Here is a 72,089-nt window from a genome sequence, read left to right as displayed (position 1 = left end):
AGGGCAGAGACATAGTAGGGAAGCAGAGTAAAAGTTTTATTTAAACTTTCTTAAAGAGAGAAGAAGTGCAGCAGGTAACCTCAGCAAGGAGAGGCGCCATGAAAGTTTGGAGAAAGTTTAAGATTAAAAGGTTACACAGTTAGAAAGTGTGAGCAACCTCAGAAAGAGGAGTGCCCCAAAAGGTTGGGGGGTCTTTCTTTAGGAATGTGACTAAGGCCTGGGGGTGCAGACCTGTTAAGTGGTCTTTGAATACTTAGAATTAACACAAGGAACTTCCTGCGCTGATTTCTCGGGGGTCTTGGTCTGGAAGCATATCAAACAAAGCCAGCTGCCCAGCCCCCAAGGTGGGCTGAGTTATTGCCTGTTTGCAAAAGTAAGTTAAGAATCTTACTTCTTAACTTCCTGTTTATTAAAATACAATCTTTAAGATGCAATCCTTCCTGCCTTTTACTATATGTTGTTTATGGCTGGGCCTGCATACTAAATTAGTTGCCTTGGTTACAAACTACTTTATTAGAACTAGAAGAAGAAAAAAAATACAAAAATCAACATATAGGCAAAGGTAAGAAATATGGTGGGCCTGCATGGTTAACACAATAAAGACATGGGCTATGCTGAAGTACCCTCCTTTATTTGGGGAATATTCAAACATTCCAGGCCAAGTTGCTCCTGGCTTTTTGAGCTTTAATTGATAAACTCTGGGTCTTTTTAATGGACTTTCATGGCCTTTTTCTCTTTCCACCTTGCTCATACCTATTTTCCTGCCTAACAGAAATATCAGACAATCATTTATTCAAATGTTGGAGGCCTTGCATGGTATTCTCCACATCTGGGCTGCCTTATGGGGAAATGGAAACAAATACATCTAACTTTCTGACTTAGCTGGAGGTAAGTGTTAAACATACCTGCTAGACAAAGTAGATTTCTTGATATATATGAATGAGTGGCTGGGGATAGGAAGTCTGTATAGATACCGAGTTCAGAGCCGCACTGAAGTTTTTGAACATTAGTAATTCTGCCCTCTCACCTGCTTAGCATTTTTTTCTCTACCTCATTTTCTTTCCTTGATAGGTTTTTTTTGCTATATTAATAAGGCATCTACCTGTCAATCCTTCCTTTGTGCACAGCTAAAGCATTATAGAATTAGGCACAATATATGATTTAGTTCATTGATGGATTGGATTATTTGTGCTGAAGCTTGAAGTTTGCTTTTGCTACAAAAACTCAGTTACCTGAGGTAATTGGATCATTTCCCTCTCTCTCCAACCCCAAGCCAGTATCTTCTTATTTAAAATAATGTACATGTAGATACGACTCAGAATAAATTCTGTATTAAAATTTAATTTCTGCTCCTATGGTTCTCAAGCTGACCCAAGGAGCTTTTCTTTCTGTCAGCTATATATATAAATGGTATTTACTGTATGGGAAATTAAAACTGACACATTTAAAAAATATTTATAAATTCAGTTAAAAATAAATATGAAGGCATTTTTGTTGAAAAATAGCCATGTGTACCAAAACCAATTTAGTAAGAAGAGTGGCATCCTTCCATACTTGGGAATCTCTTCAGTGCCTGCCTTAATCGAAGACAGCTGGATTCTTACCTGGTTCTGCATCTAATTTGTTGAACTGTCACACCCATTAGTAAACTCCACTCCTAGTCTTGAGAGAGTGAGTGAAAAGGGAGAGTAACACCATAGCATTTGGTGAGAATAATTTTGACCTCAGTGTGTCCCTTGAAAGGGTCGTGGAGTTCCCCAGGCTTTGCAGGCCACTTTGAGAACTGCTGGTGCAGACTATAAAGAGCATAACTTTACATTATTATCATAGGAATGTTAAGGTATGGGTGATAGGAGTACTTTCCCTAGATTTTAGATGTAAGCCTCAACCCACATGTGTAGGATAGGATTTAATTAATAATATAGTTACACTTAATAACCAAAAGACATATAGCTTCCATTTTATATAACCTGCTCAAACTTTATATAGCCTTAGACACATATCTAAAAGTCTGTATAATCTTACACACTTAAAGTAAAAATCATAGCCCACATGCTTAACCCACACGCTGTCTTACGCCATTTTCTGTTTAGCACCTAGCACGTAGCTTACATGAATTACTAATCACAGTAGACTAGGGGAAAGTTAAAAATTAAATGTTAAACGGCTACTATTAAAAGAAATAATAATATTTACTTAAGGGTAATAAGCTGAAATTATGTAAACTGACAGAAAAAGGATTGTATTATTCATGATTAAAAAAATGTTTAACATTATATAAACCTTAAAAAGATATTAAAATAAAGACCCTGCTGCTTGAAGACAGGAGATGTTACAACTTTAATTGGGTGTTCCGTATCCTCATTGATCTCACTCACTGATGCTGACCTTTCCTTCGTGACCCACACCTCAGCTGGAGCTGGACTCCGGCACCGAGCCCATTCCAAATCTGATGTGCAAACACAAACGTGTTCTGAAGCATGCTGGCCATGTGGAAGGCAAAGGGTGTGCTCTGGCCAGCTGCACCCAGGGAGTTCTTACTCAAGCCACCCCAGAAAGGGGTCATGCCACCAGTGCTCCCACTCTGTCCTCCCCAAAGTCGAACGCCCCAGTGGTGGAGCTTCTGTGGGGGGCAGCCATGCTCATCCCAAAGCCCCCACTGTGAGAAGGGTACGCTGACACCCCAGACGTGAAGGGCAATTAGGTAGTGCTGCCAAACACTGAACTACTGGACCCAATGTTGGTGGTCTGGGTCATAGCTCCAAAGCTCGAGGTGGTGGCTGCAAAAAAGGAGGAAACATTGATCATTGTCTAACCCCATACACAAAAGTGCATTCAAAATGGATCAAAGTACTTGAATATAAGTCATGAAACCATAAAACTATTAGAAAAATCAGGTAAAAACCTGAAAAATTTTCAGACATATGCACCCATATGTTTATCACAGCACTATTTACAATAGTCAAGAAATGGAAGTAACCTAAGTGTCCATCAGTAGATGAATGGATAAAAAAGATGTGATACATATGCACAATGGAATATAATTCAGCAATGAAAAGAAAACAAGTTCTACCATTTGCAACAACATGGATGGAGCTAGAGGGTATTATGCTCAGTGAAATAAGCCAGGCAGAGAAATACAAGTATGAAATGATTTCACTTATCTCTGGAGTATAAGAACAAAGGAAAAAATGAAGGAACAAAACAGCAGCAGAATCACAGAACCCAAGAATGGACTAACAGTTACCAATGGGAAAGGGACTGAGGAGGATGGGTGGGAAGGGAGGGATAAGGGCAGGGAAAAAGAAATGGGGCATTATGGTTAGCACACATAATGTGGGGGGTTAACGGGGAGGGCTCGGCTACACAAAAAAGACATGTAGTGATTCTACAGAAACTTACTACGCTGATGGACAGTGATGCTAATGGGGTTTGTGCGGGATACTTGGTGAAGGGGAGACAAGTAAACATACTGTTTTTCAGGTATTTGTAGATTGATACCAAAAAAAAATTTTTTTTAAGGCCGTGAATGATCTTCCTTACCTCCTGTCTCTTAATGTCATTTTATCCCACTTTCCTGTTTAAACATCTAGCCACACCTGGCTCTTCTCTGCTCATGAAAACATAACCTCGTCTCTGCCTTTGGGCTTTGCTCCTGTGCCTACAATGTTCTCAGCCACAGCTGCTGTCCCTGCTCCCAACTCTGGATCTGTGGCCATGGCCTCAGTTTACTATTGTCTCAGAAAGGCTGCCACTGACTACTTAAACAGCTCCTCCAGTCATGAGTTACACTGCTACCTGATGCTGTTTATGAATAACTTCTGTGATAACATCTACATCTTCACCACAGCGTACAGCTCCAAAAGTGGAGACTGTGCCAGCACTTAAAACAGTGCCTGGCACTGAAGACCGAATCCATTCCAAATCTCACCTGCAGTCCCAGTCATGTTCTGAGGTGTGCTGGCCACATGGAAGGGAGAGGGTGTGCTCTGGCCAGCTGCACCCAGGGAGTTCTGATGCAAGCCACCCCAGAGAGGGTTCTTGAGACCAGTTCTCCCACTCTGTCCTGACCCAAAGCCGAAAGCCGCAGTGGAAGAGCTGCTGTGGGGGAAAGCCACACTCATCCCAAAGCCCCCACTGCCAGCAGGGCCTGCTGACACACCGGACATGAAGGGCGATAAGATGGTGTGGCCAAACACTGAGCTATTGGTCCCGCTACTGGTAGTCAGGGTCATAGCTCCAAAGTTCAAGGTGATGACTGCAAAAAAGGAGGAAACATGGATCATTGTCTAACCCCATACACAAAAGTAAATTTGAAATGGATCAAAGACCTGAATGTAAGCCATGAAACCATAAAACACTTAGAAAACAACAGGAAAAAAGCTCCTGGATACAAACATGAGCGACTTCTTCATGAACATATCTTCCCAAGTAAGGGAAAGGAAAGCAAAAATAAACAAATGGGACTATATCAAACTTCAAAGCTTCTCTACAGTAAAGGACACCATCAACAGAACAAAAGGGCATGCTACAGAATGGGAGAATATATTCATAAATGACAGATCCGATAAAGGGTTGACATCCAAAATATATAAAGAGCTAACACACCTCCACAAACAAAAAGGAAATAAATCAATTAAAAAATGGGCAGGGGAGCTGAACAGTTCTCCAAAGAAGAAATTCAGATGGCCAATATACTCATGAAAAGATGGGCCACATTGCTTGTCATCAGTGAAATGTAAATTAAAACCACAATGAGATATTACCTCACACCAGCTACACATCACAGGACAGCTACCATCCAAAAGACAACAACAAATGTTGGCGAGGTTGTGGGGAAAGGAGAACCCTCCTACACTGTTGGTGGGAATGTAAATTTGTTCAACCATTGTGGAAAGCAATATGGAGGTCCCTCAAAAAGCTCAAAAAAGAAATACCATTTGACCCAGGAATATCACTCCAAGAAATTTACCCTAAGAATATAGCAGCTCAGTTTGAAAAAGAAAAATTCAGCCCAATGTTTATTGTAGTACTGTTTACAACAGCCAAGAAAAGGAAAAAACCTACGTATCGAGTAGATGAATGGATAAAAAAGATGTGATACATATGCACAATGGAATATAATTCAGCCATAAGAAGAAAACAAATTCTACCATTTGAAACAACATAGATGGTGCTGGGGGGTAATATGCTCAGTGAAATAAACCAGGTGGAGAAAGACAAGTACCAAATGATTTCACTCATCTATGCAGTAGAAGAGCAAAGGAAAACCTGAGGGAACAAAACATCAGCAGAATCACAGAACACAAGAATGAACTAAGAGTTACCAAAGAGAAAGGGACTGAGGAGGATGGGTGGGAAGGGAGGGATAAGGGCAGGGAAAAAGAAAGGGCGCATTATGATTAGCATGTATAATGTGGGGCGTCACAGGAACGGCTAGGCTGCACAGAGAAGACAAGTAGTGATTCTACAGCATGTTACTACGCTGATGGACAGTGACTGTAATGGGGTTTGTGCGGGGTGATTGGGGAAGAGGGGAGCCAAATAAACATAATGTTCTTAAGGTAATTGTAGATAGATAACAAAAAAAATACATTTTAAATCGCCGTGGATGATCTTCCTTTCTGCCTGTCTCTTAATGTCATTTTATCCCATTTTTCTTCATAACCTCCAGCCACACCAGGCTCTTCTCTGCTCAAGAAAACATAAGCTCATCTCTGCTTTCGGGCCTTTGCTCCTGTGCCCGCAACGTCCTCACCCCCAGCCTCTGTCCCTGCTCCCAACTCTGGAACTGCGGCCATGGCCTCAGTTTGCTATTGTCTCAGAAAGGCTGCTGCTGACTACCTAAATCGCTCCTCCGGTTATGTGTTCCACTGCTACATGACGTTGTTTACCAATAACTTTTAGGATAACATCTAAATCTTCACCACAGCATACAGCTCCGAAAGTGGAGACTGTGTCAGCACTTAAGACAGCTCCTGCCACTGCAGACTGAGCCCATTCCAAATTTCACCTGCAAACCCAGGTGTGCTCTGAGGTGTGCTGGCCACATGGAAACCAGAGGGTGTGCTCTGGCCAGCTGCACCTACGGAGTTCCAATTCAAGGCTCCCCAGAAAGGTTTCTTGAGACCAGTTCTCCCACTCTGTCCTGACCCAAAGCCAAATGCCCCAGTGGTGGAGGTGCTGTGTGGGGCAGCCATGCTGGTCCTAAATCCACCACTGCCAGTGGGGCCTGATGACATGCTGGAAGTGAAGGGTGCTGAGATGGTGCTGCCAAACACTGATGTAATGGTCCCACAGCTGATGGTCTGGGTCTCAGCTAAAAAGCCGGAGATGATGGCTGCAAAAAAGGAGGAAACATGGATCATTGTCTAACCCCATACACAAAAGTAAATTCAAAATTGATAAATCCAAGAAAGTAAGCCATGAAACCATAAAACTCTTAGAGAAAGACTGGCAAAAATATATTGGACATAAAGATGAGCAAATTCTTCATGAACATATCTCTCCAGGGGAAGGAAAGAAAAGCAAAAATAAACAAATTGCACTACATCAACCTTAAAAGCTTCTGTAGAGTAAAGGGCACCATCAACAGAACAAAAGGCATCCTACAGTATAGGAGAATATATTCATAAATGACAGATCTGACAAAGGGTTGACATCCAAAATATATAAAGAGCTAACACACCTCAACAAACAAAAAGCAAATATTCCAATGAAAAATGGGCAGGGGAGCTGAACAGGCAGTTCTCGAAAGAAGAAATTCAGATGGCCAATAGACACATGAAAAGATGCACCACATCGCTTGTCATCGGAGAATTGCAAATTAAAACCACAATGAAATATCACCTCACACCAGTAAGGATCGCCACCATCCAAAAGACAAACCGCAACAAATGTTGGCAAGGTTGTGGACAGAGGGGAAGCCTCCTACACTGTTGATGGGAATGTAAATTCATTCAGCCATTGTGGAAAGCAATATGGAGGTTCCACAAAAAGGCCAGAAATATAAATACCATTTGACCAAGTAATACTGCTCCCAGGAATTTACCATAAGTATATAGCAGCCCATTTTGAAAAAGACAGATGTACCCGTATGTTTATCACAGCACCTGTATTCACAACAGCCAAGAAATGGAAAAAAACCTACGTTTCCATCAGTAGATGAATGTATGCACAATGGAATATAATTCTGCCATAAGAAGAAAATGAATCATACCATTTACAACAACATGGTTGGAGCTAGAGGGTATTATGCTCATTCAAATAAGCGAGGCAGAGAAAGACAAGTACCAAATGATTTCACTCATCTCTGGAGTATAAGAGCAAAGGAAAAACTGAAGGAACAAAACATCAGCAGAATCACAGAACCCAAGAATGGACTAACAGTTACCAAAGAGAAAGAGACTGAGATGGATGGATGAGAAGGGCGGGATAAGGGCAGCGAAAAAGAGAGGGGGCATTATGATTAGCATGTATAATGTGGTGGGGCACGGGGAGGGCTAGACTACACAGAGAAGACAAGTAGTGATTCTACAGCATGTTACTAAGCTGATGGACAGTTACTCTAATTGGGTTTGTGTGGGGTACTTGGTGATGAGGGGAGGCATATAAACATAATGTTCTTAAGGTAATTGTAGATAGATAACAAAAATACATTTAAAAAGCCGTTAATGATCTTCCTTTCTGCCTGTCTCTTAATGTCATTTTATCCCACTTTCCTTTACAACATCTAGCCACACCTGGCTCTTCTCTGTTCATGAAAACATAAGCTCATCTCTGCCTTCAGGGCTTTGCTCCTGTGCCAGTAATGTTCTCACCCCCAGCCGCTGTCCATGCTACCAACTCTGGAACTGTGGCCATGGCCTCAGTATGCTATTGTCTCAGAAAGGCAGCCACTGACTACCTAAATGGCTCCTCTGGTTATGAGTTACCCTGCTACCTGACGTTGTTTGCAGATAATTTCTGAGATAACATCTAAATCTTCACCACAGCATACAGCTCTGACAGCGGAGACTGTGTCAGCACTGAACAGCGCCTGGCACTGCAGACCGAGCCCATTCCAAATCTCTCCTGCAAACCCAGGCATGTTCTGAGGCATGCTGGCCACATGGAAAGCAGAGGGTGTGCTCTGGCCAGCTGTACCCAGGGAGTTCAGATTCAAGGCTCCCGAGAAAAAGTTCTAGATACCAGTTCTCCCACTCTGTCCTGACCCAAAGCCAAATGCCCCAGTGGTGGAGCTTCTGTGGGGGCAGCCACCCTTGTCCTAAAGCCCCCACTGTCAGGACTGCTGAAAACCTGGACATGAAGGGTGCTGAGATGATGCTGCCAAACCCTGATGTACTGGTCCCACAGCTGTTGGTATGTGTCACAGCTCCAAAGCCAGAGGTGATGGCTGCAAAAAAGGAGGAAACATGGATCATGGTCTAACCACATACACAAAAGTAAATTCAAAATTTATTGAAAACCTGAATGTAAGTCATGAAACCATAAAACTCTTACAGAAAGACAGGCGAAAATATCTTGAACACAAACATAAGCGACTTCTTCGTGAACATACCTCTCCAGGGAAAGAAAAGCAAAAATGAACAAATGGGACTATATCAAGCTTAAAAGCTTCGGTACAGTAAAGGTCACCATCAACAGAACAAAAGGGCATCCAACAGTATGGGAGTATATATTCATAAATGACAGATCTGATAAAGGGTTCACATTCAAAATATATAAAAAGCTAAAACACCTCAACAAACAAAAAGCAAATATTCCAATAAAAATATGGGCATGGGAGGTGAACACGCAGTTCTCCAAAGAAGAAATTCAGGTGGCCAATACACACATGAAAACATGCACCACATCTCTTGTCATCTGGGAAATGCAAATTAAAACCACAATGAGATATCACCTCACACCGGTAAGGATAGCCACTATCCAAAAGACAAACCACAACAAATGTTGGCGAGGTTGTGGAGAAAAGGGAACCCTCCTACACTTTTGGTGGGAATGTAAATTTGTTCAACCATGAGGGAAAGCAATATGTAGGTTCCTCAGAAACCTCAAAATAGAAATACCATTTCACCCAGGAATGCCACTACTAGGAATTTACCCTAAGAATACAGCAACCCATTTTGAAAATAACAGATGTACACCTATGTTTATCGCAGCACAATTTACAACAGCCAAGAAATGGAAACAGCCTATGTGTCCATGAGTAGATGAATATATGCACAGTGGAATATAACTCAGCCATAAGAAGAAAACAAATCCTACCATTTCCAACAACATGGTTGGACTTAGAGAGTATTATGCTCAGTGAAATAGGCGAGGTGGGGAAAGACAAGTACCAAATGATTTCACTCATCTCTGGAGTATAAGAGCAAAGGAAAAACTGAAGGAACAAAACATCAGCCAAATCACAGAACCCAAGAATGGACTAACAGTTACCAAAGAGAAAGGGACTGAAGAGGATGGGTGGGAAGGGAGGTATAAGCGCAGAAAAAAAGAAAGGGGGCATTATGATTAGCATGCATAATGTGGGGGGTCACAGGGAGGGCTAGGCTACACACAGAAGACAAGTAGTGATTCTACAGCATGTTACTATGCTGATGGACAGTGACTCTAATGGGGTTTGTGCGGGATAGTTGGTGAAGAGGGGAGCCAAGTAACCATAATGTTCTTAAGGTAATTGTAGATAGATAGCAAAAAAAAAAAAACATTTTGAAAGGCCGTGAATGACCTTTCTCTCTTCCTGTCTCTTCATGTGATTCTAACCCACTTTCCTTTATAACTGCTAGCCACACCTGGCTCTTCTCTACTCATGAAAACATAAGCTCATCTCTGCCTTCGGGCCTTTGCTCCTGTACCTGCAATGTCCTCGACCCCAACCGCTATCCCTGCTCCAACCTCTGGAACTGCGGCCTTGGCCTCAGTTTACTATTGTCTCAGAAAGGCTGCCGCTGCCTACCTAAATAGCTCCTCCTTTTATGAGTTACACTGCTACCTGATGCTGTTTGCAGATAACTTCTCTGATAACATCTAAATCTTCACCAGAGCATACACCTCCAAAAGCAGAGACTGTCTCAGCACTTAAGACAGCGCCTGGCACTGCAGACCGAGCCCTTTCCAAATCTCACCTGCAAACCCAGGCGTGTTCTCATGCATCCTTGTCACATGGAAAGCAAACGGTGTGCTCTGGCCGTCTGCACCAGGGAGTTCGGATTCACGACTCCCCAGAAACAATTCTTGAGACCAATTCTCGCACTCCCTATTAACCCAAAGCCAAATGCCCCAGTGGTGGAGCTGCTGTGGGGAATCAGCCACGCTTGTCCCAAAGCGCCCACTGCCAGTGGGGCCTGCTGCCACCCTGGACGTGAAGGGCGCTGAGATGGTGCTGCCATACCCTGATGTACTTGTCCCACAGCTGGTGGTCTGGGTCACAGCTCCAAAGCCGGAGGTGATGGCTGCAAAAAAGGAGGAAGCATGGATCATTGTCTAACCCCATAAGCAAAAGTAAATTCAAAATTGATCAAACCCCTGAAAGAAAGCGATGAAACCATAAAACTCTTAGAGAAAGACGGGAAAATATATTGGACATAAACATGAGCGACTTCTTTGTGAACATATCTCTCGAGGGAAAGGAAAGAAAAGCAAAAATAAACCAATGGGACAATATCAAGCTTAAAAGCTTCTGTACAGTAAATGGCATCATAAACAGAACAAAAGGTCATCCTACAGTATAGGAGAATATACTCATAAATGACAGATCTGCCAAAGGGTTGACATCCAAAATATATAAAGACCTAACTCACCTCAACAAACAAAAAGCAAATATTCCAATTAAAAAATGAACAGGGGAGCTAAACAGGCATTTAACAAAAGAAGAAATTCAGATGGCAAATAGACACATGAAAAGATGCACCACATCGCTTGTCATCGGAGAATTGCAAATTAGAACCACAATGAGATATCACCTCACACCAGTAAGGATAGCCACCATCCAAAAGACAAACCACAACAAATGTTGACAAGGTTGTGGACAGAGGGGAACCCTCCTACACTGTTGGTGGGAATGTAAATTCATTCAACCATTGTGGAAAGCAATATGGAGGTTCCTCAAAAAATTCAAAATAGAAATACCATTTGACCCAGGAATACCGCTACTAGGAATTTACCCTAAGAATACAGCAGCCCATTTTGAAAAGGACAGATGTACACCTATGTTTATCGCAGCACAATTTACAACAGCCAAGAAATGGAAACAAACTGTGTGTCCATGAGTAGATGAATGTATGCACAGTGGAATATAATTCAGCCATAAGAAGAAAACAAATCCTACCATTTCCAACAACATGGTTGGACTTAGAGGGTCTTATGCTCAGTGAAATAAGCGAGGCGGAGAAAGACAAGTACCAAATAATTTCACTCATCTCTGGATTAGAAGAGCAAAGGAAAAACTGAAGGAACAAAACAGCAGCAGAATCACAGAACCCAAGAATGGTCTAACAGTTACCAAAGAGAAAGGGACTGCGGAGGATGGCTGGGAAGGAAGGGATAAGGGCCCGGAAAAAGAAAGGGGGCATTATGATTAGCATGTATAATGTGGTGGGGCACGGGGAGGACTACGCTACACAGAGAAGACAAGTAGTGATTCTACAGCATGTTACTACGCTGATGGACAGTGACTCTAATGGGGTTTGTGCGGGGTACTTGGTGAAGAGGGGAGCCAAATAAACATAAATTTCTTAAGGTAAATGTAGATAGATACCTAAAGAGAAAAAAAAACGTTTTAAATCGCCGTGAATGATCTTCCTTTCTGCCTGTCTCTTAATGTCATTTTATCCCAATTTCCTTTACAACATCTAGCCACACCTGGCTCTTCTCTGCTCATGAAAACATAAGCTCATCTCTGCCTTCGGGCCTTTGCTCCTGTGCCTACAATGTCCTCACACCCAGCCTCTGTCCCTGCTCCCAACTCTGGAACTGCAGCCATGGCCTCAGTTTGCTATTGTCTCAGAAAGGCTGCTGCTGACTACCTAAATAGCTCTTCCGGTTATGAGTTACCCTGCTGCCTGATGCTGTCTGCAGATAACTTCTGTGATAACATCTAAATCTTCACCACAGCATACGGCTCCAAAAGTGGAGACTGTGCAGCACTTAATAGCGCCTGGCAGTGCAGACCGAGCCCATTCCAAATCTCACCTGCAAACCCAGGCGTGTTCTGAGGCGTGCTGGCCACATGGAAAGCAGTGGGTGTGCTCTGGCCAGCTGCACCCAGGGAGTTCGGATTCAAGGCTCCCCAGAAAGTGTTCTTGAGACCAGTTCTCCCACTCTGTCCTGACCCAAAGCCACGTGCCCCATTGGTGGAGCTGCTGTAGGGGGCAGCCACTCTTTTCCCAAAGCCTCCACTGCCAGTGGGGACTGCTGAAACCTGGGACGTGGAGGGCGCTAAGATTGTGCTGCCAAACCATGATGTCCTGGTCCCGCAGGTGTTGGTCTGTGTCACAGCTCCAAGCCGGAGTTGATGGCTGTAAAAAAGGAGGAAACATGGATCATTGTCTAACCCCATACACAAAAGTATATTCAAAATTGATTAAACACCTGAATGTAAGCCATGAAACCATAAAACTCTTAGAGAAACACAGGCGACAATATCTTGAACATAAACATGAGCGACTTCTTCGTGAATATATCTCTCCAGGGAAAGAAAAGCAAAAATGTACAAATGGGAGTGTATCAAGCTTAAAAGCTTCAGTACAGTAAAGGGCACCATCAACAGAACAAAAGGGCATCCTACAGTATGGGAGGATATATTCATAAATGACAAATCCAATAAAGGGTTGACATCCAAATATATAAAGAGCTCACACACCTCAACATACAAAAAGTAAGTAATCCAATTAAAAAGAGGGCAGAGGAGCTGAATAGACAGTTCTCTAAAGAAGAAATTCAGATGGCCAACGGACACATGAAAAGATGCTCCACATCACTTGACGTCAGAGAAATGCAAATTAAAACCACAATGAGATGTCATCTCACACCAGTAAGGATGGCTACCATCCAAAAGACAAACAACAATAAATGTTGGCGAGGTTGTGGAGAAAGGGGAACCCTCCTACACTGCTGGTGGGAATGTAAATTAGTTCAACCATTGTGGAAAGCAGTATGGAGGTTCATCCAAATGCTCAAAACGGGCTTACCATTTGACCCAGGAATTCCACTCCTCGGAATTTACCCTAAGAACGCAGCAATCAAGTTTGAGAAAGACAGATGCACCCCTATGTTTATCTCAACACTATTTACAATAGCCAAGAATTGGAAGCAACCTAAATGTCCATCGATAGATGAATGGATAAAGGTGATGTGGTACATATAAACAATGGAATACTACTCAGCCATAAGAAGAGGGCAAATCCTACCATTTACAGCAACTTGGATGGAGCTGGAGATTATTATGCTCAGTGAAATAAGCCAAGCGGAGAAGAGAAAGAGAAATACCAAATGATTTCACTTATCTGTGGAGTATAAGAACAAAGGAAAAACTGAAGGAACAAAACAGCAGTGGAATCACAGAACCCAAGAATGGACTATCAGGTACCAAAGAGAACGGGACTGGGGAGGATGTGTGGGTAGGGAGGGATAAGTGGGGGGAAGAAGAAGGGTTGTATTAAGATTAGCATGCATGGGGGGGTGGGAGAAAGGGGAGGGCTGTACAACAGAGAAGAGAAATAGTGATTCTACAACATTTTTCTATGCTGTTGGACAGTGACTGTAAAGAGGTTTGTAGGGGGGCCCTGGTATAGGGGAGAGCCTAGTAAACATAATATTCTTCATGTAAGTGTAGATTAATAATAACAAAAATAACAATAAAGAAAGAAAAGGGGGATTACTCCCTGATAGGTTAAAACTAACTGTAAATCAACGATTAATGGATCCTTTAAATATCCTTAATTTTGATCACTTAAAGAGAGTCAGATGATCGGCTATGGAGGTACATTTTTCTGATAATATTCCTTTCTCTTAAAAAAAAAAAAAGAAAAAAGCAGTTCCTGTGTGGTGACCTCCAAGGAGTTCTACACAGTGGTATAATGGGCATATCAAAGTGTAGGCAAAGGGTCTGTTTGTTTTTATACAGAGGATCAAAGCCTAATTGGACTACCCAGAAAATGAACTAAGATGCGATATGAAGAAGAACTTCCAACATCAGCACTCTCTGGAAGACTCATACCAGAAGATGATCATCAAAAAACCTCAACAGAGATCCAGGTGCTGTTACAGCTGTAGCTGCATTCATCCCACCGGTTCCTGAACTTGCCATGGGAATGAAGAAGGAGATATCTAAGCTGGCCTGTGCATACATTAAAACAACAAATTTGACTGGATCTATACTGTTGGAACTCAACCAAGAATTAGGAGAAGTGCAAATTGTAGCGCTCCAAAATCTACAACTACAGACTATCTACTGTTAAAGAACATATGGGATGTGAACAGTTCCAGGAATGGGTTGTTTTAATTTGTCTGATTTATCTCAGACTGTTCAAGTACAGTTGGATGATATCCATCATATCATAGATAAATTTTCACAAATGCCTAGGATGCCTAACTGGTTTTCGTGGTTTCACTGGAGATGGCTGGTAATTATAGATCTGCTTTGGTTATGTAACTGTATTCTTATTATGTTAATGTGTGTGTGCAATTTAATTAGTAGTTTAAAACCTATACATGCTTAAGTAAGTCTACAAGAATATATGTCGAAATGCAAGTCGGGGGCGGAGCCAACATGGCGGCGTGAGTAGGACAGTGGGAATCTCCTCCCAAAAACATATATACTTTTGAAAATACAACAAACACAACTAGCCCTAAAAGAGAGACCAGAAGACGCAGGACAGTGGCCAGACTGCAGCTACACCAGCGAGAACCCAGCGACTGGTGAAAGGGGTAAGATACAAGCCCCGGCCCGGCGGGACCCGAGCGCCCCTCCCCCCAGCTCCCGGCGGGAGAACAATAGGCAGAGCGGGAGGGAGACGGAGCCCAGGACTGCCGAACACCCAGCCCCAGCCATCCGGGCCAGAGTGCAGACACAGTATATGCCCAGGGGGCCCTGGATACTGGGAGAACAGGGGGTAAGACCTCAGAGCGGGTGCTGAAGCTGATGCCCCTGTGACAAAGAAAAGCGGGGGCTTTTTGAAAGTCTTAAAGGGACAGGGACTTAACAGCTTGACGGAAACAACCCAGGTCACAGTACAGCAGCTGGAAATTACAGGGAAAACCGTGTGCACTAACCCCCTGGGCAACAGCTCTGAGACCCCTCACGGAGGCAAACAGTCAAGCAGCCCCCCCATCCATCACCCCACCGGGCGCTGCGAAAGCAGAGAAGCAGCCTGAGACAAATTCCGCCCACAGAAAGGGAAATTTCTCCCTCCCGGCCAGGCAAGACACAAAGACCCACTCTACACGCAATTACCCAACACAAGCCACTAGGGGTCGCAGTTGCCCCAGTAAAGAAAGGCCAGTAGTAAGTGAAAATTTTGGCCCTCCCAGCTGACAGTCAATAGCACCTGTCAACATGAAAAGGCAAAAAAATATGATTCAGACAAGACTAACCCAGACAGCTTCAGCATCTGCTACATCTTCCCCTGAGAAGGAATCTGGGGAGATAGATTTAGCCAGTCTACCTGAAAAAGAATTCAAAACAAAAGTCATAACCATGCTGATGGACTTGCAGAGAAATATGCAAGAACTAAGGAAGGAGAATTCAGAAATAAAACAAGCTCTGGAAGGACTTCAAAACAGAATGGACGAGATGCAAGAGACCATTAATGGACTAGAAAACAGAGAACAGGAACGCAGAGAAGCTGATGCAGAGAGAGATAAAAGGATCTCCAGGAATGAAAGAATTTTAAGAGAGCTGAGTGATCAATATAAAAGAAATAATATAAGAATCATAGGCATTCCAGAAGAAGTAGAGAGAGAAAAGGGGATAGAAAATGTCTTTGAAGAAATAATTGCTGAAAATTTCCCCAAACTAGGGGAAGAAATGGCCTCTCAGACCACAGAGGTACACAGAACTCCCATGACAAGGGATCCAAGGAGGGCAACACCAAGACACATAATAATTAAAATGGCAAAGATCAAAGACAAGGACAAAGTATTACAAGCAGCCAGAGAGAAATAAAAGGTTACCTACAAAGGAAAACCCATCAGGCTATCATCAGACTTCTCAACAGAAACCCTACAGGCCAGAAGAGAATGGCATGATATACTTAATGCAATGAAACAGAAGGGCCTCGAACCAAGACTACTGTATCCAGCACGAATATCATTTAAATATGAAGGAGGGATTAAACAATTCCCAGACAAGCAAAATTTGAGGGAATTTGCCTCCCACAAACCACCTCTACAGGGCATCCTACAGGGACTGCTCTAGATGGGAGCACTCCTAAAAAGAGCACACAACAAAACACCCAACATAAGAAGAAGGGAGGAGGAGGAATAAGAAGGGAGAGAAATAAAGAATCATCAGATTGTGTTTATAATAGCTCAACAAGCGAGTTAAGTTAGACAGTAAGACAGTAAAGAAGCTAACCCTAAACCTTTGGTAACCACAAACTTAAAGCCTGCAATGGCAATAAATTCATACCTTTCAATAATCACCCTAAATGTAAATGGACTGAATGCACCAATCAAAAGACACAGAGTAATAGAATGGATAAAAAAGCAAGATCCATCCATATGCTGCTTACAAGAGACTCACCTCAAACCCAAAGACGCGCACAGACTTAAAGTCAAGGGATGGAAAAAGATATTTCAAGCAAACAACAGAGAGAAGAAAGCAGGTGTTGCAATTCTGGTATCAGACAAAACAGACTTCAAAATAAAGAAAGTTGTCACTATTTGCAGATGACATGATACTGTACATAAAAAACCCTAAAGACTCCACCCCAAAACTACTAGAACTGATATCGGAATACAGCAAAGTTGCAGGATACAAAATCAACACACAGAAATCTGTGGCTTTCCTATATACTAACAATGAACCAACAGAGAGAGAAATCAGGAAAACAACTCCATTCACAATTGCATCAAAAAAAATAAAATACCTAGGAATAAACCTAACCAAAGAAGTGAAAGACTTATACTCTGAAAACTACAAGTCACTCTTAAGAGAAATTAAAGGGGACACTAACAGATGGAAACTCATCCCATGCTCGTGGCTAGGAAGAATTAATATCGTTAAAATGGCCATCCTGCCCAAAGCAATATACAGATTTGATGCAATCCCTATGAGACTACCAGCAACATTCTTCAAAGAACTGGAACAAATAATTCAAAAATTCATATGGAAACACCAAAGACCCCGAGTAGCCAAAGCAATCCTGAGAAAGAAGAATAAAGTAGGGGGGATCTCACTCCCCAACTTCAAGCTCTACTATAAAGCCATAGTAATCAAGACAATTTGGTACTGGCACAAGAGCAGAGCCACAGACCAATGGAACAGACTAGAGAATCCAGACATTAACCCAGACATATATGGTCAATTAATATTTGATAAAGGAGCCATGGACATACAATGACGAAATGACAGTCTCTTCAACAGGTGGTGCTGGCAAAACTGGACAGCTACATGTAGGAGAATGAAACTGGACCATTGTCTAACCCCATATACAAAAGTAAACTCAAAATGGATCAAAGACCTGAATGTAAGCCATGAAACCATTAAACTCTTGGAAGAAAACATAGGCGAAAACCTCTTAGACATAAACATGAGTGACCTCTTCTTGAACATATCTCCCCGGGCAAGGAAAACAACAGCAAAAATGAGTAAGTGGGACTATATTAAGCTGAAAAGCTTCTGTACAGCAAAAGACACCATCAATAGAACAAGAAGGATCCCTACAGTATGGGAGAATATATTTGAAAATGACACATCCGATAAAGGCTTGACGTCCAGAATATATAAGGAACTCTCACGCCTCAACAAACAAAAAACAAATAACCCAATTAAAAAATGGGCAGAGGAACTGAACAGACAGTTCTCCAAAAAAGAAATACAGATGGCCAACAGACACATGAAAAGATGCTCCACATCGCTAATTATCAGAGAAATGCAAATTAAAACTACAATGAGGTATCACCTCACACCAGTAAGGATGGCTGCCATCCAAAAGAAAAACAACAACAAATGTTGGCGAGGCTGTGGAGAAAGGGGAACCCTCCTACACTGCTGGTGGGAATGTAAGTTAGTTCAACCATTGTGGAAAGCAGTATGGAGGTACATCAAAATGCTCAAAACAGACTTACCATTTGACCCAGGAATTGCACTCCTAGGAATTTACCCTAAGAATGCAGCAATCAAGTTTGAGAAAGACAGATGCACCCCTATGTTTATTGCAGCACTATTTACAATAGCCAAGAATTGGAAGCAACCTAAATGTCCATCAATAGATGAATGGATAAAGAAGATGTGGTACATATACACAATGGAATACTACTCAGCTATAAGAAAAGGGCAAATCCAATCATTTGCAGCAACATGGATGGAGCTGGAGGGTATTATGCTCAGTGAAACAAGCCAAGCGGAGAAAGAGAAATACCAAATGATTTCACTCATCTGTGGAATATAAGAACAAAGGAAAAACTGAAGGAACAAAACAGCAGCAGAATCACAGAACTCAAGAATGGACTAACAGGTACCAAAGGGAAAGGGACTGGGGAGGATGGGTGGGTAGGGAGGGATAAGGGGGGGAGAAGTAGGGGGGTATTAAGATTAACATGCATGGGGGGGTAGGAGAAAAGGGAGGGCTGTACAACACAGAGAAGGCAAGTAGTGATTCTACAACATTTTGCTATGCTGATGGACAGTGACTGTAAAGGGGTTTATAGGGGAGACCTGGTATAGGGGAGAGCCTAGTAAACATAATATTCGTCATGTAAGTGTAGATTAGTGATAGCAAAAAAAAAAAAAAAAAAAAAAAAAAAAGGGCAGTTCCTGTGTGGTAACCTCCAACGAGTTCTACACAAGGGTATAAAGGGCATATAAAAGTGTAGGCAAAGGGTCTGTTTGTGTTTATACAGAGGATCAAAGCCTAATTGGGCTACCCCGAAAATGAACTAAGATACGATATGAAAAAGAACTTCCAACATCTGCACCCTCTGGAAGACTCATGCCAGAAGATGATCATCAAAAACCCCAACAAAGATCCACGCACTGCTACAGCTGTAGATGCACTCATCCCACCAGTTCCTGGACCTGCCATGGGAATGAGGAAGGAGATATCTAAGCTGGCCTGTGCATACAGTAAAACAACAAAATTGGCCTGGATATATACTGTTGGAACTCAACCAAGAATTTGGAGAAGTGCAAATTGTAGCGCTCCAAAGTCTTACAACTACAAACTATTTATTGTTAAAAGAACATATGGCATGTGAACAGTCCCCAGGAATGGGTTGTTTTAATTTGTCTGATTTCTCTCAGACTGTTCAAGTACAGTTGGATGATATCCATCATATCATAGATAAATTTTCACAAATGCCTAGGATGCCTAACTGGTTTTCGTGGTTTCACTGGAGATGGCTGGTAATTATAGATCTGCTTTGGTTATGTAACTGTATTCCTATTATGTTAATGTGTGTGTGCAATTTAATTAGTAGTTTAAAACCTATACATGCTTAAGTAAGTCTACAAGAATATATGTCAAAGACATAATCAATCTTCCCATGTTTTCTTCTGCCTGCTACTTCTATAGCTTTTCTTCTTCCTTCCTAATTACAACCCTTAAATAGAATTCGTGCCTCATATCAAATTTACCGAGTATCATAATTCCTCCAAGTGGTAAAGATACCTCAAGACAAATGCTGGGCATGGAAGCTACAGGGCATAAATATGCAAAGAAATAAAAAGCTAACCATTTCTAACAATAAGGCTTCTCTCTCACTTACCAACTTTACATTTCCCTGTATGGCCCCGGAAGATGACTGGTTAGCCAGAGACGGGTAAGATTCCTCAAGGGAGGAACAACCTAAGACAGGCACAGTCGCAGGGGGGCCATCAGGTGAGAAATTGGGGATCAACAGAGGTGAGGCTTAGAACCTCACCCCCCCGTTCTGAGAGAAATCTTCTGCATACGTGGATGTTTTATTGCCCTGGTCTAGCTTGGATTAACACATAGTCTACAGGCACACACGTGATCATCTACATGTGCTCTCTTACAACACTAAACTATGTTTTCTACCTTTATCTTGTATCTACCTACCACTTCAGCATTTTATTAAAAATAATAATAATAAAGAGAGAAATGTGGTATCCACATATAAATCAAGTATAAAAACCAAATGAGTATTCATATTTGAACTGACTGTTTATAGTTCATAATGCATGAGCAAAACCGAAAGTTTCTGTGATGACTGCCCTTGTACTGTTCACTATGTAACTTATTCATTATGTAAGAATTTGTTCTACATGTAAAAACTTGTTTGTTATGCCTCAGAAGATTGGAGACTGACAAAAATTAGGCTTGGGGTGGAATAATGATTGTGCATTGAGCATTGACTCCCCTATACAGAATCTTATTGTCGTTAACAACCATTTGATCAATAAATATGAGAGATGCCCTCACAAAAAAAAAAAAAAAAAAAAGGACAGACTTCCAATGGTAAAATAAATTAGTAACCGGGATGTAAGGTATAGCATAAGGAATATAGTCAAGATATTGTAACAGCCTGGTAGGGTGATAGCTGGAACCTAGAATTATGTATATAAATGTTCTACCACTGTGTTGTACACTTGAAACTGATGTAATGTAATACTGTGTGTCAACTACCCTTCAATAAAAAATAATCATTAAAAAAAAAAATAAATAAAAATAAATAAAAAAATAAATAAATAAAAAGTAAAGAAAGTAACAAAAGACAAAGAAGGACATTACATAATGATAAAGGGCTCAGTCCATCAAGAGGATATAACCATTATAAATATATATGCACCCAATACAGGAGCACCAACATACCTGAAACAAATATTAACAGAACTAAAGGAGGAAATAGAATGCAATGCATTCATTCTAGGAGACTTCAACACACCACTCACTCCAAAGGACAGATCCACCAGACAGAAAATAAGTAAGGACACAGAGGCACTGAACAACACACTAGAACAGATGGACCTAATAGACATCTACAGAACTCTACATCCAAAAGCAACAGGATACACGTTCTTCTCAAGTGCACATGGAACATTCTCCAGAATAGACCACATACTAGGACACAAAAAGAGCCTCAGTAAATTCCAAAAGATTGAAATCCTACCAACCAACTTTTCAGACCACAAAGGCATTAAACTAGAAATAAACTGTTCAAAGAAAGCAAAAAGGCTCACAAACACATGGAGGCTAAACAACACGCTCCTAAATAATCAATGGATCAATGACCAAATCAAAATGGAGATCCAGCAATATATGGAAACAAATGACAACAACAACACTAAGCCCCAACTTCTGTGGGACGCAGCAAAAGCAGTCTTAAGAGGAAAGTATATAGCACTCCAAGCATATTTAAAAAAGGAAGAGCAATCCCAAATGAACGGTCTAATGTCACAACTATCAAAATTGGAAAAAGAAGAACAAATGAGGCCTAAGGTCAGCAGAAGGAGGGACATAATAAAGATCAGAGAAGAAATAAATAAAATTGAGAAGAATAAAACAATAGCAAAAATCAATGTAACCAAGAGCTGGTTCTTCAAGAAAATAAACAAAATAGATAAGCCTCTAGCCAGACTTATTAAGAGGAAAAGAGAGTCAACACAAATCAACAGTATCAGAAATGAGAAAGGAAAAATCACAACAGATCCCGCAGAAATACAAAGAATTATTAGAGACTACTATGAAAACCTATATGCTAACAAGCTGGGAAACCTAGGAGAAATGGACAACTTCCTAGAAAAATACAATCTTCCAAGACTGACCCAAAAAGAAATAGAAAATCTAAACAGACCATTTACCAGCAACGAAATTGAAGCGGTAATCAAAAAACTACCAAAGAACAAAACCCCCGGGCCAGATGGATTTACCTCGGAATTTTATCAGACATACAGGGAAGACATAATACCCATTCTCCTTAAAGTTTTCCAAGAAATAGAAGGGGAGGGGATACTCCCAAACTCATTCTATGAAGCTAACATCACCCTAATACCAAAACCAGGCAAAGACACCACCAAAAAAGAAAACTATAGACCAATATCCCTGATGAATGTAGACGCAAAAATACTCAACAAAATTTTAGCAAACCGAATTCAAAAATACATCAAAACCATCGTACACCATGACCAAGTGGGATTCATCCCAGGGATGCAAGGATGGCACAACATTCGAAAGTCCATCAATATCATCCACCACATCAACAAAAAGAAAGACAAAAACCACATGATCATCTCCATAGATGCTGAAAAAGCATTTGACAAAGTTCAACATCCATTCATGATAAAAACTCTCAGCAAAATGGGAATAGAGGGCAAGTACCTCAACATAATAAAGGCCATCTATGAAAAACCCACAGCCAACATTATATTGAATAGCGAGAAGCTGAAAGCATTTCCGCTGAGATCGGGAACTAGACAGGGATGCCCACTCTCCCCACTGTTATTTAACATTGTACTAGAGGTCCTAGCCACGGCAATCAGACAAAACAAAAAAATACAAGGAATCCAGATTGGCAAAGAAGAAGTCAAACTGTCACTATTTGCAGATGACATGATACTGTACATAAAAAACCCTAAAGACTCCACCCCAGAACTACTAGAACTGATATCGGAATACAGCAAAGTTGCAGGATACAAAATCAACACACAGAAATCTGTGGCTTTCCTATATACCAACAATGAACCAACAGAAAGAGAAATCAGGAAAACAACTCCATTCACAATTGCATCAAAAAAAATAAAATACCTAGGAATAAACCTAACCAAAGAAGTGAAAGACTTATATTCTGAAAACTACAAGTCACTCTTAAAAGAAATTAAAGGGGACACTAACAGATGGAAACGCATCCCATGCTCATGGCTAGGAAGAATTAATATCGTCAAAATGGCCATCCTGCCCAAAGCAATATACAGATTTGATGCAATCCCTATGAAACTACCAGCAACATTCTTCAATGAACTGGATCAAATAATTCAAAAATTCATATGGAACCACCAAAGACCCCGAATAGCCAAAGCAATCCTGAGAAAGAAGAATAAAGTAGGGGGGATCTCACTCCCCAACTTCAAGCTCTATTATAAAGCCATAGTAATCAAGACAATTTGGTACTGGCACAAGAACAGAGCCACAGACCAATGGAACAGACTAGAGAATCCAGACATTAACTCAGACATATATGGTCAATTAATATTTGATAAAGGAGCCATGGACATACAATGGCGAAATGACAGTCACTTCAACAGATGGTGCTGGCAAAACTGGACAGCTACATGTAGGAGAATGAAACTGGACCATCGTCTAACCCCATATACAAAAGTAAACTCAAAATGGATCAAAGACCTGAATGTAAGTCATGAAACCATTAAACTCTTGGAAGAAAACATAGGCACAAACCTCTTAGACATAAACATGAGTGACCTCTTCTTGAACATATCTCCCCGGGCAAGGAAAACAACAGCAAAAATGAACAAGTGGGACTATATTAAGCTGAAAAGCTTCTGTACAGCAAAAGACACCATCAATAGAACAAAAAGAAACCCTACAGTATGGGAGAATATCTTTGAAAATGACACATCCGATAAAGGCTTGACGTCCAGAATAGATAAAGAGCTCACACGCCTCAACAAACAAAAAACAAATAACCCAATTAAAAAATGGGCAAAGGAACTGAACAGACGGTTCTCCAAAAAAGAAATACAGATGGCCAACAGACACATGAAAAGATGCTCCACATCGCTAATTATCAGAGAAATGCAAATTAAAACTACAATGAGGTATCACCTCACACCAGTAAGGATGGCTGCCATCCAAAAGACAAACAACAAATGTTGGCGAGGCTGTGGAGAAAGGGGAACCCTCCTACACTGCTGGTGGGAATGTAAACTTGTTCAACCATTGTGGAAAGCAGTATGGAGGTACATCAAAATCCTCAAAACAGACTTACCATTTGACCCAGGAATTGCACTCCTAGGAATTTACCCTAAGAATGCAGCAATCCAGTATGAGAAAGATCAGTGCACCCCTATGTTTATTGCAGCACTATTTACAATAGCCAAGAATTGGAAGCAACCTAAATGTCCATCGATAGATGAATGGATAAAGAAGATGTGGTACATATACACAATGGAATACTACTCAGCCATAAGAAAAGGGCAAATCCAACCATTTGCAGCAACATGGATGGAGCTGGAGGGTATTTTGCTCAGTGAAACAAGCCTAGCAGAGAAAGAGAAATACCAAATGATTTCACTCATCTGTGGAATATAAGAACAAAGGAAAAACTGAAGGAACAAAACAGCAGCAGAATCACAGAACTCAAGAATGGACTAACAGGTACCAATGGGAAAGGGACTGGGGAGGATGGGTGGGTAGGGAGGGATAAGGGGGGAGAAGAAATGGGGTATTAAGATTAGCATGCATGGGGTGGTGGGAGAAAGGGGAGGGCTGTACAACACAGAGAAGACAAGTAGTGATTCTACAACAGGTTGCTACGCTGATGGACAGTGACTGTAAAGGAGTATATAGGGGGGACCTGGTATAGGGGAGAGCCTAGTAAACAAAGTATTCGTCATGTAAGTGTAGATTAATCATTAAAAAAAAAAATGCAGTTCCTATGTGGTGACCTCTAATGAGTTCTACACAATGATTTAAAGGACATATAAAAGTGTAGGCAAAGGATCTGTTGGTGTTTATACAGAGGATCAAAGCCTAATTTGGCTACCCCGAAAATGAACTAAGAAACGATATGAAAGAGAACTTCCAACATCAGCACTCTCGGGAAGACTCATGCCAGAAGATGATCATCAAAAAACCCCAACAAAGATCCACGCACTGCTACAGCTGTAGATGCACTCATCCCACCAGCTCCTGGACTTGCCATGGGAATGAAGGAGATATCTAAGCTGGCCTGTGCATACATTAAAACAACAAATTTGACTGGATCTATACTGTTGGAACTCAACCAAGAATTAGGAGAAGTGCAAATTGTAGCGCTCCAAAATCTACAACTACAGACTATCTACTGTTAAAGAACATATGGGATGTGAACAGTTCCAGGAATGGGTTGTTTTAATTTGTCTGATTTATCTCAGACTGTTCAAGTACAGTTGGATGATATCCATCATATCATATATAAATTTTCACCAATGCCTAGGATGCCTAACTGGTTTTCGTGGTTTCACTGGAGATGGCTGGTAATTATAGATCTGCTTTGGTTATGTAACTGTATTCTTATTATGTTAATGTGTGTGTGCAATTTAATTAGTAGTTTAAAACCTATACATGCTTAAGTAAGTCTACAAGAATATATGTCAAAGACATAATCAATCTTCCCATGTTTTCTTCTGCCTGCTACTTCTATAGCTTTTCTTCTTCCTTCCTAATTACAACCCTTAAATAGAATTCGTGCCTCATATCAAATTTACCGAGTATCATAATTCCTCCAAGTGGTAAAGATACCTCAAGACAAATGCTGGGCATAGAAGCCACAGGGCATAAATATGCAAAGAAGTAAAAAGCTAACCTTTTCAAACAATATGGCTTCTCTCTCACTTACCAACTTTACATTTCCCTGTATGGCCCTGGAAGATGACTGGTTAGCCAGAGATGGGTAAGATTCCTCAAGAGAGGAACAACCTAAGACAGGCACAGTCGCAGAGGGGCCATCAGGTGAGAAATTGAGGACCAACAGAGGTGAGGCTTAGAACCTCACCCCCCCCCGTTCTGAGAGAAATCTTCTGCATACGTGGATGTTTTATTGCCCTTGTCAAGCTTGGATTAACACATAGTCTACAGGCACACACCTGATCATCTACATTTGCTCTCTTACAACACTAAACTATGTTTTCTACCTTTATCTTGCATCTACCTACCACTTCAGCATTTTATTTAAAATAATAATAATAATAATAATAAAGGGAGAAATGTGGTGTCCACATATAAGTCAAGTAAAAAATCAAACGAATGTTCATATTTGAACTGATTCTTTATAGTTCATAATGCGTGATCAAAACCGAAAGTTTCTGTGATGACTGCCCTTGTACTGTTCACCATGTAATAACTTACTCACTATGTAACAATTTGTTCACCATGTAAGAACTTGTTTGTTAAGCTTCAGAAGATTGGAGACTGATGAAAATTAGGCTTGGAGTGGATTATTGATTGTGCATTGAGCATTGACTCCCCTATACACAATTTTATTGTTGTTAACAACCATTTGATCAATAAATACGAGAGATGCCCTCTCAAAAAAAAAATTGAACACCTGAATGTAAGCCATGAAACCATAATACTCTTACAGAAACACAGGCGAAAATATCTTGAACATAAACATGAGCGACTTCTTCATGAACATACCTCTCCAGGGAAAGAAAAGCAAAAATGAACAAATGGGACTATACCAAGCTTAAAAGCTTCGGTACAGTAAAGGGCACCATCAACAGAACAAAAGGGCATCCTACAGTATGGGAGAATATATTCATAAATGACAGATCCGATAAAGGGTTGACATTCAAAATATATAAAAAGCTAACACACCTCAACAAACAAAAAGCAAATATTCCAATAAAAATGTGGGCACGGGAGATGAACAGGCAATTCTCCAAAGAAGAAATTCAGGTGGCCAATAGACACACGAAAACATGCACCACATCTCTTGTCATCAGGGAAATGCAAATTAAAACCACAATGAGATATCACCTCACACCAGTAAGGATCGCCACCATCCAAAAGACAAACCGCAACAAATGTTGGCGAGGTTGTGGAGAAAAGGGAACCCTCCTACACTGTTGGTGGGAATGTAAATTTGTTCAACCATGGGGGAAAGCAATATGTAGGTTCCTCAGAAACCTCAAAATAGAAGTACCATTTCACCCAGGAATACCACTCCTAGGAATTTACACTAAGAATAGAGCAGCCCATTTTGAATAGGAGGGATGTACACCTGTGTCTATCGCAGCACAATTTACAACAGCCAAGAAATGGAAACAACCTATGTGTCCATGAGTAGATGAATGTATGCACAGTGGAATATAATTCAGCCATAGGAAGAAAACAAATCCTACCATTTGCAACAACATGGTTGACCTTAGAGGGTATTGTGCTCAGTGAAATAAGCGAGGCAGAGAAAGACAAGTACCAAATGATTTCACTCATCTCTGGAGTATAAGAGCAAAGGAAAAACTGAAGAAACAAAACATCAGCCAAATCACAGAACCCAAGAATGGACTAACAGTTACGAAAGAGAAAGGGACTGAGGAGGATGGGTGGGAAGGGAGGGATAAGGGCAGGGAAAAAGAAAGGGGGCATTATGATTAGCATGTATAATGTGGGGGGTCACAGGGAGGGCTAGGCTACACACAGAAGACAAGTAGTGATTCTACAGCATGTTACTACACTTATGGACAGTGACTCTAATGGGGTTTGTGCGGGGTACTCGGTGAAGAGGGGAGCCAAATAACCATAATGTTCTTAAGGTAATTGTAGATAGATACAAAAAAAAAAAAAACATTTTAAAAGGCCGTGAATGATCTTCCTTTCTTCCTGTCTCTTAATGTGATTCTATCCCACTTTCTTTTATAACCGCTAGCCACACCTGGCTCTTCTCTACTCATGGAAACATAAGCTCATCTCTGCCTTTGGTCCTTTGCTCCTGTGCCTGGAATGTCCTCACCCCCAGCCGCTGTCCCTGCTCCCAACTCTGGAACTGCGGCCATGGCCTCAGTTTGCTATTGTCTCAGAAAGGCTGCCACTGACTACATAAATAGCTCCTCCGGTTATGAGTTACACTGCTACCTGATGCTGTTTCCAGATAACTTCTGTGATAACATCTAATTCTTCACCACAGCATAGAGCTCCAAAAGCGGAGACTGTGTCAGCACTGAAGACAGCTCCTGGCACTGCAGACCGAGCCAATTCCAAATCTAACCTGCAAACCCAGGCATGTTCTCATGCGTGCTGGCCACATGGAAAGCAGAGGGTGTGCTCTGGCCAGCTGCACCCAGGGAGTTCGGATTCAAGGCTCCCAGAAAGGGTTCCTGAGACCAGTTCTCCCACTCTGTCCTGACCCAAGGCCAAATGCCCCAGTGGTGGGGCTGCTGGGGGTTGGGGGCAGCCACACTTCTCCCCAAGCCCCCACTGCCAGTGGGGCCTGCTGATGCCCTGGACGTTAAGGGCGCTGAGATTGTGCTGCCAAACCCTGATGTACTGGTCCCTCAGCTGTTGGTCTGTGTCACAGCTCCAAAGCCGGAGGTGATGGCTGCAAAAAAGGAGGAAACATGGATCATGGTCTAACCGCATACACAAAAGTAAATTCAAAATTTATTGAACACCTGAATGTAAGTCATGAAACCATAAAACTCTTACAGAAAGACAGGCGAAACTATCTTGAACACAAACATGAGCGAATTCTTCGTGAACATATCTCTCCAGGGAAAGAAGAGCAAAAATGAACAAATGGGACTATATCAAGCTTAAAAGCTTTGGTACAGTAAAGGTCACCATCAACAGAACAAAAGGGCATCCAACAGTATGGGAGTATATATTCATGAATGACAGATCTGATAAAGGGTTCACATTCAAAATATATAAAAAGCTAAAACACCTCAACAAACAAAAAGCAAATATTCCAAAAAAAAATGTTTGCATGGGAGGTGAACAGGCAGTTCTCCAAAGAAGAAATTCAGGTGGCCAATAGACACATGAAAAGATGCACCACATCGCTTGTCATCGGAGAATTGCAAATTAGAACCACAATGAGATATCACCTCACACCAGTAAGGATAGCCACCATCCAAAAGACAAACCACAACAAATGTTGACAAGGTTGTGGACAGAGGGGAACCCTCCTACACTGTTGGTGGGAATGTAAATTCATTCAACCATTGTGGAAAGCAATATGGAGATTCCTCAAAAAATTCAAAATAGAAATACCATTTGACCCAGGAATACCGCTACTAGGAACTTACCCTAAGAATACAGCAGCCCATTTTGAAAAGGACAGATGTACACCTATGTTTATCGCAGCACAATTTACAACAGCCAAGAAATGGAAACAAACTGTGTGTCCATGAGTAGATGAATGTATGCACAGTGGAATATAATTCAGCCATAAGAAGAAAACAAATCCTACCATTCCCAACAACATGGTTGGACTTAGAGGGTCTTATGCTCAGTGAAATAAGCGAGGCGGAGAAAGACAAGTACCAAATAATTTCACTCATCTCTGGATTAGAAGAGCAAAGGAAAAACTGAAGGAACAAAACAGCAGCAGAATCACAGAACCCAAGAATGGTCTAACAGTTACCAAAGAGAAAGGGACTGCGGAGGATGGCTGGGAAGGAAGGGATAAGGGCCCGGAAAAAGAAAGGGGGCATTATGATTAGCATGTATAATGTGGTGGGGCACGGGGAGGACTACGCTACACAGAGAAGACAAGTAGTGATTCTACAGCATGTTACTACGCTGATGGACAGTGACTCTAATGGGGTTTGTGCGGGGTACTTGGTGAAGAGGGGAGCCAAATAAACATAAATTTCTTAAGGTAAATGTAGATAGATACCTAAAGAGAAAAAAACGTTTTAAATCGCCGTGAATGATCTTCCTTTCTGCCTGTCTCTTAATGTCATTTTATCCCAATTTCCTTTACAACATCTAGCCACACCTGGCTCTTCTCTGCTCATGAAAACATAAGCTCATCTCTGCCTTCGGGCCTTTGCTCCTGTGCCTACAATGTCCTCACACCCAGCCTCTGTCCCTGCTCCCAACTCTGGAACTGCAGCCATGGCCTCAGTTTGCTATTGTCTCAGAAAGGCTGCTGCTGACTACCTAAATAGCTCTTCCGGTTATGAGTTACCCTGCTGCCTGATGCTGTCTGCAGATAACTTCTGTGATAACATCTAAATCTTCACCACAGCATACGGCTCCAAAAGTGGAGACTGTGCAGCACTTAATAGCGCCTGGCAGTGCAGACCGAGCCCATTCCAAATCTCACCTGCAAACCCAGGCGTGTTCTGAGGCGTGCTGGCCACATGGAAAGCAGTGGGTGTGCTCTGGCCAGCTGCACCCAGGGAGTTCGGATTCAAGGCTCCCCAGAAAGTGTTCTTGAGACCAGTTCTCCCACTCTGTCCTGACCCAAAGCCACGTGCCCCATTGGTGGAGCTGCTGTAGGGGGCAGCCACTCTTTTCCCAAAGCCTCCACTGCCAGTGGGGACTGCTGAAACCTGGGACGTGGAGGGCGCTAAGATTGTGCTGCCAAACCATGATGTCCTGGTCCCGCAGGTGTTGGTCTGTGTCACAGCTCCAAGCCGGAGTTGATGGCTGTAAAAAAGGAGGAAACATGGATCATTGTCTAACCCCATACACAAAAGTATATTCAAAATTGATTAAACACCTGAATGTAAGCCATGAAACCATAAAACTCTTAGAGAAACACAGGCGACAATATCTTGAACATAAACATGAGCGACTTCTTCGTGAATATATCTCTCCAGGGAAAGAAAAGCAAAAATGTACAAATGGGAGTGTATCAAGCTTAAAAGCTTCAGTACAGTAAAGGGCACCATCAACAGAACAAAAGGGCATCCTACAGTATGGGAGGATATATTCATAAATGACAAATCCAATAAAGGGTTGACATCCAAATATATAAAGAGCTCACACACCTCAACATACAAAAAGTAAGTAATCCAATTAAAAAGAGGGCAGAGGAGCTGAATAGACAGTTCTCTAAAGAAGAAATTCAGATGGCCAACGGACACATGAAAAGATGCTCCACATCACTTGACGTCAGAGAAATGCAAATTAAAACCACAATGAGATGTCATCTCACACCAGTAAGGATGGCTACCATCCAAAAGACAAACAACAATAAATGTTGGCGAGGTTGTGGAGAAAGGGGAACCCTCCTACACTGCTGGTGGGAATGTAAATTAGTTCAACCATTGTGGAAAGCAGTATGGAGGTTCATCCAAATGCTCAAAACGGGCTTACCATTTGACCCAGGAATTCCACTCCTCGGAATTTACCCTAAGAACGCAGCAATCAAGTTTGAGAAAGACAGATGCACCCCTATGTTTATCTCAACACTATTTACAATAGCCAAGAATTGGAAGCAACCTAAATGTCCATCGATAGATGAATGGATAAAGGTGATGTGGTACATATAAACAATGGAATACTACTCAGCCATAAGAAGAGGGCAAATCCTACCATTTACAGCAACTTGGATGGAGCTGGAGATTATTATGCTCAGTGAAATAAGCCAAGCGGAGAAGAGAAAGAGAAATACCAAATGATTTCACTTATCTGTGGAGTATAAGAACAAAGGAAAAACTGAAGGAACAAAACAGCAGTGGAATCACAGAACCCAAGAATGGACTATCAGGTACCAAAGAGAACGGGACTGGGGAGGATGTGTGGGTAGGGAGGGATAAGTGGGGGGAAGAAGAAGGGTTGTATTAAGATTAGCATGCATGGGGGGGTGGGAGAAAGGGGAGGGCTGTACAACAGAGAAGAGAAATAGTGATTCTACAACATTTTTCTATGCTGTTGGACAGTGACTGTAAAGAGGTTTGTAGGGGGGCCCTGGTATAGGGGAGAGCCTAGTAAACATAATATTCTTCATGTAAGTGTAGATTAATAATAACAAAAATAACAATAAAGAAAGAAAAGGGGGATTACTCCCTGATAGGTTAAAACTAACTGTAAATCAACGATTAATGGATCCTTTAAATATCCTTAATTTTGATCACTTAAAGAGAGTCAGATGATCGGCTATGGAGGTACATTTTTCTGATAATATTCCTTTCTCTTAAAAAAAAAAAAAGAAAAAAGCAGTTCCTGTGTGGTGACCTCCAAGGAGTTCTACACAGTGGTATAATGGGCATATCAAAGTGTAGGCAAAGGGTCTGTTTGTTTTTATACAGAGGATCAAAGCCTAATTGGACTACCCAGAAAATGAACTAAGATGCGATATGAAGAAGAACTTCCAACATCAGCACTCTCTGGAAGACTCATACCAGAAGATGATCATCAAAAAACCTCAACAGAGATCCAGGTGCTGTTACAGCTGTAGCTGCATTCATCCCACCGGTTCCTGAACTTGCCATGGGAATGAAGAAGGAGATATCTAAGCTGGCCTGTGCATACATTAAAACAACAAATTTGACTGGATCTATACTGTTGGAACTCAACCAAGAATTAGGAGAAGTGCAAATTGTAGCGCTCCAAAATCTACAACTACAGACTATCTACTGTTAAAGAACATATGGGATGTGAACAGTTCCAGGAATGGGTTGTTTTAATTTGTCTGATTTATCTCAGACTGTTCAAGTACAGTTGGATGATATCCATCATATCATAGATAAATTTTCACAAATGCCTAGGATGCCTAACTGGTTTTCGTGGTTTCACTGGAGATGGCTGGTAATTATAGATCTGCTTTGGTTATGTAACTGTATTCTTATTATGTTAATGTGTGTGTGCAATTTAATTAGTAGTTTAAAACCTATACATGCTTAAGTAAGTCTACAAGAATATATGTCGAAATGCAAGTCGGGGGCGGAGCCAACATGGCGGCGTGAGTAGGACAGTGGGAATCTCCTCCCAAAAACATATATACTTTTGAAAATACAACAAACACAACTAGCCCTAAAAGAGAGACCAGAAGACGCAGGACAGTGGCCAGACTGCAGCTACACCAGCGAGAACCCAGCGACTGGTGAAAGGGGTAAGATACAAGCCCCGGCCCGGCGGGACCCGAGCGCCCCTCCCCCCAGCTCCCGGCGGGAGAACAATAGGCAGAGCGGGAGGGAGACGGAGCCCAGGACTGCCGAACACCCAGCCCCAGCCATCCGGGCCAGAGTGCAGACACAGTATATGCCCAGGGGGCCCTGGATACTGGGAGAACAGGGGGTAAGACCTCAGAGCGGGTGCTGAAGCTGATGCCCCTGTGACAAAGAAAAGCGGGGGCTTTTTGAAAGTCTTAAAGGGACAGGGACTTAACAGCTTGACGGAAACAACCCAGGTCACAGTACAGCAGCTGGAAATTACAGGGAAAACCGTGTGCACTAACCCCCTGGGCAACAGCTCTGAGACCCCTCACGGAGGCAAACAGTCAAGCAGCCCCCCCATCCATCACCCCACCGGGCGCTGCGAAAGCAGAGAAGCAGCCTGAGACAAATTCCGCCCACAGAAAGGGAAATTTCTCCCTCCCGGCCAGGCAAGACACAAAGACCCACTCTACACGCAATTACCCAACACAAGCCACTAGGGGTCGCAGTTGCCCCAGTAAAGAAAGGCCAGTAGTAAGTGAAAATTTTGGCCCTCCCAGCTGACAGTCAATAGCACCTGTCAACATGAAAAGGCAAAAAAATATGATTCAGACAAGACTAACCCAGACAGCTTCAGCATCTGCTACATCTTCCCCTGAGAAGGAATCTGGGGAGATAGATTTAGCCAGTCTACCTGAAAAAGAATTCAAAACAAAAGTCATAACCATGCTGATGGACTTGCAGAGAAATATGCAAGAACTAAGGAAGGAGAATTCAGAAATAAAACAAGCTCTGGAAGGACTTCAAAACAGAATGGACGAGATGCAAGAGACCATTAATGGACTAGAAAACAGAGAACAGGAACGCAGAGAAGCTGATGCAGAGAGAGATAAAAGGATCTCCAGGAATGAAAGAATTTTAAGAGAGCTGAGTGATCAATATAAAAGAAATAATATAAGAATCATAGGCATTCCAGAAGAAGTAGAGAGAGAAAAGGGGATAGAAAATGTCTTTGAAGAAATAATTGCTGAAAATTTCCCCAAACTAGGGGAAGAAATGGCCTCTCAGACCACAGAGGTACACAGAACTCCCATGACAAGGGATCCAAGGAGGGCAACACCAAGACACATAATAATTAAAATGGCAAAGATCAAAGACAAGGACAAAGTATTACAAGCAGCCAGAGAGAAATAAAAGGTTACCTACAAAGGAAAACCCATCAGGCTATCATCAGACTTCTCAACAGAAACCCTACAGGCCAGAAGAGAATGGCATGATATACTTAATGCAATGAAACAGAAGGGCCTCGAACCAAGACTACTGTATCCAGCACGAATATCATTTAAATATGAAGGAGGGATTAAACAATTCCCAGACAAGCAAAATTTGAGGGAATTTGCCTCCCACAAACCACCTCTACAGGGCATCCTACAGGGACTGCTCTAGATGGGAGCACTCCTAAAAAGAGCACACAACAAAACACCCAACATAAGAAGAAGGGAGGAGGAGGAATAAGAAGGGAGAGAAATAAAGAATCATCAGATTGTGTTTATAATAGCTCAACAAGCGAGTTAAGTTAGACAGTAAGACAGTAAAGAAGCTAACCCTAAACCTTTGGTAACCACAAACTTAAAGCCTGCAATGGCAATAAATTCATACCTTTCAATAATCACCCTAAATGTAAATGGACTGAATGCACCAATCAAAAGACACAGAGTAATAGAATGGATAAAAAAGCAAGATCCATCCATATGCTGCTTACAAGAGACTCACCTCAAACCCAAAGACGCGCACAGACTTAAAGTCAAGGGATGGAAAAAGATATTTCAAGCAAACAACAGAGAGAAGAAAGCAGGTGTTGCAATTCTGGTATCAGACAAAACAGACTTCAAAATAAAGAAAGTTGTCACTATTTGCAGATGACATGATACTGTACATAAAAAACCCTAAAGACTCCACCCCAAAACTACTAGAACTGATATCGGAATACAGCAAAGTTGCAGGATACAAAATCAACACACAGAAATCTGTGGCTTTCCTATATACTAACAATGAACCAACAGAGAGAGAAATCAGGAAAACAACTCCATTCACAATTGCATCAAAAAAAATAAAATACCTAGGAATAAACCTAACCAAAGAAGTGAAAGACTTATACTCTGAAAACTACAAGTCACTCTTAAGAGAAATTAAAGGGGACACTAACAGATGGAAACTCATCCCATGCTCGTGGCTAGGAAGAATTAATATCGTTAAAATGGCCATCCTGCCCAAAGCAATATACAGATTTGATGCAATCCCTATGAGACTACCAGCAACATTCTTCAAAGAACTGGAACAAATAATTCAAAAATTCATATGGAAACACCAAAGACCCCGAGTAGCCAAAGCAATCCTGAGAAAGAAGAATAAAGTAGGGGGGATCTCACTCCCCAACTTCAAGCTCTACTATAAAGCCATAGTAATCAAGACAATTTGGTACTGGCACAAGAGCAGAGCCACAGACCAATGGAACAGACTAGAGAATCCAGACATTAACCCAGACATATATGGTCAATTAATATTTGATAAAGGAGCCATGGACATACAATGACGAAATGACAGTCTCTTCAACAGGTGGTGCTGGCAAAACTGGACAGCTACATGTAGGAGAATGAAACTGGACCATTGTCTAACCCCATATACAAAAGTAAACTCAAAATGGATCAAAGACCTGAATGTAAGCCATGAAACCATTAAACTCTTGGAAGAAAACATAGGCGAAAACCTCTTAGACATAAACATGAGTGACCTCTTCTTGAACATATCTCCCCGGGCAAGGAAAACAACAGCAAAAATGAGTAAGTGGGACTATATTAAGCTGAAAAGCTTCTGTACAGCAAAAGACACCATCAATAGAACAAGAAGGATCCCTACAGTATGGGAGAATATATTTGAAAATGACACATCCGATAAAGGCTTGACGTCCAGAATATATAAGGAACTCTCACGCCTCAACAAACAAAAAACAAATAACCCAATTAAAAAATGGGCAGAGGAACTGAACAGACAGTTCTCCAAAAAAGAAATACAGATGGCCAACAGACACATGAAAAGATGCTCCACATCGCTAATTATCAGAGAAATGCAAATTAAAACTACAATGAGGTATCACCTCACACCAGTAAGGATGGCTGCCATCCAAAAGAAAAACAACAACAAATGTTGGCGAGGCTGTGGAGAAAGGGGAACCCTCCTACACTGCTGGTGGGAATGTAAGTTAGTTCAACCATTGTGGAAAGCAGTATGGAGGTACATCAAAATGCTCAAAACAGACTTACCATTTGACCCAGGAATTGCACTCCTAGGAATTTACCCTAAGAATGCAGCAATCAAGTTTGAGAAAGACAGATGCACCCCTATGTTTATTGCAGCACTATTTACAATAGCCAAGAATTGGAAGCAACCTAAATGTCCATCAATAGATGAATGGATAAAGAAGATGTGGTACATATACACAATGGAATACTACTCAGCTATAAGAAAAGGGCAAATCCAATCATTTGCAGCAACATGGATGGAGCTGGAGGGTATTATGCTCAGTGAAACAAGCCAAGCGGAGAAAGAGAAATACCAAATGATTTCACTCATCTGTGGAATATAAGAACAAAGGAAAAACTGAAGGAACAAAACAGCAGCAGAATCACAGAACTCAAGAATGGACTAACAGGTACCAAAGGGAAAGGGACTGGGGAGGATGGGTGGGTAGGGAGGGATAAGGGGGGGAGAAGTAGGGGGGTATTAAGATTAACATGCATGGGGGGGTAGGAGAAAAGGGAGGGCTGTACAACACAGAGAAGGCAAGTAGTGATTCTACAACATTTTGCTATGCTGATGGACAGTGACTGTAAAGGGGTTTATAGGGGAGACCTGGTATAGGGGAGAGCCTAGTAAACATAATATTCGTCATGTAAGTGTAGATTAGTGATAGCAAAAAAAAAAAAAAAAAAAAAAAAAAAAGGGCAGTTCCTGTGTGGTAACCTCCAACGAGTTCTACACAAGGGTATAAAGGGCATATAAAAGTGTAGGCAAAGGGTCTGTTTGTGTTTATACAGAGGATCAAAGCCTAATTGGGCTACCCCGAAAATGAACTAAGATACGATATGAAAAAGAACTTCCAACATCTGCACCCTCTGGAAGACTCATGCCAGAAGATGATCATCAAAAACCCCAACAAAGATCCACGCACTGCTACAGCTGTAGATGCACTCATCCCACCAGTTCCTGGACCTGCCATGGGAATGAGGAAGGAGATATCTAAGCTGGCCTGTGCATACAGTAAAACAACAAAATTGGCCTGGATATATACTGTTGGAACTCAACCAAGAATTTGGAGAAGTGCAAATTGTAGCGCTCCAAAGTCTTACAACTACAAACTATTTATTGTTAAAAGAACATATGGCATGTGAACAGTCCCCAGGAATGGGTTGTTTTAATTTGTCTGATTTCTCTCAGACTGTTCAAGTACAGTTGGATGATATCCATCATATCATAGATAAATTTTCACAAATGCCTAGGATGCCTAACTGGTTTTCGTGGTTTCACTGGAGATGGCTGGTAATTATAGATCTGCTTTGGTTATGTAACTGTATTCCTATTATGTTAATGTGTGTGTGCAATTTAATTAGTAGTTTAAAACCTATACATGCTTAAGTAAGTCTACAAGAATATATGTCAAAGACATAATCAATCTTCCCATGTTTTCTTCTGCCTGCTACTTCTATAGCTTTTCTTCTTCCTTCCTAATTACAACCCTTAAATAGAATTCGTGCCTCATATCAAATTTACCGAGTATCATAATTCCTCCAAGTGGTAAAGATACCTCAAGACAAATGCTGGGCATGGAAGCTACAGGGCATAAATATGCAAAGAAATAAAAAGCTAACCATTTCTAACAATAAGGCTTCTCTCTCACTTACCAACTTTACATTTCCCTGTATGGCCCCGGAAGATGACTGGTTAGCCAGAGACGGGTAAGATTCCTCAAGGGAGGAACAACCTAAGACAGGCACAGTCGCAGGGGGGCCATCAGGTGAGAAATTGGGGATCAACAGAGGTGAGGCTTAGAACCTCACCCCCCCGTTCTGAGAGAAATCTTCTGCATACGTGGATGTTTTATTGCCCTGGTCTAGCTTGGATTAACACATAGTCTACAGGCACACACGTGATCATCTACATGTGCTCTCTTACAACACTAAACTATGTTTTCTACCTTTATCTTGTATCTACCTACCACTTCAGCATTTTATTAAAAATAATAATAATAAAGAGAGAAATGTGGTATCCACATATAAATCAAGTATAAAAACCAAATGAGTATTCATATTTGAACTGACTGTTTATAGTTCATAATGCATGAGCAAAACCGAAAGTTTCTGTGATGACTGCCCTTGTACTGTTCACTATGTAACTTATTCATTATGTAAGAATTTGTTCTACATGTAAAAACTTGTTTGTTATGCCTCAGAAGATTGGAGACTGACAAAAATTAGGCTTGGGGTGGAATAATGATTGTGCATTGAGCATTGACTCCCCTATACAGAATCTTATTGTCGTTAACAACCATTTGATCAATAAATATGAGAGATGCCCTCACAAAAAAAAAAAAAAAAAAAAAGGACAGACTTCCAATGGTAAAATAAATTAGTAACCGGGATGTAAGGTATAGCATAAGGAATATAGTCAAGATATTGTAACAGCCTGGTAGGGTGATAGCTGGAACCTAGAATTATGTATATAAATGTTCTACCACTGTGTTGTACACTTGAAACTGATGTAATGTAATACTGTGTGTCAACTACCCTTCAATAAAAAATAATCATTAAAAAAAAAAATAAATAAAAATAAATAAAAAAATAAATAAATAAAAAGTAAAGAAAGTAACAAAAGACAAAGAAGGACATTACATAATGATAAAGGGCTCAGTCCATCAAGAGGATATAACCATTATAAATATATATGCACCCAATACAGGAGCACCAACATACCTGAAACAAATATTAACAGAACTAAAGGAGGAAATAGAATGCAATGCATTCATTCTAGGAGACTTCAACACACCACTCACTCCAAAGGACAGATCCACCAGACAGAAAATAAGTAAGGACACAGAGGCAATGAACAACACACTAGAACAGATGGACCTAATAGACATCTACAGAACTCTACATCCAAAAGCAACAGGATACACGTTCTTCTCAAGTGCACATGGAACATTCTCCAGAATAGACCACATACTAGGACACAAAAAGAGCCTCAGTAAATTCCAAAAGATTGAAATCCTACCAACCAACTTTTCAGACCACAAAGGCATTAAACTAGAAATAAACTGTTCAAAGAAAGCAAAAAGGCTCACAAACACATGGAGGCTAAACAACACGCTCCTAAATAATCAATGGATCAATGACCAAATCAAAATGGAGATCCAGCAATATATGGAAACAAATGACAACAACAACACTAAGCCCCAACTTCTGTGGGACGCAGCAAAAGCAGTCTTAAGAGGAAAGTATATAGCACTCCAAGCATATTTAAAAAAGGAAGAGCAATCCCAAATGAACGGTCTAATGTCACAACTATCAAAATTGGAAAAAGAAGAACAAATGAGGCCTAAGGTCAGCAGAAGGAGGGACATAATAAAGATCAGAGAAGAAATAAATAAAATTGAGAAGAATAAAACAATAGCAAAAATCAATGTAACCAAGAGCTGGTTCTTCAAGAAAATAAACAAAATAGATAAGCCTCTAGCCAGACTTATTAAGAGGAAAAGAGAGTCAACACAAATCAACAGTATCAGAAATGAGAAAGGAAAAATCACAACAGATCCCGCAGAAATACAAAGAATTATTAGAGACTACTATGAAAACCTATATGCTAACAAGCTGGGAAACCTAGGAGAAATGGACAACTTCCTAGAAAAATACAACCTTCCAAGACTGACCCAAAAAGAAATAGAAAATCTAAACAGACCATTTACCAGCAACGAAATTGAAGCGGTAATCAAAAAACTACCAAAGAACAAAACCCCCGGGCCAGATGGATTTACCTCGGAATTTTATCAGACATACAGGGAAGACATAATACCCATTCTCCTTAAAGTTTTCCAAGAAATAGAAGAGGAGGGGATACTCCCAAACTCATTCTATGAAGCTAACATCACCCTAATACCAAAACCAGGCAAAGACACCACCAAAAAAGAAAACTATAGACCAATATCCCTGATGAACGTAGACGCAAAAATACTCAACAAAATTTTAGCAAACCGAATTCAAAAATACATCAAAACCATCGTACACCATGACCAAGTGGGATTCATCCCAGGGATGCAAGGATGGCACAACATTCGAAAGTCCATCAATATCATCCACCACATCAACAAAAAGAAAGACAAAAACCACATGATCATCTCCATAGATGCTGAAAAAGCATTTGACAAAGTTCAACATCCATTCATGATAAAAACTCTCAGCAAAATGGGAATAGAGGGCAAGTACCTCAACATAATAAAGGCCATCTATGAAAAACCCACAGCCAACATTATATTGAATAGCGAGAAGCTGAAAGCATTTCCGCTGAGATCGGGAACTAGACAGGGATGCCCACTCTCCCCACTGTTATTTAACATTGTACTAGAGGTCCTAGCCACGGCAATCAGACAAAACAAAAAAATACAAGGAATCCAGATTGGCAAAGAAGAAGTCAAACTGTCACTATTTGCAGATGACATGATACTGTACATAAAAAACCCTAAAGACTCCACCCCAGAACTACTAGAACTGATATCGGAATACAGCAAAGTTGCAGGATACAAAATCAACACACAGAAATCTGTGGCTTTCCTATATACCAACAATGAACCAACAGAAAGAGAAATCAGGAAAACAACTCCATTCACAATTGCATCAAAAAAAATAAAATACCTAGGAATAAACCTAACCAAAGAAGTGAAAGACTTATATTCTGAAAACTACAAGTCACTCTTAAAAGAAATTAAAGGGGACACTAACAGATGGAAACGCATCCCATGCTCATGGCTAGGAAGAATTAATATCGTCAAAATGGCCATCCTGCCCAAAGCAATATACAGATTTGATGCAATCCCTATGAAACTACCAGCAACATTCTTCAATGAACTGGATCAAATAATTCAAAAATTCATATGGAACCACCAAAGACCCCGAATAGCCAAAGCAATCCTGAGAAAGAAGAATAAAGTAGGGGGGATCTCACTCCCCAACTTCAAGCTCTATTATAAAGCCATAGTAATCAAGACAATTTGGTACTGGCACAAGAACAGAGCCACAGACCAATGGAACAGACTAGAGAATCCAGACATTAACTCAGACATATATGGTCAATTAATATTTGATAAAGGAGCCATGGACATACAATGGCGAAATGACAGTCACTTCAACAGATGGTGCTGGCAAAACTGGACAGCTACATGTAGGAGAATGAAACTGGACCATCGTCTAACCCCATATACAAAAGTAAACTCAAAATGGATCAAAGACCTGAATGTAAGTCATGAAACCATTAAACTCTTGGAAGAAAACATAGGCACAAACCTCTTAGACATAAACATGAGTGACCTCTTCTTGAACATATCTCCCCGGGCAAGGAAAACAACAGCAAAAATGAACAAGTGGGACTATATTAAGCTGAAAAGCTTCTGTACAGCAAAAGACACCATCAATAGAACAAAAAGAAACCCTACAGTATGGGAGAATATCTTTGAAAATGACACATCCGATAAAGGCTTGACGTCCAGAATAGATAAAGAGCTCACACGCCTCAACAAACAAAAAACAAATAACCCAATTAAAAAATGGGCAAAGGAACTGAACAGACGGTTCTCCAAAAAAGAAATACAGATGGCCAACAGACACATGAAAAGATGCTCCACATCGCTAATTATCAGAGAAATGCAAATTAAAACTACAATGAGGTATCACCTCACACCAGTAAGGATGGCTGCCATCCAAAAGACAAACAACAAATGTTGGCGAGGCTGTGGAGAAAGGGGAACCCTCCTACACTGCTGGTGGGAATGTAAACTTGTTCAACCATTGTGGAAAGCAGTATGGAGGTACATCAAAATCCTCAAAACAGACTTACCATTTGACCCAGGAATTGCACTCCTAGGAATTTACCCTAAGAATGCAGCAATCCAGTATGAGAAAGATCAGTGCACCCCTATGTTTATTGCAGCACTATTTACAATAGCCAAGAATTGGAAGCAACCTAAATGTCCATCGATAGATGAATGGATAAAGAAGATGTGGTACATATACACAATGGAATACTACTCAGCCATAAGAAAAGGGCAAATCCAACCATTTGCAGCAACATGGATGGAGCTGGAGGGTATTTTGCTCAGTGAAACAAGCCTAGCAGAGAAAGAGAAATACCAAATGATTTCACTCATCTGTGGAATATAAGAACAAAGGAAAAACTGAAGGAACAAAACAGCAGCAGAATCACAGAACTCAAGAATGGACTAACAGGTACCAATGGGAAAGGGACTGGGGAGGATGGGTGGGTAGGGAGGGATAAGGGGGGAGAAGAAATGGGGTATTAAGATTAGCATGCATGGGGTGGTGGGAGAAAGGGGAGGGCTGTACAACACAGAGAAGACAAGTAGTGATTCTACAACAGGTTGCTACGCTGATGGACAGTGACTGTAAAGGAGTATATAGGGGGGACCTGGTATAGGGGAGAGCCTAGTAAACAAAGTATTCGTCATGTAAGTGTAGATTAATCATTAAAAAAAAAAATGCAGTTCCTATGTGGTGACCTCTAATGAGTTCTACACAATGATTTAAAGGACATATAAAAGTGTAGGCAAAGGGTCTGTTTGTGTTTATACAGAGGATCAAAGCCTAATTTGGCTACCCCGAAAATGAACTAAGAAACGATATGAAAGAGAACTTCCAACATCAGCACTCTCGGGAAGACTCATGCCAGAAGATGATCATCAAAAAACCCCAACAAAGATCCACGCACTGCTACAGCTGTAGATGCACTCATCCCACCAGCTCCTGGACTTGCCATGGGAATGAAGGAGATATCTAAGCTGGCCTGTGCATACATTAAAACAACAAATTTGACTGGATCTATACTGTTGGAACTCAACCAAGAATTAGGAGAAGTGCAAATTGTAGCGCTCCAAAATCTACAACTACAGACTATCTACTGTTAAAGAACATATGGGATGTGAACAGTTCCAGGAATGGGTTGTTTTAATTTGTCTGATTTATCTCAGACTGTTCAAGTACAGTTGGATGATATCCATCATATCATATATAAATTTTCACCAATGCCTAGGATGCCTAACTGGTTTTCGTGGTTTCACTGGAGATGGCTGGTAATTATAGATCTGCTTTGGTTATGTAACTGTATTCTTATTATGTTAATGTGTGTGTGCAATTTAATTAGTAGTTTAAAACCTATACATGCTTAAGTAAGTCTACAAGAATATATGTCAAAGACATAATCAATCTTCCCATGTTTTCTTCTGCCTGCTACTTCTATAGCTTTTCTTCTTCCTTCCTAATTACAACCCTTAAATAGAATTCGTGCCTCATATCAAATTTACCGAGTATCATAATTCCTCCAAGTGGTAAAGATACCTCAAGACAAATGCTGGGCATAGAAGCCACAGGGCATAAATATGCAAAGAAGTAAAAAGCTAACCTTTTCAAACAATATGGCTTCTCTCTCACTTACCAACTTTACATTTCCCTGTATGGCCCTGGAAGATGACTGGTTAGCCAGAGATGGGTAAGATTCCTCAAGAGAGGAACAACCTAAGACAGGCACAGTCGCAGAGGGGCCATCAGGTGAGAAATTGAGGACCAACAGAGGTGAGGCTTAGAACCTCACCCCCCCCCGTTCTGAGAGAAATCTTCTGCATACGTGGATGTTTTATTGCCCTTGTCAAGCTTGGATTAACACATAGTCTACAGGCACACACCTGATCATCTACATTTGCTCTCTTACAACACTAAACTATGTTTTCTACCTTTATCTTGCATCTACCTACCACTTCAGCATTTTATTTAAAATAATAATAATAATAATAATAAAGGGAGAAATGTGGTGTCCACATATAAGTCAAGTAAAAAATCAAACGAATGTTCATATTTGAACTGATTCTTTATAGTTCATAATGCGTGATCAAAACCGAAAGTTTCTGTGATGACTGCCCTTGTACTGTTCACCATGTAATAACTTACTCACTATGTAACAATTTGTTCACCATGTAAGAACTTGTTTGTTAAGCTTCAGAAGATTGGAGACTGATGAAAATTAGGCTTGGAGTGGATTATTGATTGTGCATTGAGCATTGACTCCCCTATACACAATTTTATTGTTGTTAACAACCATTTGATCAATAAATACGAGAGATGCCCTCTCAAAAAAAAAATTGAACACCTGAATGTAAGCCATGAAACCATAAAACTCTTACAGAAACACAGGCGAAAATATCTTGAACATAAACATGAGCGACTTCTTCATGAACATACCTCTCCAGGGAAAGAAAAGCAAAAATGAACAAATGGGACTATACCAAGCTTAAAAGCTTCGGTACAGTAAAGGGCACCATCAACAGAACAAAAGGGCATCCTACAGTATGGGAGAATATATTCATAAATGACAGATCCGATAAAGGGTTGACATTCAAAATATATAAAAAGCTAACACACCTCAACAAACAAAAAGCAAATATTCCAATAAAAATGTGGGCACGGGAGATGAACAGGCAATTCTCCAAAGAAGAAATTCAGGTGGCCAATAGACACACGAAAACATGCACCACATCTCTTGTCATCAGGGAAATGCAAATTAAAACCACAATGAGATATCACCTCACACCAGTAAGGATCGCCACCATCCAAAAGACAAACCGCAACAAATGTTGGCGAGGTTGTGGAGAAAAGGGAACCCTCCTACACTGTTGGTGGGAATGTAAATTTGTTCAACCATGGGGGAAAGCAATATGTAGGTTCCTCAGAAACCTCAAAATAGAAGTACCATTTCACCCAGGAATACCACTCCTAGGAATTTACACTAAGAATAGAGCAGCCCATTTTGAATAGGAGGGATGTACACCTGTGTCTATCGCAGCACAATTTACAACAGCCAAGAAATGGAAACAACCTATGTGTCCATGAGTAGATGAATGTATGCACAGTGGAATATAATTCAGCCATAGGAAGAAAACAAATCCTACCATTTGCAACAACATGGTTGACCTTAGAGGGTATTGTGCTCAGTGAAATAAGCGAGGCAGAGAAAGACAAGTACCAAATGATTTCACTCATCTCTGGAGTATAAGAGCAAAGGAAAAACTGAAGAAACAAAACATCAGCCAAATCACAGAACCCAAGAATGGACTAACAGTTACGAAAGAGAAAGGGACTGAGGAGGATGGGTGGGAAGGGAGGGATAAGGGCAGGGAAAAAGAAAGGGGGCATTATGATTAGCATGTATAATGTGGGGGGTCACAGGGAGGGCTAGGCTACACACAGAAGACAAGTAGTGATTCTACAGCATGTTACTACACTTATGGACAGTGACTCTAATGGGGTTTGTGCGGGGTACTCGGTGAAGAGGGGAGCCAAATAACCATAATGTTCTTAAGGTAATTGTAGATAGATACAAAAAAAAAAAAAACATTTTAAAAGGCCGTGAATGATCTTCCTTTCTTCCTGTCTCTTAATGTGATTCTATCCCACTTTCTTTTATAACCGCTAGCCACACCTGGCTCTTCTCTACTCATGGAAACATAAGCTCATCTCTGCCTTTGGTCCTTTGCTCCTGTGCCTGGAATGTCCTCACCCCCAGCCGCTGTCCCTGCTCCCAACTCTGGAACTGCGGCCATGGCCTCAGTTTGCTATTGTCTCAGAAAGGCTGCCACTGACTACATAAATAGCTCCTCCGGTTATGAGTTACACTGCTACCTGATGCTGTTTCCAGATAACTTCTGTGATAACATCTAATTCTTCACCACAGCATAGAGCTCCAAAAGCGGAGACTGTGTCAGCACTGAAGACAGCTCCTGGCACTGCAGACCGAGCCAATTCCAAATCTAACCTGCAAACCCAGGCATGTTCTCATGCGTGCTGGCCACATGGAAAGCAGAGGGTGTGCTCTGGCCAGCTGCACCCAGGGAGTTCGGATTCAAGGCTCCCAGAAAGGGTTCCTGAGACCAGTTCTCCCACTCTGTCCTGACCCAAGGCCAAATGCCCCAGTGGTGGGGCTGCTGGGGGTTGGGGGCAGCCACACTTCTCCCCAAGCCCCCACTGCCAGTGGGGCCTGCTGATGCCCTGGACGTTAAGGGCGCTGAGATTGTGCTGCCAAACCCTGATGTACTGGTCCCTCAGCTGTTGGTCTGTGTCACAGCTCCAAAGCCGGAGGTGATGGCTGCAAAAAAGGAGGAAACATGGATCATGGTCTAACCGCATACACAAAAGTAAATTCAAAATTTATTGAACACCTGAATGTAAGTCATGAAACCATAAAACTCTTACAGAAAGACAGGCGAAACTATCTTGAACACAAACATGAGCGAATTCTTCGTGAACATATCTCTCCAGGGAAAGAAGAGCAAAAATGAACAAATGGGACTATATCAAGCTTAAAAGCTTTGGTACAGTAAAGGTCACCATCAACAGAACAAAAGGGCATCCAACAGTATGGGAGTATATATTCATGAATGACAGATCTGATAAAGGGTTCACATTCAAAATATATAAAAAGCTAAAACACCTCAACAAACAAAAAGCAAATATTCCAAAAAAAAATGTTTGCATGGGAGGTGAACAGGCAGTTCTCCAAAGAAGAAATTCAGGTGGCCAATAGACACATGAAAAGATGCACCACATCGCTTGTCATCGGAGAATTGCAAATTAGAACCACAATGAGATATCACCTCACACCAGTAAGGATAGCCACCATCCAAAAGACAAACCACAACAAATGTTGACAAGGTTGTGGACAGAGGGGAACCCTCCTACACTGTTGGTGGGAATGTAAATTCATTCAACCATTGTGGAAAGCAATATGGAGATTCCTCAAAAAATTCAAAATAGAAATACCATTTGACCCAGGAATACCGCTACTAGGAATTTACCCTAAGAATACAGCAGCCCATTTTGAAAAGGACAGATGTACACCTATGTTTATCGCAGCACAATTTACAACAGCCAAGAAATGGAAACAAACTGTGTGTCCATGAGTAGATGAATGTATGCACAGTGGAATATAATTCAGCCATAAGAAGAAAACAAATCCTACCATTTCCAACAACATGGTTGGACTTAGAGGGTCTTATGCTCAGTGAAATAAGCGAGGCGGAGAAAGACAAGTACCAAATAATTTCACTCATCTCTGGATTAGAAGAGCAAAGGAAAAACTGAAGGAACAAAACAGCAGCAGAATCACAGAACCCAAGAATGGTCTAACAGTTACCAAAGAGAAAGGGACTGCGGAGGATGGCTGGGAAGGAAGGGATAAGGGCCCGGAAAAAGAAAGGGGGCATTATGATTAGCATGTATAATGTGGTGGGGCACGGGGAGGACTACGCTACACAGAGAAGACAAGTAGTGATTCTACAGCATGTTACTACGCTGATGGACAGTGACTCTAATGGGGTTTGTGCGGGGTACTTGGTGAAGAGGGGAGCCAAATAAACATAAATTTCTTAAGGTAAATGTAGATAGATACCTAAAGAGAAAAAAAACGTTTTAAATCGCCGTGAATGATCTTCCTTTCTGCCTGTCTCTTAATGTCATTTTATCCCAATTTCCTTTACAACATCTAGCCACACCTGGCTCTTCTCTGCTCATGAAAACATAAGCTCATCTCTGCCTTCGGGCCTTTGCTCCTGTGCCTACAATGTCCTCACACCCAGCCTCTGTCCCTGCTCCCAACTCTGGAACTGCAGCCATGGCCTCAGTTTGCTATTGTCTCAGAAAGGCTGCTGCTGACTACCTAAATAGCTCTTCCGGTTATGAGTTACCCTGCTGCCTGATGCTGTCTGCAGATAACTTCTGTGATAACATCTAAATCTTCACCACAGCATACGGCTCCAAAAGTGGAGACTGTGCAGCACTTAATAGCGCCTGGCAGTGCAGACCGAGCCCATTCCAAATCTCACCTGCAAACCCAGGCGTGTTCTGAGGCGTGCTGGCCACATGGAAAGCAGTGGGTGTGCTCTGGCCAGCTGCACCCAGGGAGTTCGGATTCAAGGCTCCCCAGAAAGTGTTCTTGAGACCAGTTCTCCCACTCTGTCCTGACCCAAAGCCACGTGCCCCATTGGTGGAGCTGCTGTAGGGGGCAGCCACTCTTTTCCCAAAGCCTCCACTGCCAGTGGGGACTGCTGAAACCTGGGACGTGGAGGGCGCTAAGATTGTGCTGCCAAACCATGATGTCCTGGTCCCGCAGGTGTTGGTCTGTGTCACAGCTCCAAGCCGGAGTTGATGGCTGTAAAAAAGGAGGAAACATGGATCATTGTCTAACCCCATACACAAAAGTATATTCAAAATTGATTAAACACCTGAATGTAAGCCATGAAACCATAAAACTCTTAGAGAAACACAGGTGACAATATCTTGAACATAAACATGAGCGACTTCTTCGTGAATATATCTCTCCAGAGAAAGAAAAGCAAAAATGTACAAATGGGAGTGTATCAAGCTTAAAAGCTTCAGTACAGTAAAGGGCACCATCAACAGAACAAAAGGGCATCCTACAGTATGGGAGGATATATTCATAAATGACAAATCCAATAAAGGGTTGACATCCAAATATATAAAGAGCTCACACACCTCAACATACAAAAAGTAAGTAATCCAATTAAAAAGAGGGCAGAGGAGCTGAATAGACAGTTCTCTAAAGAAGAAATTCAGATGGCCAACGGACACATGAAAAGATGCTCCACATCACTTGACGTCAGAGAAATGCAAATTAAAACCACAATGAGATGTCATCTCACACCAGTAAGGATGGCTACCATCCAAAAGACAAACAACAATAAATGTTGGCGAGGTTGTGGAGAAAGGGGAACCCTCCTACACTGCTGGTGGGAATGTAAATTAGTTCAACCATTGTGGAAAGCAGTATGGAGGTTCATCCAAATGCTCAAAACGGGCTTACCATTTGACCCAGGAATTCCACTCCTCGGAATTTACCCTAAGAACGCAGCAATCAAGTTTGAGAAAGACAGATGCACCCCTATGTTTATCTCAACACTATTTACAATAGCCAAGAATTGGAAGCAACCTAAATGTCCATCGATAGATGAATGGATAAAGGTGATGTGGTACATATAAACAATGGAATACTACTCAGCCATAAGAAGAGGGCAAATCCTACCATTTACAGCAACTTGGATGGAGCTGGAGATTATTATGCTCAGTGAAATAAGCCAAGCGGAGAAGAGAAAGAGAAATACCAAATGATTTCACTTATCTGTGGAGTATAAGAACAAAGGAAAAACTGAAGGAACAAAACAGCAGTGGAATCACAGAACCCAAGAATGGACTATCAGGTACCAAAGAGAACGGGACTGGGGAGGATGTGTGGGTAGGGAGGGATAAGTGGGGGGAAGAAGAAGGGTTGTATTAAGATTAGCATGCATGGGGGGGTGGGAGAAAGGGGAGGGCTGTACAACAGAGAAGAGAAATAGTGATTCTACAACATTTTTCTATGCTGTTGGACAGTGACTGTAAAGAGGTTTGTAGGGGGGCCCTGGTATAGGGGAGAGCCTAGTAAACATAATATTCTTCATGTAAGTGTAGATTAATAATAACAAAAATAACAATAAAGAAAGAAAAGGGGGATTACTCCCTGATAGGTTAAAACTAACTGTAAATCAACGATTAATGGATCCTTTAAATATCCTTAATTTTGATCACTTAAAGAGAGTCAGATGATCGGCTATGGAGGTACATTTTTCTGATAATATTCCTTTCTCTTAAAAAAAAAAAAAGAAAAAAGCAGTTCCTGTGTGGTGACCTCCAAGGAGTTCTACACAGTGGTATAATGGGCATATCAAAGTGTAGGCAAAGGGTCTGTTTGTTTTTATACAGAGGATCAAAGCCTAATTGGACTACCCAGAAAATGAACTAAGATGCGATATGAAGAAGAACTTCCAACATCAGCACTCTCTGGAAGACTCATACCAGAAGATGATCATCAAAAAACCTCAACAGAGATCCAGGTGCTGTTACAGCTGTAGCTGCATTCATCCCACCGGTTCCTGAACTTGCCATGGGAATGAAGAAGGAGATATCTAAGCTGGCCTGTGCATACATTAAAACAACAAATTTGACTGGATCTATACTGTTGGAACTCAACCAAGAATTAGGAGAAGTGCAAATTGTAGCGCTCCAAAATCTACAACTACAGACTATCTACTGTTAAAGAACATATGGGATGTGAACAGTTCCAGGAATGGGTTGTTTTAATTTGTCTGATTTATCTCAGACTGTTCAAGTACAGTTGGATGATATCCATCATATCATAGATAAATTTTCACAAATGCCTAGGATGCCTAACTGGTTTTCGTGGTTTCACTGGAGATGGCTGGTAATTATAGATCTGCTTTGGTTATGTAACTGTATTCTTATTATGTTAATGTGTGTGTGCAATTTAATTAGTAGTTTAAAACCTATACATGCTTAAGTAAGTCTACAAGAATATATGTCGAAATGCAAGTCGGGGGCGGAGCCAACATGGCGGCGTGAGTAGGACAGTGGGAATCTCCTCCCAAAAACATATATACTTTTGAAAATACAACAAACACAACTAGCCCTAAAAGAGAGACCAGAAGACGCAGGACAGTGGCCAGACTGCAGCTACACCAGCGAGAACCCAGCGACTGGTGAAAGGGGTAAGATACAAGCCCCGGCCCGGCGGGACCCGAGCGCCCCTCCCCCCAGCTCCCGGCGGGAGAACAATAGGCAGAGCGGGAGGGAGACGGAGCCCAGGACTGCCGAACACCCAGCCCCAGCCATCCGGGCCAGAGTGCAGACACAGTATATGCCCAGGGGGCCCTGGATACTGGGAGAACAGGGGGTAAGACCTCAGAGCGGGTGCTGAAGCTGATGCCCCTGTGACAAAGAAAAGCGGGGGCTTTTTGAAAGTCTTAAAGGGACAGGGACTTAACAGCTTGACGGAAACAACCCAGGTCACAGTACAGCAGCTGGAAATTACAGGGAAAACCGTGTGCACTAACCCCCTGGGCAACAGCTCTGAGACCCCTCACGGAGGCAAACAGTCAAGCAGCCCCCCCATCCATCACCCCACCGGGCGCTGCGAAAGCAGAGAAGCAGCCTGAGACAAATTCCGCCCACAGAAAGGGAAATTTCTCCCTCCCGGCCAGGCAAGACACAAAGACCCACTCTACACGCAATTACCCAACACAAGCCACTAGGGGTCGCAGTTGCCCCAGTAAAGAAAGGCCAGTAGTAAGTGAAAATTTTGGCCCTCCCAGCTGACAGTCAATAGCACCTGTCAACATGAAAAGGCAAAAAAATATGATTCAGACAAGACTAACCCAGACAGCTTCAGCATCTGCTACATCTTCCCCTGAGAAGGAATCTGGGGAGATAGATTTAGCCAGTCTACCTGAAAAAGAATTCAAAACAAAAGTCATAACCATGCTGATGGACTTGCAGAGAAATATGCAAGAACTAAGGAAGGAGAATTCAGAAATAAAACAAGCTCTGGAAGGACTTCAAAACAGAATGGACGAGATGCAAGAGACCATTAATGGACTAGAAAACAGAGAACAGGAACGCAGAGAAGCTGATGCAGAGAGAGATAAAAGGATCTCCAGGAATGAAAGAATTTTAAGAGAGCTGAGTGATCAATATAAAAGAAATAATATAAGAATCATAGGCATTCCAGAAGAAGTAGAGAGAGAAAAGGGGATAGAAAATGTCTTTGAAGAAATAATTGCTGAAAATTTCCCCAAACTAGGGGAAGAAATGGCCTCTCAGACCACAGAGGTACACAGAACTCCCATGACAAGGGATCCAAGGAGGGCAACACCAAGACACATAATAATTAAAATGGCAAAGATCAAAGACAAGGACAAAGTATTACAAGCAGCCAGAGAGAAATAAAAGGTTACCTACAAAGGAAAACCCATCAGGCTATCATCAGACTTCTCAACAGAAACCCTACAGGCCAGAAGAGAATGGCATGATATACTTAATGCAATGAAACAGAAGGGCCTCGAACCAAGACTACTGTATCCAGCACGAATATCATTTAAATATGAAGGAGGGATTAAACAATTCCCAGACAAGCAAAATTTGAGGGAATTTGCCTCCCACAAACCACCTCTACAGGGCATCCTACAGGGACTGCTCTAGATGGGAGCACTCCTAAAAAGAGCACACAACAAAACACCCAACATAAGAAGAAGGGAGGAGGAGGAATAAGAAGGGAGAGAAATAAAGAATCATCAGATTGTGTTTATAATAGCTCAACAAGCGAGTTAAGTTAGACAGTAAGACAGTAAAGAAGCTAACCCTAAACCTTTGGTAACCACAAACTTAAAGCCTGCAATGGCAATAAATTCATACCTTTCAATAATCACCCTAAATGTAAATGGACTGAATGCACCAATCAAAAGACACAGAGTAATAGAATGGATAAAAAAGCAAGATCCATCCATATGCTGCTTACAAGAGACTCACCTCAAACCCAAAGACGCGCACAGACTTAAAGTCAAGGGATGGAAAAAGATATTTCAAGCAAACAACAGAGAGAAGAAAGCAGGTGTTGCAATTCTGGTATCAGACAAAACAGACTTCAAAATAAAGAAAGTTGTCACTATTTGCAGATGACATGATACTGTACATAAAAAACCCTAAAGACTCCACCCCAAAACTACTAGAACTGATATCGGAATACAGCAAAGTTGCAGGATACAAAATCAACACACAGAAATCTGTGGCTTTCCTATATACTAACAATGAACCAACAGAGAGAGAAATCAGGAAAACAACTCCATTCACAATTGCATCAAAAAAAATAAAATACCTAGGAATAAACCTAACCAAAGAAGTGAAAGACTTATACTCTGAAAACTACAAGTCACTCTTAAGAGAAATTAAAGGGGACACTAACAGATGGAAACTCATCCCATGCTCGTGGCTAGGAAGAATTAATATCGTTAAAATGGCCATCCTGCCCAAAGCAATATACAGATTTGATGCAATCCCTATGAGACTACCAGCAACATTCTTCAAAGAACTGGAACAAATAATTCAAAAATTCATATGGAAACACCAAAGACCCCGAGTAGCCAAAGCAATCCTGAGAAAGAAGAATAAAGTAGGGGGGATCTCACTCCCCAACTTCAAGCTCTACTATAAAGCCATAGTAATCAAGACAATTTGGTACTGGCACAAGAGCAGAGCCACAGACCAATGGAACAGACTAGAGAATCCAGACATTAACCCAGACATATATGGTCAATTAATATTTGATAAAGGAGCCATGGACATACAATGACGAAATGACAGTCTCTTCAACAGGTGGTGCTGGCAAAACTGGACAGCTACATGTAGGAGAATGAAACTGGACCATTGTCTAACCCCATATACAAAAGTAAACTCAAAATGGATCAAAGACCTGAATGTAAGCCATGAAACCATTAAACTCTTGGAAGAAAACATAGGCGAAAACCTCTTAGACATAAACATGAGTGACCTCTTCTTGAACATATCTCCCCGGGCAAGGAAAACAACAGCAAAAATGAGTAAGTGGGACTATATTAAGCTGAAAAGCTTCTGTACAGCAAAAGACACCATCAATAGAACAAGAAGGATCCCTACAGTATGGGAGAATATATTTGAAAATGACACATCCGATAAAGGCTTGACGTCCAGAATATATAAGGAACTCTCACGCCTCAACAAACAAAAAACAAATAACCCAATTAAAAAATGGGCAGAGGAACTGAACAGACAGTTCTCCAAAAAAGAAATACAGATGGCCAACAGACACATGAAAAGATGCTCCACATCGCTAATTATCAGAGAAATGCAAATTAAAACTACAATGAGGTATCACCTCACACCAGTAAGGATGGCTGCCATCCAAAAGAAAAACAACAACAAATGTTGGCGAGGCTGTGGAGAAAGGGGAACCCTCCTACACTGCTGGTGGGAATGTAAGTTAGTTCAACCATTGTGGAAAGCAGTATGGAGGTACATCAAAATGCTCAAAACAGACTTACCATTTGACCCAGGAATTGCACTCCTAGGAATTTACCCTAAGAATGCAGCAATCAAGTTTGAGAAAGACAGATGCACCCCTATGTTTATTGCAGCACTATTTACAATAGCCAAGAATTGGAAGCAACCTAAATGTCCATCAATAGATGAATGGATAAAGAAGATGTGGTACATATACACAATGGAATACTACTCAGCTATAAGAAAAGGGCAAATCCAATCATTTGCAGCAACATGGATGGAGCTGGAGGGTATTATGCTCAGTGAAACAAGCCAAGCGGAGAAAGAGAAATACCAAATGATTTCACTCATCTGTGGAATATAAGAACAAAGGAAAAACTGAAGGAACAAAACAGCAGCAGAATCACAGAACTCAAGAATGGACTAACAGGTACCAAAGGGAAAGGGACTGGGGAGGATGGGTGGGTAGGGAGGGATAAGGGGGGGAGAAGTAGGGGGGTATTAAGATTAACATGCATGGGGGGGTAGGAGAAAAGGGAGGGCTGTACAACACAGAGAAGGCAAGTAGTGATTCTACAACATTTTGCTATGCTGATGGACAGTGACTGTAAAGGGGTTTATAGGGGAGACCTGGTATAGGGGAGAGCCTAGTAAACATAATATTCGTCATGTAAGTGTAGATTAGTGATAGCAAAAAAAAAAAAAAAAAAAAAAAAAAAGGGCAGTTCCTGTGTGGTAACCTCCAACGAGTTCTACACAAGGGTATAAAGGGCATATAAAAGTGTAGGCAAAGGGTCTGTTTGTGTTTATACAGAGGATCAAAGCCTAATTGGGCTACCCCGAAAATGAACTAAGATACGATATGAAAAAGAACTTCCAACATCTGCACCCTCTGGAAGACTCATGCCAGAAGATGATCATCAAAAACCCCAACAAAGATCCACGCACTGCTACAGCTGTAGATGCACTCATCCCACCAGTTCCTGGACCTGCCATGGGAATGAGGAAGGAGATATCTAAGCTGGCCTGTGCATACAGTAAAACAACAAAATTGGCCTGGATATATACTGTTGGAACTCAACCAAGAATTTGGAGAAGTGCAAATTGTAGCGCTCCAAAGTCTTACAACTACAAACTATTTATTGTTAAAAGAACATATGGCATGTGAACAGTCCCCAGGAATGGGTTGTTTTAATTTGTCTGATTTCTCTCAGACTGTTCAAGTACAGTTGGATGATATCCATCATATCATAGATAAATTTTCACAAATGCCTAGGATGCCTAACTGGTTTTCGTGGTTTCACTGGAGATGGCTGGTAATTATAGATCTGCTTTGGTTATGTAACTGTATTCCTATTATGTTAATGTGTGTGTGCAATTTAATTAGTAGTTTAAAACCTATACATGCTTAAGTAAGTCTACAAGAATATATGTCAAAGACATAATCAATCTTCCCATGTTTTCTTCTGCCTGCTACTTCTATAGCTTTTCTTCTTCCTTCCTAATTACAACCCTTAAATAGAATTCGTGCCTCATATCAAATTTACCGAGTATCATAATTCCTCCAAGTGGTAAAGATACCTCAAGACAAATGCTGGGCATGGAAGCTACAGGGCATAAATATGCAAAGAAATAAAAAGCTAACCATTTCTAACAATAAGGCTTCTCTCTCACTTACCAACTTTACATTTCCCTGTATGGCCCCGGAAGATGACTGGTTAGCCAGAGACGGGTAAGATTCCTCAAGGGAGGAACAACCTAAGACAGGCACAGTCGCAGGGGGGCCATCAGGTGAGAAATTGGGGATCAACAGAGGTGAGGCTTAGAACCTCACCCCCCCGTTCTGAGAGAAATCTTCTGCATACGTGGATGTTTTATTGCCCTGGTCTAGCTTGGATTAACACATAGTCTACAGGCACACACGTGATCATCTACATGTGCTCTCTTACAACACTAAACTATGTTTTCTACCTTTATCTTGTATCTACCTACCACTTCAGCATTTTATTAAAAATAATAATAATAAAGAGAGAAATGTGGTATCCACATATAAATCAAGTATAAAAACCAAATGAGTATTCATATTTGAACTGACTGTTTATAGTTCATAATGCATGAGCAAAACCGAAAGTTTCTGTGATGACTGCCCTTGTACTGTTCACTATGTAACTTATTCATTATGTAAGAATTTGTTCTACATGTAAAAACTTGTTTGTTATGCCTCAGAAGATTGGAGACTGACAAAAATTAGGCTTGGGGTGGAATAATGATTGTGCATTGAGCATTGACTCCCCTATACAGAATCTTATTGTCGTTAACAACCATTTGATCAATAAATATGAGAGATGCCCTCACAAAAAAAAAAAAAAAAAAAAAGGACAGACTTCCAATGGTAAAATAAATTAGTAACCGGGATGTAAGGTATAGCATAAGGAATATAGTCAAGATATTGTAACAGCCTGGTAGGGTGATAGCTGGAACCTAGAATTATGTATATAAATGTTCTACCACTGTGTTGTACACTTGAAACTGATGTAATGTAATACTGTGTGTCAACTACCCTTCAATAAAAAATAATCATTAAAAAAAAAAATAAATAAAAATAAATAAAAAAATAAATAAATAAAAAGTAAAGAAAGTAACAAAAGACAAAGAAGGACATTACATAATGATAAAGGGCTCAGTCCATCAAGAGGATATAACCATTATAAATATATATGCACCCAATACAGGAGCACCAACATACCTGAAACAAATATTAACAGAACTAAAGGAGGAAATAGAATGCAATGCATTCATTCTAGGAGACTTCAACACACCACTCACTCCAAAGGACAGATCCACCAGACAGAAAATAAGTAAGGACACAGAGGCACTGAACAACACACTAGAACAGATGGACCTAATAGACATCTACAGAACTCTACATCCAAAAGCAACAGGATACACGTTCTTCTCAAGTGCACATGGAACATTCTCCAGAATAGACCACATACTAGGACACAAAAAGAGCCTCAGTAAATTCCAAAAGATTGAAATCCTACCAACCAACTTTTCAGACCACAAAGGCATTAAACTAGAAATAAACTGTTCAAAGAAAGCAAAAAGGCTCACAAACACATGGAGGCTAAACAACACGCTCCTAAATAATCAATGGATCAATGACCAAATCAAAATGGAGATCCAGCAATATATGGAAACAAATGACAACAACAACACTAAGCCCCAACTTCTGTGGGACGCAGCAAAAGCAGTCTTAAGAGGAAAGTATATAGCACTCCAAGCATATTTAAAAAAGGAAGAGCAATCCCAAATGAACGGTCTAATGTCACAACTATCAAAATTGGAAAAAGAAGAACAAATGAGGCCTAAGGTCAGCAGAAGGAGGGACATAATAAAGATCAGAGAAGAAATAAATAAAATTGAGAAGAATAAAACAATAGCAAAAATCAATGTAACCAAGAGCTGGTTCTTCAAGAAAATAAACAAAATAGATAAGCCTCTAGCCAGACTTATTAAGAGGAAAAGAGAGTCAACACAAATCAACAGTATCAGAAATGAGAAAGGAAAAATCACAACAGATCCCGCAGAAATACAAAGAATTATTAGAGACTACTATGAAAACCTATATGCTAACAAGCTGGGAAACCTAGGAGAAATGGACAACTTCCTAGAAAAATACAACCTTCCAAGACTGACCCAAAAAGAAATAGAAAATCTAAACAGACCATTTACCAGCAACGAAATTGAAGCGGTAATCAAAAAACTACCAAAGAACAAAACCCCCGGGCCAGATGGATTTACCTCGGAATTTTATCAGACATACAGGGAAGACATAATACCCATTCTCCTTAAAGTTTTCCAAGAAATAGAAGAGGAGGGGATACTCCCAAACTCATTCTATGAAGCTAACATCACCCTAATACCAAAACCAGGCAAAGACACCACCAAAAAAGAAAACTATAGACCAATATCCCTGATGAACGTAGACGCAAAAATACTCAACAAAATTTTAGCAAACCGAATTCAAAAATACATCAAAACCATCGTACACCATGACCAAGTGGGATTCATCCCAGGGATGCAAGGATGGCACAACATTCGAAAGTCCATCAATATCATCCACCACATCAACAAAAAGAAAGACAAAAACCACATGATCATCTCCATAGATGCTGAAAAAGCATTTGACAAAGTTCAACATCCATTCATGATAAAAACTCTCAGCAAAATGGGAATAGAGGGCAAGTACCTCAACATAATAAAGGCCATCTATGAAAAACCCACAGCCAACATTATATTGAATAGCGAGAAGCTGAAAGCATTTCCGCTGAGATCGGGAACTAGACAGGGATGCCCACTCTCCCCACTGTTATTTAACATTGTACTAGAGGTCCTAGCCACGGCAATCAGACAAAACAAAAAAATACAAGGAATCCAGATTGGCAAAGAAGAAGTCAAACTGTCACTATTTGCAGATGACATGATACTGTACATAAAAAACCCTAAAGACTCCACCCCAGAACTACTAGAACTGATATCGGAATACAGCAAAGTTGCAGGATACAAAATCAACACACAGAAATCTGTGGCTTTCCTATATACCAACAATGAACCAACAGAAAGAGAAATCAGGAAAACAACTCCATTCACAATTGCATCAAAAAAAATAAAATACCTAGGAATAAACCTAACCAAAGAAGTGAAAGACTTATATTCTGAAAACTACAAGTCACTCTTAAAAGAAATTAAAGGGGACACTAACAGATGGAAACGCATCCCATGCTCATGGCTAGGAAGAATTAATATCGTCAAAATGGCCATCCTGCCCAAAGCAATATACAGATTTGATGCAATCCCTATGAAACTACCAGCAACATTCTTCAATGAACTGGATCAAATAATTCAAAAATTCATATGGAACCACCAAAGACCCCGAATAGCCAAAGCAATCCTGAGAAAGAAGAATAAAGTAGGGGGGATCTCACTCCCCAACTTCAAGCTCTATTATAAAGCCATAGTAATCAAGACAATTTGGTACTGGCACAAGAACAGAGCCACAGACCAATGGAACAGACTAGAGAATCCAGACATTAACTCAGACATATATGGTCAATTAATATTTGATAAAGGAGCCATGGACATACAATGGCGAAATGACAGTCACTTCAACAGATGGTGCTGGCAAAACTGGACAGCTACATGTAGGAGAATGAAACTGGACCATCGTCTAACCCCATATACAAAAGTAAACTCAAAATGGATCAAAGACCTGAATGTAAGTCATGAAACCATTAAACTCTTGGAAGAAAACATAGGCACAAACCTCTTAGACATAAACATGAGTGACCTCTTCTTGAACATATCTCCCCGGGCAAGGAAAACAACAGCAAAAATGAACAAGTGGGACTATATTAAGCTGAAAAGCTTCTGTACAGCAAAAGACACCATCAATAGAACAAAAAGAAACCCTACAGTATGGGAGAATATCTTTGAAAATGACACATCCGATAAAGGCTTGACGTCCAGAATAGATAAAGAGCTCACACGCCTCAACAAACAAAAAACAAATAACCCAATTAAAAAATGGGCAAAGGAACTGAACAGACGGTTCTCCAAAAAAGAAATACAGATGGCCAACAGACACATGAAAAGATGCTCCACATCGCTAATTATCAGAGAAATGCAAATTAAAACTACAATGAGGTATCACCTCACACCAGTAAGGATGGCTGCCATCCAAAAGACAAACAACAAATGTTGGCGAGGCTGTGGAGAAAGGGGAACCCTCCTACACTGCTGGTGGGAATGTAAACTTGTTCAACCATTGTGGAAAGCAGTATGGAGGTACATCAAAATCCTCAAAACAGACTTACCATTTGACCCAGGAATTGCACTCCTAGGAATTTACCCTAAGAATGCAGCAATCCAGTATGAGAAAGATCAGTGCACCCCTATGTTTATTGCAGCACTATTTACAATAGCCAAGAATTGGAAGCAACCTAAATGTCCATCGATAGATGAATGGATAAAGAAGATGTGGTACATATACACAATGGAATACTACTCAGCCATAAGAAAAGGGCAAATCCAACCATTTGCAGCAACATGGATGGAGCTGGAGGGTATTTTGCTCAGTGAAACAAGCCTAGCAGAGAAAGAGAAATACCAAATGATTTCACTCATCTGTGGAATATAAGAACAAAGGAAAAACTGAAGGAACAAAACAGCAGCAGAATCACAGAACTCAAGAATGGACTAACAGGTACCAATGGGAAAGGGACTGGGGAGGATGGGTGGGTAGGGAGGGATAAGGGGGGAGAAGAAATGGGGTATTAAGATTAGCATGCATGGGGTGGTGGGAGAAAGGGGAGGGCTGTACAACACAGAGAAGACAAGTAGTGATTCTACAACAGGTTGCTACGCTGATGGACAGTGACTGTAAAGGAGTATATAGGGGGGACCTGGTATAGGGGAGAGCCTAGTAAACAAAGTATTCGTCATGTAAGTGTAGATTAATCATTAAAAAAAAAAAATGCAGTTCCTATATGGTGACCTCTAATGAGTTCTACACAATGATTTAAAGGACATATAAAAGTGTAGGCAAAGGGTCTGTTTGTGTTTATACAGAGGATCAAAGCCTAATTTGGCTACCCCGAAAATGAACTAAGAAACGATATGAAAGAGAACTTCCAACATCAGCACTCTCGGGAAGACTCATGCCAGAAGATGATCATCAAAAAACCCCAACAAAGATCCACGCACTGCTACAGCTGTAGATGCACTCATCCCACCAGCTCCTGGACTTGCCATGGGAATGAAGGAGATATCTAAGCTGGCCTGTGCATACATTAAAACAACAAATTTGACTGGATCTATACTGTTGGAACTCAACCAAGAATTAGGAGAAGTGCAAATTGTAGCGCTCCAAAATCTACAACTACAGACTATCTACTGTTAAAGAACATATGGGATGTGAACAGTTCCAGGAATGGGTTGTTTTAATTTGTCTGATTTATCTCAGACTGTTCAAGTACAGTTGGATGATATCCATCATATCATATATAAATTTTCACCAATGCCTAGGATGCCTAACTGGTTTTCATGGTTTCACTGGAGATGGCTGGTAATTATAGATCTGCTTTGGTTATGTAACTGTATTCTTATTATGTTAATGTGTGTGTGCAATTTAATTAGTAGTTTAAAACCTATACATGCTTAAGTAAGTCTACAAGAAGATATGTCAAAGAAATAATCAATCTTCCCATGTTTTCTCCCGCCTGCTACTTCTATAGCTTTTCTTCTTCCTAATTACAACGAATTCTTAAATAGAATTCGTGCCTCATATCAAATTTACCGAGTATCATAACTCCTCCAAGTGGTAAAGATACCTCAAGACAAATGCTGGCCATAGAAGCCACAGGGCATAAATATGCAAAGAAATAAAAAGCTAACCATTTCAAACAATAAAGCTTCTCTCTCACTTACCAACTGCACATTTCCCTGTATGGCCCCGGAAGATGACTGGTTAGCCAGAGACGGGTAAGATTCCTCAAGGGAGGAACAACCTAAGACAGGCACAGTCGCAGGGGAGTCATCAGGTGAGAAACTGGGGATCAACAGAGGTGAGGCTTAGAACCTCAACCCCCCTGTTCTGAGAGAAATCTTCTGCATATGTGGATGTTTTATTGCCCTTGTCTAGCTTGGATTAACACATAGTCTACAGGCACACACCTGATCATCTACATTTGCTCTCTTACAACACTAAACTATGTTTTCTACCTTTATCTTGCATCTACCTACCACTTCAGCATCTTATTAAAAATAATAAAGAGAGAAATGTGGTATCCACATATAAATCAAGTATAAAAATCAAATGTGTATTCATATTTGAACTGACTGTTTATAGTTCATAATGCATGAGCAAAACCAAAAGTTTCTGTGATGACTGCCCTTGTACTGTTCACCATGTAAATTATTCACTATGTAAGAATTTGTTCTCCATGTAAGAACTTGTTCGTTATGCTTCAGAAGATTGGAGACTGACGAAAATTAGGCTTGGGGTGGATTAATGATTGTGCATTGAGCATTGACTCCCCTATACAGAATTTTATTGTTGTTAACAACCATTTGATCAATAAATATGAGAGATGCCCTAACAACAACAACCAAGAAAAAGTACACACTTCCAATTGTAAAATAAATAAGCAACCGGGATGTAATGTATAGCATAAGGAATATAGTCAAAATATTGTAACAACTTGGTATGGTGATAGCTGGTACTTAGAATTATCATGTATATAAATGTTAAATCACTGTGTTGTACACCTGAAACTAATGTAATGTAATACTGTGTGTCAACTACCCTTCAATAAAAAATAATTATCTAAAAAAAAAAAAAAAAGTATATATGTCAAAGACATAATCAATCTTCCCATGTTTTCTTCTGCCTGCTACTTCTATAGCTTTTCTTCTTCCTTCCTAATTACAACCCTTAAATAGAATTCGTGCCTCATATCAAATTTACCGAGTATCATAATTCCTCCAAGTGGTAAAGATACCTCAAGACAAATGCTGGGCATAGAAGCCACAGGGCATAAATATGCAAAGAAGTAAAAAGCTAACCTTTTCAAACAATATGGCTTCTCTCTCACTTACCAACTTTACATTTCCCTGTATGGCCCTGGAAGATGACTGGTTAGCCAGAGATGGGTAAGATTCCTCAAGAGAGGAACAACCTAAAACAGGCACAGTTGCAGAGGGGCCATCAGGTGAGAAATTGGGGACCAACAGAGGTGAGGCTTAGAACCTCACCCCCCCCGTTCTGAGAGAAATCTTCTGCATACGTGGATGTTTTATTGCCCTTGTCAAGCTTGGATTAACACATAGTCTACAGGCACACACCTGATCATCTACATTTGCTCTCTTACAACACTAAACTATGTTTTCTACCTTTATCTTGCATCTACCTACCACTTCAGCATTTTATTTAAAATAATAATAATAATAATAATAAAGGGAGAAATGTGGTGTCCACATATAAGTCAAGTATAAAAATCAAACGAATGTTCATATTTGAACTGATTCTTTATAGTTCATAATGCGTGATCAAAACCGAAAGTTTCTGTGATGACTGCCCTTGTACTGTTCACCATGTAATAACTTACTCACTATGTAACAATTTGTTCACCATGTAAGAACTTGTTTGTTAAGCTTCAGAAGATTGGAGACTGATGAAAATTAGGCTTGGAGTGGATTATTGATTGTGAATTGAGCATTGACTCCCCTATACACAATTTTATTGTTGTTAACAACCATTTGATCAATAAATACGAGAGATGCCCTCTCAAAAAAAAAATTGAACACCTGAATGTAAGCCATGAAACCATAAAACTCTTACAGAAACACAGGCGAAAATATCTTGAACATAAACATGAGCGACTTCTTCATGAACATACCTCTCCAGGGAAAGAAAAGCAAAAATGAACAAATGGGACTATACCAAGCTTAAAAGCTTCGGTACAGTAAAGGGCACCATCAACAGAACAAAAGGGCATCCTACAGTATGGGAGAATATATTCATAAATGACAGATCCGATAAAGGGTTGACATTCAAAATATATAAAAAGCTAACACACCTCAACAAACAAAAAGCAAATATTCCAATAAAAATGTGGGCACGGGAGATGAACAGGCAATTCTCCAAAGAAGAAATTCAGGTGGCCAATAGACACACGAAAACATGCACCACATCTCTTGTCATCAGGGAAATGCAAATTAAAACCACAATGAGATATCACCTCACACCAGTAAGGATCGCCACCATCCAAAAGACAAACCGCAACAAATGTTGGCGAGGTTGTGGAGAAAAGGGAACCCTCCTACACTGTTGGTGGGAATGTAAATTTGTTCAACCATGGGGGAAAGCAATATGTAGGTTCCTCAGAAACCTCAAAATAGAAGTACCATTTCACCCAGGAATACCACTCCTAGGAATTTACCCTAAGAATAGAGCAGCCCATTTTGAATAGGAGGGATGTACACCTGTGTCTATCGCAGCACAATTTACAACAGCCAAGAAATGGAAACAACCTATGTGTCCATGAGTAGATGAATGTATGCACAGTGGAATATAATTCAGCCATAGGAAGAAAACAAATCCTACCATTTGCAACAACATGGTTGACCTTAGAGGGTATTGTGCTCAGTGAAATAAGCGAGGCGGAGAAAGACAAGTACCAAATGATTTCACTCATCTCTGGAGTATAAGAGCAAAGGAAAAACTGAAGAAACAAAACATCAGCCAAATCACAGAACCCAAGAATGGACTAACAGTTACGAAAGAGAAAGGGACTGAGGAGGATGGGTGGGAAGGGAGGGATAAGGGCAGGGAAAAAGAAAGGGGGCATTATGATTAGCATGTATAATGTGGGGGGTCACAGGGAGGGCTAGGCTACACACAGAAGACAAGTAGTGATTCTACAGCATGTTACTACACTTATGGACAGTGACTCTAATGGGGTTTGTGCGGGGTACTCGGTGAAGAGGGGAGCCAAATAACCATAATGTTCTTAAGGTAATTGTAGATAGATACAAAAAAAAAAAAAAACATTTTAAAAGGCCGTGAATGATCGTCCTTTCTTCCTGTCTCTTAATGTGATTCTATCCCACTTTCCTTTATAACCGCTAGCCACACCTGGCTCTTCTCTACTCATGGAAACATAAGCTCATCTCTGCCTTTGGTCCTTTGCTCCTGTGCCTGGAATGTCCTCACCCCCAGCCGCTGTCCCTGCTCCCAACTCTGGAACTGCGGCCATGGCCTCAGTTTGCTATTGTCTCAGAAAGGCTGCCACTGACTACATAAATAGCTCCTCCGGTTATGAGTTACACTGCTACCTGACGCTGTTTCCAGATAACTTCTGTGATAACACCTAATTCTTCACCACAGCATAGAGCTCCAAAAGCGGAGACTGTGTCAGCACTGAAGACAGCTCCTGGCACTGCAGACCGAGCCAATTCCAAATCTAACCTGCAAACCCAGGCATGTTCTCATGCGTGCTGGCCACATGGAAAGCAGAGGGTGTGCTCTGGCCAGCTGCACCCAGGGAGTTCGGATTCAAGGCTCCCAGAAAGGGTTCCTGAGACCAGTTCTCCCACTCTGTCCTGACCCAAGGCCAAATGCCCCAGTGGTGGGGCTGCTGGGGGTTGGGGGCAGCCACATTTCTCCCCAAGCCCCCACTGCCAGTGGGGCCTGCTGATGCCCTGGACGTTAAGGGCGCTGAGATTGTGCTGCCAAACCCTGATGTACTGGTCCCACAGCTGTTGGTCTGTGTCACAGCTCCAAAGCCGGAGGTGATGGCTGCAAAAAAGGAGGAAACATGGATCATGGTCTAACCGCATACACAAAAGTAAATTCAAAATTTATTGAACACCTGAATGTAAGTCATGAAACCATAAAACTCTTACAGAAAGACAGGCGAAACTATCTTGAACACAAACATGAGCGAATTCTTCGTGAACATATCTCTCCAGGGAAAGAAGAGCAAAAATGAACAAATGGGACTATATCAAGCTTAAAAGCTTCGGTACAGTAAAGGTCACCATCAACAGAACAAAAGGGCATCCAACAGTATGGGAGTATATATTCATGAATGACAGATCTGATAAAGGGTTCACATTCAAAATATATAAAAAGCTAAAACACCTCAACAAACAAAAAGCAAATATTCCAAAAAAAAATGTTTGCATGGGAGGTGAACAGGCAGTTCTCCAAAGAAGAAATTCAGGTGGCCAATAGACACATGAAAAGATGCACCACATCGCTTGTCATCGGAGAATTGCAAATTAGAACCACAATGAGATATCACCTCACACCAGTAAGGATAGCCACCATCCAAAAGACAAACCACAACAAATGTTGACAAGGTTGTGGACAGAGGGGAACCCTCCTACACTGTTGGTGGGAATGTAAATTCATTCAACCATTGTGGAAAGCAATATGGAGATTCCTCAAAAAATTCAAAATAGAAATACCATTTGACCCAGGAATACCGCTACTAGGAATTTACCCTAAGAATACAGCAGCCCATTTTGAAAAGGACAGATGTACACCTATGTTTATCGCAGCACAATTTACAACAGCCAAGAAATGGAAACAAACTGTGTGTCCATGAGTAGATGAATGTATGCACAGTGGAATATAATTCAGCCATAAGAAGAAAACAAATCCTACCATTTCCAACAACATGGTTGGACTTAGAGGGTCTTATGCTCAGTGAAATAAGCGAGGCGGAGAAAGACAAGTACCAAATAATTTCACTCATCTCTGGATTAGAAGAGCAAAGGAAAAACTGAAGGAACAAAACAGCAGCAGAATCACAGAACCCAAGAATGGTCTAACAGTTACCAAAGAGAAAGGGACTGCGGAGGATGGCTGGGAAGGAAGGGATAAGGGCCCGGAAAAAGAAAGGGGGCATTATGATTAGCATGTATAATGTGGTGGGGCACGGGGAGGACTACGCTACACAGAGAAGACAAGTAGTGATTCTACAGCATGTTACTACGCTGATGGACAGTGACTCTAATGGGGTTTGTGCGGGGTACTTGGTGAAGAGGGGAGCCAAATAAACATAAATTTCTTAAGGTAAATGTAGATAGATACCTAAAGAGAAAAAAAACGTTTTAAATCGCCGTGAATGATCTTCCTTTCTGCCTGTCTCTTAATGTCATTTTATCCCAATTTCCTTTACAACATCTAGCCACACCTGGCTCTTCTCTGCTCATGAAAACATAAGCTCATCTCTGCCTTCGGGCCTTTGCTCCTGTGCCTACAATGTCCTCACACCCAGCCTCTGTCCCTGCTCCCAACTCTGGAACTGCAGCCATGGCCTCAGTTTGCTATTGTCTCAGAAAGGCTGCTGCTGACTACCTAAATAGCTCTTCCGGTTATGAGTTACCCTGCTGCCTGATGCTGTCTGCAGATAACTTCTGTGATAACATCTAAATCTTCACCACAGCATACGGCTCCAAAAGTGGAGACTGTGCAGCACTTAATAGCGCCTGGCAGTGCAGACCGAGCCCATTCCAAATCTCACCTGCAAACCCAGGCGTGTTCTGAGGCGTGCTGGCCACATGGAAAGCAGTGGGTGTGCTCTGGCCAGCTGCACCCAGGGAGTTCGGATTCAAGGCTCCCCAGAAAGTGTTCTTGAGACCAGTTCTCCCACTCTGTCCTGACCCAAAGCCACGTGCCCCATTGGTGGAGCTGCTGTAGGGGGCAGCCACTCTTTTCCCAAAGCCTCCACTGCCAGTGGGGACTGCTGAAACCTGGGACGTGGAGGGCGCTAAGATTGTGCTGCCAAACCATGATGTCCTGGTCCCGCAGGTGTTGGTCTGTGTCACAGCTCCAAGCCGGAGTTGATGGCTGTAAAAAAGGAGGAAACATGGATCATTGTCTAACCCCATACACAAAAGTATATTCAAAATTGATTAAACACCTGAATGTAAGCCATGAAACCATAAAACTCTTAGAGAAACACAGGCGACAATATCTTGAACATAAACATGAGCGACTTCTTCGTGAATATATCTCTCCAGGGAAAGAAAAGCAAAAATGTACAAATGGGAGTGTATCAAGCTTAAAAGCTTCAGTACAGTAAAGGGCACCATCAACAGAACAAAAGGGCATCCTACAGTATGGGAGGATATATTCATAAATGACAAATCCAATAAAGGGTTGACATCCAAATATATAAAGAGCTCACACACCTCAACATACAAAAAGTAAGTAATCCAATTAAAAAGAGGGCAGAGGAGCTGAATAGACAGTTCTCTAAAGAAGAAATTCAGATGGCCAACGGACACATGAAAAGATGCTCCACATCACTTGACGTCAGAGAAATGCAAATTAAAACCACAATGAGATGTCATCTCACACCAGTAAGGATGGCTACCATCCAAAAGACAAACAACAATAAATGTTGGCGAGGTTGTGAAGAAAGGGGAACCCTCCTACACTGCTGGTGGGAATGTAAATTAGTTCAACCATTGTGGAAAGCAGTATGGAGGTTCATCCAAATGCTCAAAACGGGCTTACCATTTGACCCAGGAATTCCACTCCTCGGAATTTACCCTAAGAACGCAGCAATCAAGTTTGAGAAAGACAGATGCACCCCTATGTTTATCTCAACACTATTTACAATAGCCAAGAATTGGAAGCAACCTAAATGTCCATCGATAGATGAATGGATAAAGGTGATGTGGTACATATAAACAATGGAATACTACTCAGCCATAAGAAGAGGGCAAATCCTACCATTTACAGCAACTTGGATGGAGCTGGAGATTATTATGCTCAGTGAAATAAGCCAAGCGGAGAAAGAGAAATACCAAATGATTTCACTTATCTGTGGAGTATAAGAACAAAGGAAAAACTGAAGGAACAAAACAGCAGTGGAATCACAGAACCCAAGAATGGACTATCAGGTACCAAAGGGAACGGGACTGTTGAGGATGGGTGGGTAGGGAGGGATAAGTGGGGGGAAGAAGAAGGGTTGTATTAAGATTAGCATGCATGGGGGATGGGAGTAAGGGGAGGGCTGTACAACAGAGAAGAGAAATAGTGATTCTACAACATTTTTCTATGCTGTTGGACAGTGACTGTAAAGAGGTTTGTAGGGGGGCCCTGGTATAGGGGAGAGCCTAGTAAACATAATATTCTTCATGTAAGTGTAGATTAATAATAACAAAAAGAACAATAAAGAAAGAAAAGGGGGATTACTCCCTGATAGGTTAAAACTAACTGTAAATCAACGATTAATGGATCCTTTAAATATCCTTAATTTTGATCACTTAAAGAGAGTCAGATGATCGGCTATGGAGGTACATTTTTCTGATAATATTCCTTTCTCTTAAAAAAAAAAAAAAGCATTTCCTGTGTGGTGACCTCCAAGGAGTTCTACACAGTGGTATAATGGGCATATCAAAGTGTAGGCAAAGGGTCTGTTTGTTTTTATACAGAGGATCAAAGCCTAATTGGACTACACAGAAAATGAACTAAGATGCGATATGAAGAAGAACTTCCAACATCAGCATTCTCTGGAAGCCTCATACCAGAAGATGATCATCAAAAAACCTCAACAAAGATCCAGGTGCTGTTACAGCTGTAGCTGCATTCATCCCACCGGTTCCTGAACTTGCCATGGGAATGAAGAAGGAGATATCTAAGCTGGCCTGTGCATACAGTAAAACAACAAATTTGACTGGATCTATACTGTTGGAACTCAACCAAGAATTAGGAGAAGTGCAAATTGTAGCGCTCCAAAATCTACAACTACAGACTATCTACTGTTAAAGAACATATGGGATGTGAACAGTTCCAGGAATGGGTTGTTTTAATTTGTCTGATTTATCTCAGACTGTTCAAGTACAGTTGGATGATATCCATCATATCATAGATAAATTTTCACAAATGCCTAGGATGCCTAACTGGTTTTCGTGGTTTCACTGGAGATGGCTGGTAATTATAGATCTGCTTTGGTTATGTAACTGTATTCCTATTATGTTAATGTGTGTGTGCAATTTAATTAGTAGTTTAAAACCTATACATGCTTAAGTAAGTCTACAAGAATATATGTCAAAGACATAATCAATCTTCCCATGTTTTCTTCTGCCTGCTACTTCTATAGCTTTTCTTCTTCCTTCCTAATTACAACCCTTAAATAGAATTCGTGCCTCATATCAAATTTACCGAGTATCATAATTCCTCCAAGTGGTAAAGATACCTCAAGACAAATGCTGGGCATAGAAGCCACAGGGCATAAATATGCAAAGAAGTAAAAAGCTAACCTTTTCAAACAATATGGCTTCTCTCTCACTTACCAACTTTACATTTCCCTGTATGGCCCTGGAAGATGACTGGTTAGCCAGAGATGGGTAAGATTCCTCAAGAGAGGAACAACCTAAGACAGGCACAGTCGCAGAGGGGCCATCAGGTGAGAAATTGGGGACCAACAGAGGTGAGGCTTAGAACCTCACCCCCCCCCCGTTCTGAGAGAAATCTTCTGCATACGTGGATGTTTTATTGCCCTTGTCAAGCTTGGATTAACACATAGTCTACAGGCACACACCTGATCATCTACATTTGCTCTCTTACAACACTAAACTATGTTTTCTACCTTTATCTTGCATCTACCTACCACTTCAGCATTTTATTTAAAATAATAATAATAATAATAATAAAGGGAGAAATGTGGTGTCCACATATAAGTCAAGTATAAAAATCAAACGAATGTTCATATTTGAACTGATTCTTTATAGTTCATAATGCGTGATCAAAACCGAAAGTTTCTGTGATGACTGCCCTTGTACTGTTCACCATGTAATAACTTACTCACTATGTAACAATTTGTTCACCATGTAAGAACTTGTTTGTTAAGCTTCAGAAGATTGGAGACTGATGAAAATTAGGCTTGGAGTGGATTATTGATTGTGCATTGAGCATTGACTCCCCTATACACAATTTTATTGTTGTTAACAACCATTTGATCAATAAATACGAGAGATGCCCTCTCAAAAAAAAAATTGAACACCTGAATGTAAGCCATGAAACCATAAAACTCTTACAGAAACACAGGCGAAAATATCTTGAACATAAACATGAGCGACTTCTTCATGAACATACCTCTCCAGGGAAAGAAAAGCAAAAATGAACAAATGGGACTATACCAAGCTTAAAAGCTTCGGTACAGTAAAGGGCACCATCAACAGAACAAAAGGGCATCCTACAGTATGGGAGAATATATTCATAAATGACAGATCCGATAAAGGGTTGACATTCAAAATATATAAAAAGCTAACACACCTCAACAAACAAAAAGCAAATATTCCAATAAAAATGTGGGCACGGGAGATGAACAGGCAATTCTCCAAAGAAGAAATTCAGGTGGCCAATAGACACACGAAAACATGCACCACATCTCTTGTCATCAGGGAAATGCAAATTAAAACCACAATGAGATATCACCTCACACCAGTAAGGATCGCCACCATCCAAAAGACAAACCGCAACAAATGTTGGCGAGGTTGTGGAGAAAAGGGAACCCTCCTACACTGTTGGTGGGAATGTAAATTTGTTCAACCATGGGGGAAAGCAATATGTAGGTTCCTCAGAAACCTCAAAATAGAAGTACCATTTCACCCAGGAATACCACTCCTAGGAATTTACCCTAAGAATAGAGCAGCCCATTTTGAATAGGAGGGATGTACACCTGTGTCTATCGCAGCACAATTTACAACAGCCAAGAAATGGAAACAACCTATGTGTCCATGAGTAGATGAATGTATGCACAGTGGAATATAATTCAGCCATAGGAAGAAAACAAATCCTACCATTTGCAACAACATGGTTGACCTTAGAGGGTATTGTGCTCAGTGAAATAAGCGAGGCGGAGAAAGACAAGTACCAAATGATTTCACTCATCTCTGGAGTATAAGAGCAAAGGAAAAACTGAAGAAACAAAACATCAGCCAAATCACAGAACCCAAGAATGGACTAACAGTTACGAAAGAGAAAGGGACTGAGGAGGATGGGTGGGAAGGGAGGGATAAGGGCAGGGAAAAAGAAAGGGGGCATTATGATTAGCATGTATAATGTGGGGGGTCACAGGGAGGGCTAGGCTACACACAGAAGACAAGTAGTGATTCTACAGCATGTTACTACACTTATGGACAGTGACTCTAATGGGGTTTGTGCGGGGTACTCGGTGAAGAGGGGAGCCAAATAACCATAATGTTCTTAAGGTAATTGTAGATAGATACAAAAAAAAAAAAACATTTTAAAAGGCCGTGAATGATCGTCCTTTCTTCCTGTCTCTTAATGT

At 41.0% G+C, this 72,089-nt stretch overlaps 1 long non-coding RNA gene across 1 annotated transcript; it reads left to right on the top strand.

The window, feature by feature from the left end:
- The first annotated feature begins 20,313 nt into the window (after window positions 1-20,313).
- On the top strand, window positions 20,314-56,714 carry LOC130679094 (uncharacterized). The gene is made up of 3 exons (XR_008992062.1): window positions 20,314-20,792; window positions 38,655-38,772; window positions 56,635-56,714. It is a non-coding gene; the product is annotated as an uncharacterized LOC130679094 (long non-coding RNA).
- Window positions 56,715-72,089: the final 15,375 nt, after the last annotated feature.

This window comes from Manis pentadactyla, chromosome 10 (assembly GCF_030020395.1).
Source record: "Manis pentadactyla isolate mManPen7 chromosome 10, mManPen7.hap1, whole genome shotgun sequence".
Lineage (NCBI taxonomy): Eukaryota > Metazoa > Chordata > Mammalia > Pholidota > Manidae > Manis > Manis pentadactyla.
Note: the sequence above shows the minus strand (reverse complement) of the source record. Positions and strands in the feature narration are given on the sequence as shown.